Source organism: Phaseolus vulgaris, chromosome 9 (assembly GCF_051622355.1).
Source record: "Phaseolus vulgaris cultivar YP4 chromosome 9, ASM5162235v1, whole genome shotgun sequence".
Taxonomy (NCBI): domain Eukaryota; kingdom Viridiplantae; phylum Streptophyta; class Magnoliopsida; order Fabales; family Fabaceae; genus Phaseolus; species Phaseolus vulgaris.
The window spans coordinates 6,949,209-7,021,297 of record NC_143506.1 but is presented as its reverse complement, the minus strand read 5'-3'; the positions used below and the strand labels follow the sequence as shown (position 1 = coordinate 7,021,297).

Here is a 72,089-nt window from a genome sequence, read left to right as displayed (position 1 = left end):
CGTTGACGCAGGGCTTCACCGAAGGAATGTCGCTGACTGATCCTCAAAAGGGGGGAGGCATGCCTTATTATATGGGGGCATTCCTGGCGGTGGCGATCAAGTGGCGCACCCAGGCTCGAAACGCTATCAAAGGGAGGGAGGCTCTCCGCAAGCTGAGACAAGAGGTGGGGGCGTTGAAGGAGGAAAAACAAAACTGGGGACTCAAGGAGGAAGCTTCCCAATCTTTGCTAAAACTGGCCCATGAGGGCAGGGAGGGAGCTGAGGCGTACGCGCGAGAACTGGAACAGGCGCATGCCGCTCAACTAGCCCAGCTCACCTCCTACCAAATCCAAAACATTGGCCTCCAAGAGGCGGCTCTTACATCCGAAGTGCAGCGAAGAAAACTCGAAGAGCTGGATGCTGCTTGGAGGCAGAAGCTAGGTGAGAGAGAGGACGCCTTGGCTGCGAAGGTTGAAGCTTTGAGCCTTCTCCAAGCCGAGGCCAATAAGCTCCGCGTGGAGAAGGAATTTCTGGAGAAGCAATTGTCATCCAAGGACTCTAGGGTTGCTGAACTAGAGGGAGAGGTCCAAGAGTTGACTGGGGAGATTGCGGGGGCGTTTGAAGAGGGCTTCCAAGAGGCTCTGACCCAGGCGTCCTGCGAGAACCCTGGCATCAATATTTCAAACTGCGACCCCACACACCATGTCGTCGACGGGAAGGTCGTGCCCATGGACTTGGATGACTGAACCGTTGTCTCTCACCCGCCACCTTTACCTTCAAGCTTAATTCCTTTATACTTTACCTTTGCTCTTGACTCTCTCTGTTAAACTTGTAATTCTTTGAACCATCTGTACTCTTGTTACAAATATGGGTGTTTGTATGATTACTTTTTGTGCCTTCGCGATATAGAATCCTGCCTGTGCGCTTTTACTCTCATTCTTTGCTTTCGCGCGCTTCGGTTATTTTGTTTGTGTTTTACCCGTTTCCTTCACTTCGTTGGACGGCCTTGTATGCCCAGGAAAGGTCACGTGCCACCACTCACGCCCATGGAGAGGCTCACCTAGTGACGCCGTATCGTCCACAGGGTGTCTCTAACACCGAAACGGTTCTTTCCTTGATCCTTAACACCCGGCGCCCACGCCTAAGGAGAGGCCTGCTACAGCAGCGCTGTATCGTCCCCGGGTGTCTAAAACGTCGAGTGCTCTGGGGGGGGGGGGGGGGGGGGGGGTCGTTCCCTCTATGGTCTTTCCTTCCCATAGGTATCGGGGAACACCCTGCCAGCGATTCGCTGGCGTTTGGCGGTCTTATCTCCCTCCACAGTCTTTCCTACCCGTGGGTATCGGGGAGGTGACGCCAGCAACTAACTTTGCCCCCTTCAATTTCGTCTCCCTCCACAGTCTTTCCTACCTGTGGGTATCGGGGAGGCGACCCTGCTGATATTTGGGTTGGCGACGCCCGCGACGTCTCACGCTGGCGTCGCCCTTCACGTCCTTCCGGGCGACGCCTCGGGCGTTATCTTTACCTTGATATTGACTTTGATCCTTGCCTTGGTCGACGCTTGATGACAGCGAAGAGCTCAAGGTTTTGTCCGTGCCATCCACGTGGCGCTTCTTGTATGGCTGATGGGACGTTCAGTCATTCGACTTGATCCACGTGGCGCTTCTTGTATGGCTGATGGGACATTCAGTCATTCCACTGAGTCCTGACTCCTACTGTGCCCCTGACCCACTTTCGACGGCGCATCGTACCACTGGATATTCTGTTGATACGACGTTCTCTGAGTTTAACCAGCGGTGCCAGGGCCATCCTTTCATCTTCTGCCACGTGGCTCGATCGTGCGGTGCATCCATTCACGTCGTTTGGCGCTCTAACCGCTTTATTTAACCCTTCAAACTCTGAAACTGTTCGCATCATTCCTGCACTCTTTGTAACCTACTTACACTCTCTCTTCTTGCACCCTTTCTTCTTTGCACGAAGGGTTCTTCCAGCATTCGCTCCCTCGCTCGACTCTTGCACTTCCGAGGGCCATACGCCCTTGACAATCCCTGATCTTGTTAAAGAATGTCTTCTCATGCTGCTTCCCCAGGGTCAATCCCAAGGACTTGTACCCTTGGGCTTCGAGTGAACTTCTTGACGAATGTTCATGCTTACTCGCTACCAGGGCCATAAGGGAACACAAAGGGGATTCATGTTCCTATGATCACCGGGCCTTCGCGAGGAGGCATGACGACGACATCGCTATGCTCCCTTGCACTCTAGGGGAGCCAGTATGTGGAGACGAACGGGCCAACGAAGGGGTCCCCTTCTTTTACCTGTATCAGGTGGTTTTCAAGACCATCGGTGTGCGCCTACCCTTCTCCCGGTTCGAGAAGGAACTGCTGACGGAGATCAATGTCGCTCCGGCACAGTTATACCCCAACAGCTGGGCCTTTGTCAAAGCCTTCGACATCCTCTTCGGGTTTCTGGGTTGTGCGCCCTCGGTTGACCTCTTTCTTCACTTCTTTGAGGTGAAGAGGCAGAGGCACAACCTCTGGGTAACTCTCAGTAACGTTCCCGGGAGAGTTCTCCTCACACCCTTCCAAAGCTCGTTCACCAGGTGGAAAGGCCGGTTCTTCAAGATCTGCCGCACTGACCTTGTTCCCGACGCTCTGGATGGGTTTCCGCTGTACTGGGTGAGAGAGACGAGGGCCCTCAAAACCAAACCCTTCAAGAAGCTGGCTCCAAGTGATCAAATAGCTTGCCGGATTCTTGCTGAGGCGGGAGGTTTTGACTCTGCCACTTTGACCCCTGGTGTTGACTTTGACCTTGATTTAGTCAACGCCCGGGTACAGGACGGTACAAACTTCATACGATATTCTTGAGATTCTTTAAGACTTTGAACTTTAGGTAGCACACCTTTTCGCCCTCTTCTTTTAACTTGCTTAACTATTTATAAAGGCAGCGAGCATGCGTGAACCTTCGACTGCCCTTGTCTTCACCTCTTGCTTTGGACAAGGAACTTTTTTGCTTTGACACTTACTTGCACTTTGCGGTCTTGGGGCGTCTACCCTCAAGGCGCGTCTATGGCATTATCTTCGCTCGGAGGCGAAGGAGTACTTAACTGGCCGAAGCCTACTGTTCGTACTTGGTGCCCACGCTCGAGGAGGAGGCGTCCCGAATGATACTACCACTCCCTCTCGAGGTGTCTAAACACTAAGGTGACCGGTTCATCACTAGTCGAATTTTGCTAGTCACGCTTGATGCCCACACTCGAGGAGAGGCGTACCACAATGCACTGCCATTCTTCCTCGAGGTGTCTAAACATCAAGGCAACGGGTGCGTTTCTTACTGAACCATGCTGTCCACGCTTGGCACCCACGCTCGAGGAGGAGGCGCCCCGAAGGAGGCTGCCACTCCCTCTCGAGGTGTCTAAACATCATAGCGACGACGTTCTCCCCTACATTGTACAGAAAACTCAGGAATACTTGAAAATGTAATTTTTATTGGGTGACCTCATTAAAAAACCCTTGTAAGGGAAAAAGAGTGTCCTCTTAAACTGTATACAATGCAAGAGTTTTTAAATTGAAATAAAACTTGAGGTTGGCTGCATTCTAGGTACGAGGAATGGGGCCTCCCTCCAAGGTCTCAAGCCTGTACGCCCCGTTTCCCAGGATTTCCGTCACCCTAAAGGGGCCAGTCCACTTGGGGGACAGCTTGTTCTCCAACTGGTATGGGTGAGCCTTCCGCATTACCAGGTCAGCAACTTGGAACTGTCGGGGCTTTAACTTGGAATTGTGCTTATGCTCCACCCTTCTCTTTACTGCCTCAAATTTGATCCTTGCCTCCTCTCTCACCTCGTCCAGTAGATCCAGGTTCACCCTTCTCTCTTCATTAGACTCTTCAGCCACGAAGCTCTGGAAGCGTGGCGAGCTCTCCTAAATATCTACTGGGATCATCGCGTTCGACCCATACACCAAGCTGAAAGGTGTCTCTCCAGTGGATACAAATCTGGACAGGGCAGCCATCCGCCCCGTCAGCTGCTGCACCTCCTTTTACCGAGGCGAGGCTCCTCATGGCAATAATTGCTAAACACTTTTCTGGGTTTTCCTCTATCCCACGCTCGGTGAGTAGGAAACCCAAAAACTTCCCTGCCTCAACCCCGAACACGCACTTTTCGGGGTTTAACTTCAAGCGGTACTTCGCTATGGTAGCAAATAGCTCCTCCAGATTAGCTACGTGCTGGCCCCTCTCCTGCGAAGTCACCACTATATCATCCACATAGACGTGGACGTTTTTTCCTAACATGGGTGCAAGGATCCTGTCCATCAGCCTCTAGTAGGTGGCTCTTGCATTCTTCAGACCGAACGACATCACTGTATAACAGTAATAGGACGTCTCGATCATAAATGTCGTTTTGCACTCGTCCCTGGGTGCATCTTGATCTGATTATACCCTGAGAACGTGTCCAGGAAACTGAGCATCCTACAACCCGAGGCGCTATCGACCAAGGCATCAATACTGGGTAGGGGGTACGAGTCCTTAGGGCACGCCTTGTTGAGGTCAGTGAACTCTACGCACATCCTCCACTTCCCATTGGCCTTCTTTACTAAGACCACATTCGCCAACCACTCAGGGTATTGAATTTCCCTGATGTGGCCAAAAACTTCTTCGTCTCTTCCTGGATGACCAGACGCCTCTCTTCGTTGAACTTCCTTCTTCTCTGGTGGACGGGCCTAACCTTAGGGTCCATAGTGAGGCGATGGCACAAGAAGTCTGGGTTTATTCTTGGCATGTCCGAGGCAGACCATGCGAAAGCATCCAGGTGACGCGCTATCACCTCAGCCACTCGGTCTTGTTCCACTTGGTCCAATGACTTACCCAGTTTAAACGTCTTGCCACCAATTTGCCTTTCCACCACGTTCTCAACTGGCTCGGGTCGCCTCTCCCGAGCGTTTTCCGCACGAGCAACTCCTGCGCGGTCATCTTTGATAGGCGGTTGTTCCACCACCATGAACACCCCACTCTTGGCTTTGAGACTGTTCTCATAGCATCTATTAGCCTCCTGTTGGTCGGACTTGATCACTATCACCTTCCCACTCAGGTCTGGCAACTTCATCTTCATGTGGCGTGTCGACGCCACCGCCCTTAACCTGTTCAGAGCTGGTCTTCCCAACAAAACATTATAGGTCGAGTGTGCATTAACCACTAGATACCTTATATTCTCTGTGCGGGAGGTGGAGCCATCTGTAAGGGTGGTCCTCAGCTCCAGATACCCCTGCACTTCCACCTGATCTCTAGCAAACCCATACAAACACCCTGTGTAAGGTCTGGGCTGGTCAGGAGACAGCTGCAACTTGTTAAAGGAGGACCAGAACATTACATCCGCTGAACTGCCCTGGTCCACTAACATCCTGTGCACCTTTCTCCCTGCGGTCACCACCGAAATCACCACAGGTTCGTTATCATGTGGAATGGCGTCGCGAAGGCCGGCCTTCGTGAAAGCAAGGTCAACGTCGAGCACGTCATCCACCACCTGTTGCTTCCTCCCCTGGCTCTTCTTGCCCGTTGCAACCTCATGCACTCTCATAGGTTGCGCACGCGCCAGTGCACGTGGGCGCGTGGGGACAACACACACGCACTTTTCATTCACTTCACCTTTTGTTGCGATGTGCGCCACCTCACGACGCCTAATCTCAGCAAAGGTCTTGGGGCGGCTTTTGATGAGGGATTCACTGAAAGGGCCAAGACAAATCCCTTTCCGAAACGCATGAACCATCATCGTCTCATCCTTGGTGGCGACCTTCACCACCTGTGCCCCGAAACGATTCACGAACTCCTTCATCGTCTCCCCCTGATACTCCCTTACGTCAAAGAGGTTGTAAGAATTAGGTGGGGGAGCGCGGTTCGCAATATACTGCTCCCTGAACAATTGTGACAGCTGTGCAAACGAAGTCACGTGGCCTTCTGGGAGACTGATGAATCAGTCCATCGTCATCCCTACCAACGTGCTCATGAAAACCTTGCACCTCACAGCGTCAAAACCGCCAACCAGCATCATCTGTGTATGAAACGCGGTGAGGTGAGCCTCTGGATCTTCAACACCAGTAAATGTGGCTTTCGGCCCTACGTACATGGATGGTATCACCGCATCCATGATCGCCTACGAGAAGGGCATGGGGAACTCTCTGGGAGGCGTAACGCATTCTTGCTCCTCTGTTTCGCGACTCCCAGACTGGTTTCGCAACCCGCGCCACAACTCCTCGTTGGTGCGGTGCAACTCCTCTTTTCTTGCTTGTGACGCCGCCAGGTCCAGTTGGATACGCTCCTGCTCCGCCTTCGACGCCGCCATCGCCTCCTGGAGGCCATGCATCATCTCCATAACCTACTGCAGGGTCAAACTTTCACTTCCAACGTGCGCCGTAGAGCTTTGCCTGGTATTCCTCATTCTTGAACGTTTCTTGGCGAATCTTGAACCGTCTTAACGAATCTTCGAACTTTCTTGATGAATCTTGAACTTTCTTGATGAATCTTAAACTTTCTTGAGGTTGGGACAGATGTTTTAGAATGGGCCCTACGGTGGGCGGTAAATGTTCTCGTCGGTTGACCTAACGTCTTCGTGCGTTTCTGTTGACTTCGCTTCCAAGAACCCTTCGCTCCCGCGTTCCCTTCCTCCAGTGGAAACACCTGAAAACAGAGAAACAAAGGGCGCCCTCGCGTCCGTTTGCACTCCGACGGTCAAGTCAGTATCTCGGGCAATGAACACAAAACTCTCACTCTTAGATCACTGTGTGTTCTCTCTCACTATGTTTCACTCTCAGAAATGCATAACTTGCACTAATGAAAGCGTAGAGTGTTCTGTGAAAATGTCAAAACATACCTTGGTTATCTCTATTGTCAACCTGCTTTAGTTGTGACTTAGGCATTCTGGAGGCGCGTCTTAGCAACACTAACACCCAGACTTAGGGTCATCCAGTGTCCAAGACTGCCCTGTCGAAGTGCAATTGGCGTGGGGTGACTGCTTGGATGCCAACTCATGCACCCAATCTCCGAGTCATTCGCCCTAGGAGTTCCCTGCCTTACTCACGTGCCATGCATGCAAATCACCCTCTGGGACGTGGCCCTCTCGGGTCGTCTCTGTCCCAATGGCTCTTTAACGTGGTGTGTACTACCACGTCCCTACACCCCATGCACGGATCCGTTGTGAGTTGGGCCTCTCCCTACTGGTAACTGGGTGTGGCTTGAAAACCACCTTTCTTTGTCTATCTTCACTGTTGAGGTGCCGAGGCCCGAGGCCTCCACGCCCTGCCTCTGTGTCGCCCCCTTCACGGTCGCCCTTACCCGTGAGCCTAAGGAGACGCTTTCATGTCCTGTTGTACTTTCCAGGGGTCCCACCCTCGGGGTCCCATCATGTTGACTTTGGTCAACGCCCGAGGACCGGACGGTACAAAAACCTAAACCTAAAACACAACACAACTTCAGGCTTCATGAGGATTTAACACATCAAAGTGTCCCATCTTTAACACAAATATGGTGTGGAAATTGAACAAACACTAGAAGAGCAAAAACATGGATCGAATTGTAAGCCAGGAAACAAAACTAATAACAAGAATAGAAAATCGAGTTGACACAGTCAATATGGAATGGATTAATGGAAGAGATGATGAAAGAATAACTTATGGAAGTGGAGCTAGGATGAGACACGCCACTTGAGGGGATGGAATCACCAAGATGAGTGCATGGAGGCCGCCACTTGAGAGCTCATTTCTCACAAGATAAGACCAATTTAGGAGGAGATTCACCCACTCACAACTCACACAAAAATTGTGCAAAATTTCTTTACTATATTTTCAACTTGTAAAATACACTAGGTAGGCCTTCTATTTATAGGTGAAGGAGCCTTGGAGAACAAGCTAAAGGGGTAGGATGGGAAAAGGGAAAAAATGGGCAGCCTTAGGGTTTGACTAAGTCAATTCCGCATCCTAGGTTTGTCCTTCTAGAAACTAGGTCAAAATGCCTTCAAATGGACTAGGAACAAGCTAAAATGCTACCCACACCCCTATTATGCTTAAGGTACCTTATTTTAGCCTATATTTGCTATTTGGACCCCCAAAGTGGGCCCAATTATTTACAACATATTCTAACCATTTAAGAAGACTAGCTGGAAGAACTTTAGGTGCTCTGGTTTATAGCTTCTTCTTCTGCTGATGCTTTCTCGAGGGTTGGTGGGGCCCAACTTTGTATGTTGAGATGACTAACCCTTTTGGGATTTGCTTGTTGGTCGAAGCTCGCAAAGCAGAGAGTGGGATCCAGGGGATGATGAGGTTTCCTCGCCTCCAAGGACATCATTGCTAGTGCTTATCACTTACATTTGGAAGTAGAGTTTCCTCCTCCTGAAAATCCTCCCGAGATGGTGTTCAGCTCTCCATGGACCAGTATCTCAAATGCTTGGTCCCTGAGAGTGACCTCTCATTTTGGCTCTCCCTGGTCAGCCTCAAGATACTCCTTCAGAAACCCTTCCTTCATCAAGCTAGCCAGCTGGTGGCCCAAAGCTATGCATCGCTCGACATTATGCCCAAATGCTTTGAGGAACTCACACCAGGCATCTCTCTATGATCCCAGATTCCGATCTTTCTTCTAGGGAAACTTCAGCTTGTCTGCTACCCCTAGCATACTCAACAATTCTTTTTAGGATACTCGGAATTTGGGTCGAGTATCTGACTCCTTCCTGCCCTTTGTCTTGGGCTCGTCCCTCTTGGCTACGTATGGCACGTACCTCGAGTTTGTTCTATTCTCAACCAAGGTTTCGTTGACTCGCAAGGGCCAAGCTCGGGCGCTTTCCTTAGACCTAGGTTGCTTTAAATGTGAGATGTCATTTTTTCTGACTACGGCCTCCTCTACTCCGATGTGAGCAACAACTCGTTCTCATACCTCAGAAAATGTCTTCGCTGGATTTCTGATTAACGAGTCGCTGAATGGTCCCGTCGCGATCCCTTGCTCGAAGGCGGTGATCATCATATCTTCATCATGCGTTTGAAGCCTTACCGTAAGCGCATTGAACCTATTCAGGTAACCCTTCAATGGCTCTCCCTCCCTTTGCCTCACACCAAAGAGGTCATATATCCTTGGAGGTTTGACCTTGTTGGTGGAGAACTGCTCTCTAAACATCATTGAAAACTGAGAGAAAAAGGTGATATGACCACCAGGTATCCCACTAAACCATTGTAGGGTTGTACCTGTAAAAGTGCCCATGAACATTTTACATTAGATGGCATCCGTTCCTCCAAAGATAATCATTTGAGAGTTGAATGTCGTAAGGTGATTTTCAGGGTTCTTTGTCCCCGTGAAAAAGGAAATTTTCGGTGTGATGTAATGAGCTAGAACAGGCTCGTCCATGATCGCCTTCGAGAATGGTTTGGGACTACTCCTCGCTGGCAAGCTTAGAGATCGCTCCCTGGTGGAACGTTGGGCACGTTGTTGCAAACTCTTGCATAATTCCTCATTGGTCTTGCGCAACTCCTCATTGGCTTGCGCGTGCCCCTCCATTGCTACCCGAGATGCCTCAAATTTTTCCATCAGACGATTCTGCAGAAGCTCTTGCTCAGCTCGGGCTTCCGCTCGTAGCCTCTCTTGCTCAGCCCTAGTTTCCTCTTGGATCCGCTCTTGGATTCGCTCTTACTCTCGTTTTTGCTCCTCGTTGGCCTCTTGGAGGGCCCTCATGGCATCCATGAGTTGTTGTAAGATGGGGGCATCACTTCCTTCAGGTCTCTGCGGGCCTTACCTTGTGTAAGAAAGCTCAATCACGAATGCAGATGGGATCATGTTTTATCGTGCCCCACGGTGGGCGCCAAATGTTCTCACCGGTTGATTTCGGGTTGACTGGATGGGCAAGCTCCGCTTCTAATTTTCCTCTTATTGGTGCACTGGGATAATGCTTCGTTGAGACAAAGGGGGCTCTACCTGTTGATCACACTTCGACAATCAAGTCACCGAGAGAATACAAAATAATAATCAGTTTCAGTCTCTATTACTCAGAAATAGCATACCTTTTCCGGGGGGTCTCAAGCCTCTTTTATAGGTATCTCTTTAACAACTTTCTTTCACGATAATATAATCTCAACTGAAAGCATAACAGAAACAATATTCTGCCTATGGGCACCTTTACTCACGGTGTTAATAACAGAAGGAAATCTCGTGCACCTTTATTTTTGGGTGCTCACCACTTAGCTAATATCTCTATATATTCAAATAACAGTTTTATGCATATATTTATTTAACTAGCAGCTTTGCATATATTAACATATATAATTGACTAAGAGCTTAATATATATTGACACGTATATTTAACTAACAACTTTATATTAGCATCTGACCAAACTTATTAATTTCTCTACTTTAATCATTTTCCACTAAGCCTACCAATGAAACTGGGCCAAACCAATGACCCGCTTTTGGGCCCAAAGCCGAGCTGAGCACAGCCAAATGCTTGGATCAAGGTTGCGAACATTCTTGTCCATTACATAATTTATGTAACAGAAATATTTAATTATACTATTAATAATAACATATAATTATAAATAATGAATTTTGTATAAATATTTATTATTTTTTTTAAATATATCGTAATTTATTGTTCTAATATTTTTTAATAATAGATAAATTTATAAACTTATATTTTACATCTTTAAAATAATTTCTAAATTTTCATCTAACTATCATATTACTCATAAATTTCAATAAATTTTTGTGACCAATCCACTTTATTATTCCTAAATTCAAACAATTTCACACATCCTCTTAAATTCTCACACACACGTTCAATTTCTCAAATCTTCACAAATTTACAACCCAAACAATCAATTAGTGTAGTTTTACTAAGAAATAATTTTTCAAGAATCCCAATTTCAGGTTCAAGAGCATGATTTGAGCGCAAAATGCTTCTTATCTTTTTGAGCTGCAGAAAAAGCTCCTTGGGCGTTTGACTTTAGAAAAGATTTTGGCGATATTCATGGACGATTCTTGATTTGCACAGAATCTTGTTAGAAATTATAAACGCGGAAGGCTTGCATGCATAATGTTCTCGGGTTAAGCAAGTTGAGTTGAGTTTGGAGTTCCAAGGATGATAATATCTGTGTAATCACAATTAATACAAAATTAGAGAATCGCCGGAAAGCTGTGCTATGAATCATTCAAGATTCCATTTCATCCATGAATCAGACATTACAGGAGAAACCGCGCCGACGCACGCGCTTCTTTACATCATCCTGGACCAACTTGTATCACTGACAGCTACTAACCTACGTATACCACCTAAACATTGGTTTCTTCCAAAACAAATACAACTACAATAACGTGCAAAATGAAGACCACTCAAATGTTTAATTTTCCTTGTTATCTACACCAAGGAACAATATTGATAAGCTAAAATAGTTTTTCTTTGAGACAGTGGAAAAACAAGTCCAGCGACTATGTTTTCATTGGCGTGCACGTGCATTTACAGAGACGAAGCATATAAAAAAAGTGACAGAGAAAGATTAAAAAATGATGGAATAAACTATTATTATGCAAAGCAAATGATATCCGTTATATAAATACTCAAACGAAATCACACGAAGCTCGCCAAAATACACGAAACTCCTTCTCTACATTCTTCCCACGTTTCTCTCTTCTCAGTGAGAAGAAGATTGAAATAGAAATATAAACAAAAATGGTAGGCGTTTTCCGGCGCTCCCTCTCCTTCCCAAACAAAAATCCGAACCGTCCATCACAAAAACCGCACATATCCCACCACATCAGGTCCATCAGTCTTCCCTGCAGATCCCACCCTCTGATATCCGAGATCAAGGACGAGATCAACGGCCTCAATGCCTGGGCCTCCACTTCCAAAGCCCAACAACAAACTTCCACTACCCTTTCCCACGGCTTGACCCTTCTCAAGGACACCCACGAGACTCTTCAAGAGATCCTCGACCTCCCTCAGACTCTAGAATCCCTCCGAAGCCACCCTCTCTGGCTCCACAACCTTCTAGAAGATTTCCTCCGCTTCGTCGACGCCTACGGAATCTTCCAAACATCCATCATGGCTCTCAAGGAAGAGCACTCCTCCGCTCAGATGGCCATAAGAAAACGCGACGACTCCAAGGTTGTCGCCTACGTAAAAGCTAAGATTAAAATCTCCAAAGAAATTCAAAAAATCGTGTCTGTTCTCCGATGTGTCAGTGTTGCCCAGCACCAACAACATTGCACGCAGCAGGCTCCAACCACCCTCGTGGACGCCGAACTCAGACACGTCATCGCGGATGTTATGTCCGTGACGGTGTCCGTTTCCGTTGCGCTGTTCAACGGGATGGCAGTGTCGTTCGCTTCTCGAAGGTTGTCGTGGGCGCAAATGGTGAAGCTGTCGAGAAAGGGTGGGAGGGTGAAAAAGGATCGTGAAGGCATTGAAGAGCTCCGAGAACGGGATGTGGTGGAAATGGAAAATCTTCGGAATCTGAAGAAGAAGGGTGACGAAGAAGTGAGGTTTGTTTTGAACAAAATGCGCGATTTGGAGGAATGTATTTGCGCCATTGAAAGTGTTACCCAGAAAGTCTTGAGGGCTCTGATAAACTCTCGGGTTGCTCTGCTCAACCTTCTTACCCTTACACAATAGATACTACTCTCTTTTTTTAATTATTCGGATTATTTTTTGAAGAAAATATAACAAACTTCATTCTTTTTAATGTACGTCACGAAAATTAGAAAAATTCCACGCTCTTATTCATTGTAAACACGTGGATGATCGGAACATATTGAATTTAATTAAGCGTTACACAGATTAATTTGTTTATTGTATCCTAGGCTGTCTCCTTGGACAACCTTTGTCATGTTCGTCAGGATTTAGTAGAAGATAGTTCTGAGTTTTCTCATTTTATAAACAAAAGAAGCCATTTTTTTCGAATTTGTCAAGGCAATCCGTAAAGTTAAATGCCATTGTTCCACCTGCTTTGTGGATTATACCATAATATTTACAAAAAGGAAAAGTTTCTTTATGAAATAAATATTGACCAAAGGTATTGGAGGAGCGCATACTTTAATTAAACCAGGTAGACAATTAACTTATTTTTTCTTTTATTTTCATAATATAATATAATATTTGTAGCATTTCTCTAGTAGACCACTAGAGCAAAGAATCAGACATGGGAGAAAATTTAATTGACCATGTCTTAGGAACTAATTAGTCACATGTTTAACACCCTGGCCACATTATTTAGGAAAAGGAGTACAAGAATAAGATTCCTTTTTAATGGAAGAAAAGAGAAGAGGATATGGGTGATGAGGCATTAGTTAGGCACATGGTGTGTTGAAGGTTCTTAATTGGAAGAGGGCATGGAAGATGATGACAACCCCACTTAATTAGCTAAATGCCTAAATCTGTAAATGATTAAAAAGGTAGCACGTTAAGCCTACCATCACCGTTTCAGAATAATTAGACCACATGCTTTGCCATACACAACTAAACTCGGGTGCTTCTTCTTAATCATCACCATTATTTTCTTTTTACACTTCAGATTTCACATAAATTATTTTTTCCTTTTGTTCTCGAACGGGGTTAGGCCCAGAGAACTATTGAGATTGTTCCTCTCCTTCCTTGGTTGGTCGGTCGGATAACACTTTACTTCCTCTCCAAACAAGCTTCTTCATTTGCTCTACTCGTTCCACCTCTTGGTCTTCTCGTAACCCAAACTCGGATGGTATCTGCAGAAGACGCTCAAGTCAGTTTTAGTCTTCGGTACTCCGTAGTCAGATCATTGTATGATGATGTACCTTATTCTTTGAATATGTGCTATTTATATTGTTATGGTGGGCCTTTCTTATTGGGCCAGATTAGGGAACTTGGGTCATGTTTAAAAATACATTACCTAGCTCTTATTGCTGATTAGCCTCACTAACTCTGCTTAAGCGTAATTGGGTTTATGGTGTCGGTCAACCAAATGGTCGAGGCCCGAACCATGATGTCAATCATACAGACCCTCCCGGTACACTTTGCCCCCAGGCTCGAGGGTGGTTGACCCACAGAGTCTTTGTCCGAAATCGATGTGACGATTGAGTTTCACGAGGTCTGATGTGACGTGGGACGGTGCCTGAACGCGTGACGTGATGTGCATTAATGGGGGGTTTTTTGGCGCCATTTGATGAGGACTGTTGGATCATGGGAGCTCTAACGGTTAAGATGGATGTGACGCTTCGCCTCCTAAACCCCCAACGAGCTACAAATAGTGGTCCCAACAATGTCGAGTCACTGCTCTTCTGCTCTGACTTCTTGCTTCGACATCCAAATACCTTTCGTTCTAGCGCGTTGCTTTCCTCATCATTCAAAAGGTTAGTCATGTCTTCCCTGTCTCATCCTACATCCTCCTCCTCAGCTCTTCTCCTCTTCTTTCACCTCTTTTGTCTTCTTCGTTTTCGTCTTTGTCTTTTTCTTCTTCCGACTCCTCCACGATCGAGCCTTTGTCGGTAAGGGCAATTCAAACATTGCCTCTCCCCTTGGAGGACGTTGTCTGGGGGATGATCCGGAAGGTGCTACCGATCGGTCGGCTTCTCCCAAACAGTCATCTCCAATCTTGCAGCTTGGGTAGACCCTGAGGTGCTTGGGTTTACTTCCACCTTCTTGGACGAGACTTCCATTTCTGATTTTTTAGGAAGGATCCCAATTTTGAAATTAGATGTCGGCCTTGGCATCTTGACCGTTGAACCCTATGGACCGACCGATATTGTATGCATGGGTCAGTTTTCTTCTTCTGAGGGTCCCTTTTTGTTTTTGTATTCTTGTTTGTTTTCCGACCTACATGTTTTCCTTCCTTTTGATGATTTCACGATGGGCGTCCTTCAAACGCTCAATGTGGCCCCTTCTCAACTTCACCCAAACACCTGGGCGTCCCTTCAAACCTTCCGTCTCATATGTGATGTCTTCAACTTATCTCCCACGCCTTCCACCTTTCTCAATTATTACACCTCCCACCCCGCGGAGCCTGTTATCTGGCACTCGCTCATCAGTCGATCGGGTAATATTATTTTTAACCCTTTCACCACCTCCTATACAAATTTCAAAGGTAGATTTTTTAAAGTTGTTGTCTGACTCGAGGGCACGAAATTCTTTTTTATTGAACCGGTCGGTCTAGGTTTCCCTTGTTTTGGACTAGGAACCCCACCAAGTTCAAAGAGTGGGTCCGTCTAACATCGAGTATCGAGGAGCAAGAGATTTACTCTCTTTTTTATAAGCTCTCGAGAAGACTCCCTACACGGAATATGTTAGTCGTGTATCAGTCGTCTCACTGTTGGACGGACTTCCAGGGTACGTTTATGCTTTCTCTGCCTCGGTCGTTTGTTTGGTATGTAACTTATGTGTTTTCTTTCTTGATGCAAAAACCATGCATAAGGAGATACCATAGGTGGACGACCTAATGGCCGCCTTCCGTGAGAAGGCTAGTCAACAGGGTTGAGGCCGAGGTATCAACGAGACTGTCGCTGGCGGCAACCCTCGGTCCCTGGCACCAGTACCTCCGCTCCTACCGGCAAGGGAAAGAAAAGGGCGAGGGAGGGGGGCAACATGCATTCGTCGAGCACCATGACGACCCCCCTCCTCCTCGTTCTTCTCCCATCGTCCTCGACTATCCACCGCCTGATGAGTTCAATCACCCCATCATCGCTGCCGAGCCCACTCCCAAGGCTTCGAGGTCGCCCTTATCTATACTAGGGGGTGACTTGCAATTTTCGAAGGGAGTGAGGGTTGGCTTGAACTCCAACGCCAAAGGCCTAATCCAGGTTGTTCCCGAGGAAGACTTGCTTCAGAGCAGCATCGAGCTATTCTACCGAGGTCTCGTTCTGGCCCGCTTAGGTTCTAATGCCCAGGGCTGACTAGTCGAGGAGATTTCTCGCCTCGAGCATGAGTTGGTCGAGGCCTCGGACAACTTGAACCGGTCCCTAGAGGCGAACTCGTCTTATAAGGGTAAGTTGGCTCGGTCAGAGGCTGATCGGGAGATCACTGAGGCCAGGGCGGCCGAGCTGGAGCGACGGGAAAGGGAAAGGGCGGTTGAGGTCGCCAAGCTGCAGAAGGCCTTAGAGGTGGTAGAGAACAAGAACTCTCTGTTGGAGGCCGAGAGCTCGGAGCTACAAGCCGAGAAGATGGCGATGGAGGCGGATCTAGACAAGACCATCGATGATACATTGGTGTTGTTGGGCCAGAGCTTCAACCAGGCCATCCGCCAAGCTCACATACTCTACAATGGGTCGCCACCATCCGGTAACTTTCACGCTGACATGGACGTCTTTGAAGGTTGGATGGTGCCTTGTAGCGGGTTGTTGACCTTAAGGAGTGCAGCCCAAGAGGCTCTGACCAAGGGTGTTGAAGACGAAGACCAGTAAGTCTTAGACTTTAGCTTTTTGTTTCCTTCGGCCAGGGTGTGGCCTTTCTCTTCTTTCCTCCAAGGTTGGGGTGTGACCTCCACCTTGCTTATCTTTAATGAATCGATCACCTTTTCCTTGACATTTTGTATTCATAATGCACAAGTTAAGATAAATCGCTAATGATTAGTCGGTCGGTATAACTTAATTAAACGAAAGTTTTTCGTTAAGTGTTTCATGTCGTCCGATATTATTGTGTTTGCTTGAATTAAGTGTTTAAGTTGTCGGTAGGGTATGCCAGTTAGGGCTACATCCTTGACCGAACCTCCTCGGTAGGGTATGTTGATTAGGGCTACGTCCTTAATCGCACCAAGTCTAATGTTTTGAAAGGGTATGCCAATTAAGGCTACAACCTTGACCGAACCAAGTCTTCTAGGTGTCGGCAGGGTATGTCGGTTAAGGATACATCCTTAACAGCACCAAATCTTTAAGGTTACGTCCTTGACCGCAACAAGTCTAAGGTTTCGGTAGGGTATGCCGGTTAAGGCTACGTCCTTGATCGAACCGAGTCTTCTAGGTGTCAACAGGGTGTGCCGGTTAAGGCTACCTCCTTGACCAAACCAAGTCTTCTAGGTATCGGTAGGGTATGGCTGATGGAAGAGGCCCCGACACCAATCCATTGAAAGACCACCAAAATGTCAAATTGAGGCAACCACTAGAGTTATGATCAAAGAGGGGTAAAGAGGACGCATTCTACATGTCATAAACTCTAGTGTAGAATAGTTTTTTTACATTTTTGTCAAAAGTAGCATAGTTTAATTCTTTTTGTATTTTTGTTGAAACATAAAAAGTGGTACTTAAAACCCTAACCTAAGTTTAATTAGAGTTTCCTACTCTTAATTAAACTTAGGTCCAACCACATTTAGCCTAAGTGGAGCGTAAGGTTTTAGAACCCCTAGCACATGGAAGAATTCTAGAACCTACCTCACATGTGCTGAATTTAGGAGCCACCTTCCCATGTGCCAACATTTGAATTTCCCTCCAATTCTCTTTTCATTTTCAACCCACTCTTGCTATATAGAGAGGAGTTTGGGTCATATAAATGGTGAAAACCATTAGGAGGTATGAAAAAATCATCCTTAACATTTTTTAACCAAAATGGTGGTGAAGTAATAACCTTTGGTAATGAAAAAGATAAGGAAGGAAAACACCTTGGATGTGAAAGGATAAGACCCATCTCAACTTGGCCTTCTTTGTTTTTGTCATTTTTACTTGTGGTAAGTGGGTGAGTTAGGTTTTGTTTTTCCTTGTTTATCTTCAAGGTTTGTTTTTGTGGAAAATGAAGAGCTATGTGCCCAAAACCTAAACATTTAAAACATTTTATTTTTGAAGTTTTGGTAGGTGACTTAGGAGATGTAGAAGAATTTGTAGAAACTTTTTTCGGAGAAGTGGTTTGTTTGGAAAAATTAGAAGGAGAAATTTGTGCATCATTCCTAGAAGAGTTGTAGAAACCATGAGTATTTTTTAAAGTTGTTTTCAAAAGGTATGATTTCACCTTGATGGCTAGGTGAACCACTTTCTTTAAAGAAGAGTACTCATTTAATTCTACAAATTCTCTAATATCTCTTCTCAAACCACGTACAAACCATTTTATCTTTGACTCTTCATTAGCATGCATATTCATTTTAGTCAAAGTTGTTTAAAAATGTTTAAAGTATTCATCTACCATCCTATGTCCTTGAGGAAGCCTTTGGAACTTCAACAAGTGTTCCTTCCTAGAAGGAGGAGCAAACCTCGCGCGCATACACTCTTTCAAATCATTCCAAGAAACCACGGGAGGTCTCTTGCTATATATAATGTCCATTACAATGTCATACCACCTGATGGAGCTCAAGCTCAAGAGGACATGGAGGCCAATCAACAAGATCAAGAAGAGGTAGAGGCTCAAATGGAGGACGCCCATGGAGGTCAAAGCCCACCTCAAAGGCTTACAAGAAGCATGTTCAAAGCTTTAGGAGCTAGGGGACGTTTATTTACTCTTTTTGTAATTTCTTTGGTTGAAGGTGCTTAGAGGGAAACATTAGAAACCTCTATTGTTAAAGCATCTTTTAGTCTTTAGTTAGGAGTCTTAGGAGGGGGGGGGGGGTGCGTTAGTAGATAGGTGTAGGAGTGAATAAGGAGGTGCCAAAGTGAGAGAAGAGGTCACACCTTCCTTATGCTTGGTTTAGGCGCCGGTTCTAGAGCTTTTAGGAGGGAATTTTTGAATTCTTTTAGTTTGATTTTCAGCACCTCTAGGCTATAAATATAGGTGCTGCCCTTGTACATTTCAGATTTGAATTTTAATTAGAGAAACTATACTCAAATTTTGAGAGAGCATTGGAGAGCTTTGTGCCTTCTTCTCTAGTCTTATCTTGATGGTTCCATGGTTACCTCAAGTGGCGGCTTGCACACTCATCTAGGAGTCTCCATCCTTCTAGTGGCGTGATCATCCAACCATACATCCATCTTCATGAGCTTTCTCTTCTCCTTCCTTCCTTCTCTTTTGTTATTCATGTTTGTAGCTTGTGTTCTTGTGTTTTGGTTCGGTTATTTTCTTTTTCCAGCAGCTGTTCTTCTTCTTCTTTGTTTTTGGTTCGGTACCTTTTAATTTCCAGCACTTCTATTCAGTTTTCTTGTCATTTAATTCATTTTGTTCGGTTCATTGTTGTTCCTATTCAATTCTATTCGGTGCTTTTGCTCTTTCTCTCTTTTTGTTGGTTCAATTTGACAATATGTGGAACTTCCATATGAGTTTGGATTTGGTACTAGTTTTGGTGAGTTCTTGACTTAGAACATTGATCCAATTCTAAGAAAAAGTGCCTAACTATTGTCCAACTCAAGTTGATTCCTAAGAATGTCAAGAATCATTCTCTTCTTTGCTATTGGAATCACATCATGTGGTATCAAGAGTTTAGGTGTGTTCTTGTTTCATTTTTGAGTTGTGTAGCACTTTATTTCAAGAGCTCTTTATTTTCTTGCAATTTTCGGTTCTGTTTTTTAGGCTTATTTGAGTTTGCTTGCTGTTTTAATTCTTTTGCCTATCATATGTTTGAGTATTTTCCTTTTTGAATCCATACAAGTTTTGTCTTAGTCTTGTTTTTCCATAATTGTCATCACTTCTTGTAGTACTTTTATTGATTTTGTTGTTTCTTGCTTTAGTGTCATATAATTTTGCTGAGTTTGATATTTGATCATTTGTGCATTTTCTGTTTTAGTTTGAGTTCATGCTTGTATTCTAGACCTATACAAGTTCCATATACATCATTTTCTATTATGTCTTTGCTAGTTCATAATTCTGTTTTTCATTCCTATTAGGATTCCTCTGTGCGTGACTTCACAGCTTTATCTGGAATTGTATAAAGCGAACTTGATTATCAAATTGGAACCACAGAAATTTCAAGATCTTATCTCAACAATGGCACTGGAATTACACAAAAACAGTAAGCCAATTAATTGCGATAAATTTTGCAAAATCACTGCCAGATTACTGTATTTTTTTTCGGCAGAATTACACACTGAACGTATTTCATTTATCATTTTTTTTGTACTTGGAATTTTGATGTACTTCTTTTTTCTACTTTTTTATAACACTTTGAAAAACACAAATCCAGAATCTCAGAAATTTCCAGTAAGCAAATAAATTGCAATAAATCAAAACATTCAGCACGTTTTCAAGAAAATAGAGGAAACCTAACAGGAATGAAAAACAGAATTAAGAACTACAAAAGACATAATAGAAGTGATGTTTAAGAACTTGTATAGGTCTATTACACAAGTAGGAACTCAATACTAAAAAGAAAATGCACCAATGGATCAAGAAAAAAAACACATAAAATTGTAGTCAACACAAAATCAAGAAACAAAAATTACAACAAAAGGACCACATAGAATTGATAACATTTTTTGGAGAAACATGACTTTGACAAAACTTATAAGGATTCAAAAATCAAAATGACACAAACACAATGTAATAAGAACAAGAAAACAACAAGAAGTACCCAAAAATAAACCTAAAACAGAAAGGTAACAACAAGAATGTAAAGTTCTTGAATTAAAAGTGCCAAAACAACTCAAACATACACAAGAACAAACCTAAGACTCATGATACCACATGATGTGATTCCAATAACATGATGGAGATATGATATGAACATGTTATGGATTCAAAAAGAGTTGGAATATGATTAGGCACTTTTTAAGAATTGGATCAATGTTCTTAACATTCAAGAACTCACCAAAACACAAGTAACCAAGCCAAACTCATATAGAAACCCATTTTGAACAACAAACCCATGGATAGAAACTCAAGAACACAAAATGTATCAATTATACCCATGGAGGACGTGACAAAAACAGCAAGAACAACCATTTTGCACCGATTAAAATTGAATATAAGTGCAGCAAATGAAAGAGGACATCATAAGGAAGAGATTGCACCGATTGAAAGTGAAAACAAACAAGTAGAACAAAAATGGGTAATTTGGAATGAAGGGAAAATGGATGAAGAAGATGAAATGAAATAGGGAACTTATGTTGTTGGAGTTCTTGGAGATGAACACGCCACTTGAAGGATATAAGGCTCCAAGATGAGTGTAGATGCCGGCACTTGAGGTTCCAAGATGCACTCAAGATGAGACTAGAAGAGGAGAAGACACAAGTCTCTCAATCACTCACCAATTTGGGAGAATTTCTTTACTCAAAATATCAAATCTGTATTAGAAAGACTCAAGCCCTCCTTTTATAGGAGAAGGACCGGTCATGAGTGTACAAGAAGCTTACAAAGGAAGCTAACCAAGGTTACCTTGCAACTCTTCCACTTCTAGCGCTTAAAGTGGAGAAGGAAGGGATACCTTTCTAGAATTTTCTAAAGCTAATATCTAAAGATGCTTTACACAAGAGGTATCTTTAGGTTTCCCTCTTAGCACCTACCTAAACACTATTCTATATTATTTACAAATTTATACCAAAAAAACTATAAAGAGAGATATTAATTGAAGCCCATTCCTGAAAGCTTGTAGTCTTCTTTTGGCTTTAGGCTTGGTCCTCTCTTTATTTTAATTCTTCTTTAATTTTTTAGAAGACTAGAAGGAAGAACTTCAAATGTTTGGGTGAATGACCTCTTCCTCCATTAGTAAAATCCTCTCTTATTTGATCTCTATCATACTCCTCGAGTTGGAGAGAATTCGACCACGAATTTTGATTCCCTGCAGATAACAAAGTCAGTTTACTATCAAAATTAACAGTTGAATTAGAGAAAGGCAAACATGACTTAGAATTTGTAAGCAGTGGGAGTTCAGAAAAGGAGGTCCTATAGACAGACCAAGTTGGAAAAAATTGTTTGGGAATGATGATTTTTGTTGGAAAAAGTCCTCTTAAATGGTGAAAACCATTAGGAGGTATGAAATAATCAGCCCTAACATTTTTTAACCAAGATGGTGGTGAAGTAAGAACCTTTGGTAATGAAAAAAATAAGGAAGGAAAACACCTTGGATGTGAAAGGATAAGACCCATGTCAACTTGGCCTTCTTTGGCTTTTTCATTTTTACTTGTGGTAGGTGGGTGAGTTAGGTCTTGTTTTACCTTGTTTATCATTAAGGTTTGCTTTTGTGGACAATGAAGAGCTATGTGCCCAGAACCTAAACATTTAAAACATTTTATATTTGAAGTTTTGGTAGGTGACTTAGGAGTAGAAGGATTTGTAGTAGAAACTTTTTTTGAAGAACTGGTTTGTTTGGAAAAATTGGAAGGAGAAATTCGAGTAGAAATTTTGTTTGCATCCTTCCTAGAAGAGTTGTAGAAACCATCATCATGAGTATTTTTTAAAGTTGTTTTCAAAAGATATGATTCCACCTTGATGGCTATGCGAAGCACTTTCTTTAAAGAAGAGTACTCATTTAATTCTACAAATTCTCTAATATCTCTTCTCAAACCACATACAAACCATTTTATCTTTGACTCTTCATTAGCATGCATATTCATTTTAGTCAAAGTTGTTTCAAAATGTTTAAATTATTCATCTACCATCCTATGTCCTTGAGGAAGCCTTTGGAACTTCAACAAGTGTTCCTTCCTAAAAGGAGGAGCAAACCTCACGCGCATACACTCTTTCAAATCATTCCAAGAAACCACGAGAGGTCTCTTGCTATATATAATGTCCATTACAACGTCATACCACCATTCTTTGGCATAGTCCAAAAAGGATAAAGAAACTATCCCAAGTTTATGGTCATCTTGGACCTTATACACATGAAAAATATGGTCAACCTTAGCTTCCCAATCTAAATACACATTAGGATCACTATCACCACTAAAGCTAGGTACTTTTACAAAAGAAAGTTGAGGTTTTGCTTCTTGGTGATGTCTTTGTTCACGGTTATAGCTCTCTCCATGAGAATGATGGTGATGCCTCCTTCTTCCATAATCTTCTCCATGGCCGTGAGCATTGGAAGAATCCTTGGAAGAACGTCAAGGAGAATGATGTCTTTCATGGATGGAATGTGAGGATCTTTCATGCTTCAATTCAAGTTTTTCTAATCTTTTCCCCATGTGTTTTACTTCTAAAATTTGAAGCCTTGCCTCCATTTGTCTCAATTCCTCATCTTGTTGTGCATATATTGTTTTAACTTCTTGTAATTCATCAATGAAGTATGCTTTTGGAGGGGAATGACGTTTAGAAGGTGCTGAACTTGATAAGGTATCCATTGCAAAATCAAATCAGGAAACACAAAAAGAACAAACTATTGCAAGAAAAAAAAAGGTTAGAAAATGGAACAAATATAGTGCTGGAACGAAAATTAAAAGACTCTCAAATCACTCCAAGAAAGAATACTTCCCTCAACCAATCTGCTATTGAGGCCTTAGCAACCTCAAATGAAAGATGTCAAAGCAAAAGCACTCTATCTCAAAGCCAAAGCACCACAAAACTTAAAGAACAATAAAAGACAAACAAGAAAATGTGTAAACAAGAAAGGCTATAACAAAAGGAATACAAGAGATATGACAAACACAAAGAATAGTGAATAAAAGGCAAACAAGAAAATAAGGGACTCAATGAAAAGGATGGCACACAAAAGAAACCTAGAGAAAAGCACTAGAATAGATGAAGAAAACAAAAACAAAACTACTGGAAAAATATTTTTGTGCAAACTGTGCGTGACTTCACAGCTTTATCTGGAATTGTATAAAGCGAACTTGATTATCAAATTGGAACCACAGAAATTTCAAGATCTTATCTCAACAATGGCACTGGAATTACACAAAAACAGTAAGCCAATTAATTGCGATAAATTTTGCAAAATCACTGCCAGATTACCGTATTTTTTTTCGGCAGAATTACACACTGAACGTATTTCATTTATCATTTTTTTTGTACTTGGAATTTTGATGTACTTCTTTTTTCTACTTTTTTATAACACTTTGAAAAACACAAATCCAGAATCTCAGAAATTTCCAGTAAGCAAATAAATTGCAATAAATCGAAACAGTCAGCACGTTTTAAAGAAAACAGAAGAACCCTAACAGGAATGAAAAACAGAATTAAGAACTAGCAAATACATAATAGAAGTGATGTTTAAGAACTTGTATAGGTCTATTACACAAGTAGGAACTCAATACTAAAAAGAAAATGCACCAATGGATCAAGAAAAAAAACACATAAAATTGTACTTAACACAAAATCAAGAAACAAAAATTACAACAAAATGACCACATAGAATTGATAACATTTTTTGGAGAAACATGACTTTGACAAAACTTATAAGGATTCAAAAATCAAAATGACACAACGACAATGTTATAACAACAAGAAAACAACAAGAAATACCCAAAAATAAACCTAAAACAGAAAGGTAACAACAAGAATGTAAAGTTCTTGAATTAAAAATGCCAAAACAACTCAAACACAAACAAGAACAAACCTAAGACTCATGATACCACATGATATGATTCCAATAACATGATAGGGATATTCTAAGGACATGTTATGGATTCAACTTGAGTTGGAATATGATTAGGCACTTTTTAAGAATTGAATCAATGTTCTTAACATTCAAGAACTCACCAAAACACAAGTAACAAGCCAAACTCACATAGAAACCCATTTTGAACAACAAACCTGATATGAGTTGGATAGGCTCTTTGATAAGAAACAACACTTTAAGGAGGCTTAAGGACAAATCAATGGAGGACAAAGCCATGCAAATGAAGAGCCAAACTCATATACATCATGAGTGCCATGTCCTTATCACAAACACTTGGCGGAATTGAAAGGAAAGCAAGAACAAAACAAGAACACAAATAGAAACACAATTGAAATGTGTAAATTGCAAAAACTGGACAGAATTGAAAGAAGAAATTAATCTTCCGATTGAAATCATCAAAAGAACAAAATGCACCGATTAAAATTGAAGAACAAAACCTAGAAACAAAATTACCGATTGAAATTGAAGAACAAGATGAAGGAAGATGACTTATGTGATTGAAGCAAGGATTGGGAATGGACACGCCACTTGGATGATGAATGTTCCAAGATAAGTGCAGATTTGTCGCCACTTGAATGCTCCCAATGCATCACAAGATAAGACAAGGAAAAGGAGAACTAGTCTCATAATCACTCACAAATGGAGCATAGTAACTTTACTCTATTTTTCCAATCTGAATTTTACAAGAGCACACACCTCTATTTATAACCTTTAGAGGTGCTGAAATGTAAAGCTAATGAAATTCAAATTTCCCTCTAAATCTAATTCAAATTGGTGCCACCTAGTCATGAAGTAAGTGTGATCCACTTCCTATTTTTAGCACCTCCTAAAATTGCGTCTACACCCCCTAACTATTCACACTCTTTTAATATTCACACCTCCTACAACTATACAAAAGTAATTCAAATGATGCTCTTTTATTTAATGCTTGGTCGTGCCCATCATGGTTTGGACTTGGGCTTTCTTGGGCTTGGCCTTCTTGGGCTTGGGCTTTGGGCTTGGGCCTCATCTTTTGCAAAGACTAATAAGAAGAACTTTAAATGCTTTGGCCCTTGTCCATTTCTTCTATTGATAACATCTTTTTTATTCTCATCAAAACCTATGGATAGAAACTCAAGAACACAACATATAGCAATTATACCCATGGAGGACGTGACAAAAACAACAAGAACAACCAATTTGCACCGATTAAAATTGAATATAAGTGCAGAAAATGAAAGAGGACATCATAAGGAAGAGATTGCACCGATTGAAAGTGAAAACAAACAAGTAGAACAAAAATGGGTAATTTGGAATGAAGGGAAAATGGATGAAGAATATGAAATAAAATAGGGAACTTATGTGGTTGGAGTTCTTGGAGATGAACACGCCACTTGAAGGATATAAGGCTCCAAGATGAGTGTAGATGTCGGCACTTGAGGTTCCAAGATGCACTCAAGATGAGACTAGAAGAGGAGAAGACACAAGTCTCTCAATCACTCACCAATTTGGGAGAATTTCTTTACTCAAAATATCAAATCTGTATTAGAAAGACTCAAGCCCTCCTTTTATAGGAGAAGGACCGGTCATGAGTGTACAAGAAGCTTACAAAGGAAGCTAACCAAGGTTACCTTGCAACTCTTCCACTTCTAGCGCTTAAAGTGGAGAAGGAAGGGATACCTTTCTAGAATTTTCTAAAGCTAATATCTAAAGATGCTTTACACAAGAGGTATCTTTAGGTTTCCCTCTTAGCACCTACCTAAACACTATTCTATATTATTTACAAATTTATACAAAAGAAACTATAAAGAGAGATATTAATTGAAGTTCATTCTTGAAAGCTTGTAGTCTTCTTTTGGCTTTAGGCTTGGTCCTCTCTTTATTTTAATTCTTCTTTAATTTCTGAGAAGACTAGAAGGAAGAACTTCAAATGTTTGGGTGAATGACCTCTCCCTCCATTAGTAAAATCCTCTCTTATTTGATCTCTATCACAGGGCATCAATGCTTGGCAATGGATATGAGTCCTTAGGACAGGCCTTCTTTAAATCTTTGAAGTCGACACACATCCTCCACTTTCCATTGGCCTTCCTAACCAACACCACATTCGCTTGCCACTCAGGGTATTGTATCTCCCTTATGTGACCAGCACTCAGCAGCTTCTAGGTCTTCTGCCTGATGACCAGTTGTCTTTCGTCGTTAAACTTCCTCCGCCTCTGGCGGACGGGTCGAGCCTTTGGATCCATGGTGAGACGATGGCACAAGAAATCAGGGTCGACGTCAGGCATGTATGAGGCAGACCACACGAAGGCGTCCAGATGCCGTGTTATCACCTCGACAACCTGGTCTTGTGGGCCTAAAGACTTGTCAAGCTTGAACTTCTTGCCCCTGATCTCCCTCTCCAGCACCTACCCTGCAGGTTCGGGTCGCCTTTCCCGGGCCATCTCAGCTCGGGCGACCCCTTCTCCCCTTTGAGGTTGGCTGGTGACGGAGCACACCCTCTCTTCGTCTTTAGGCTATTCTCATAGCACTTTTTCGCCGTCTTCTGGTCGGATTTAATGGTTATTACTGCTCCCTTGAGGGAAGGCATCTTCATCTTCATATGCCTCGTCGAGGCCACTGCTCCTATCCTATTTAGGGCAGGTCTACCTAAAAGGATGTTGTAAAATGAAGGAGCGTTGACAATGAGGTACCTTATATTAACGGTGCGAGATGTGGTGTCGTCTGTGAAATTTGTCCTTAGTTTTACGTGCCCTCTCACTTCCACCTGGTCCCCCGCAAATTCGTATAGGCAACCATCATAAGGTCTTAGCTGGTCGGGCGATAGCTGCAACTTGTTGAAGGTCGACCACAACATTACGTCTGTCGAGCTCCCCTAATCGATAAGGAATCGGTGTACCCTTCTCCCTACTTTCACCACTAAGATCACCACCGGGTCATTATCATGTGGGACCATATCCTGTAGATCGGCCTTCGTGAAGTAGAGATCGGGCTCAGGGGACTGGTGAGGCTCTTGTGCCTCCACTGCCATTACCTCTCTGGCGTACTTGTTTCGCTGGGAGGCGGTACATCCTCCTCCTGAAAAACCCCTAGAGATCGTGTTGACTTCCCCATGGACTAGTACCTCATGCACCTCTCCTGCTGGGGCTACCAACGTCAGGGCCTCATGATTTTCTTCTAGGTATTCCTTCAGAAAATCGTCCTTCACCAACTCATTCAATTGTTGCCCGAGTGTCAGGCAGTTGCGCAGGTTGCGACCAAAGGCTTGGTGGAATTCGCACCAAGTGTCCTTGCTTGGCCCCAATCTTTTGTCGGTCTTTGGAGGTGACTTCAGCTTGTCGTCTCCTTGAGGTCTATTCTGAACTTGTGCCTGGTGGGCACACCTTCCCTCATTCATGCCCTGGTCTTATGCTTTCTCGGCTCGTATGGCACCTGCCTAGCCGGGGGTTTCTTCTTTGTCGTAGCCTCATGCACCCTCATGGGCTGAGGACGACCAGTTCCCTGAGGTCTTGTCGGTCCAACGCTTCCACGTTTTTCCGTCACCTCCTCCTCTGCGCCGATGTGGGCCACAGCTCGGCAATGGATCTTGCTAAACATCTTTGGACGACACCTTATCAGAGAATCGCTGAAGGGTCCTGATAGCATTCCCCGCCTGAAGGTGTGCACCATCATGGCTTCGTCCTTGGTGTGCAGCTTTACCACCAATGCCCCGAACCAATTCAGGAAGTCTTTCAGGGGCTTTCCTTGGTATTGTTTCACATCAAAGAGGTCGAAAGAGATGGGGGTGGAGCCTGGTTGACAATGAACTTTTCCCTGAACAATGTTGAGAACTGATCAAATGAAGTGATGTGTCCATCGGGGAGACTGATGAACTAGTCCAATGTTGTGCCCAAGAATATTCCCATAAACAGCTTGCAGTGCATAGCGTCAGTTCCTCCCGAGATCATCATTTGGGTGTGGAAGGTCGTGATGTGGGCCTCTGGGTCTTCGATACCTGTAAAGGTGATTTTTTGAGTCATGAAATTGGTGGGTATCACAACATTCATGATCACCTGGGAAAAAGGCATGGGGCGAGCCCTAATTGGAATGGGCTTGATCTTTAGGCTTGATCTTCTCTTTGACTTCTTTTAATTTGTGAGAAGACTAGAAGGAAGAATTTCAAATGTGTAGGTAAAAATCCTCTTCCTTCATTAATAAAATCCTCTCCTATTGGATATCCATCATACTCCCCGAGTTGGAGAGAATTCGACCTCGAATTCTGAAACCCTGCACGTAACAAAGTCAGTTTATGTGTACAAGTAAAAGTTGAAGACAAAGATAAACATGACTTAGCTTTAGGAAATGGTGGGATAGCAGAAAAGGAGGTTTGAAAAACTGACCAAGTTGGAAAAATGTGTTTGGGAATGATGATATCTTTTGGAAAAAGACCTCTTAAATGGTGAAACCCATTAGGAGGTAAAAAATCATCCCTAACACGTTTTAACCAATTTGGTGTTGCAATAGGAACCTTAGGTAATGAAAAAGATAAAGAAGAAGAAGACCTTGGAGGGTCCATTTGAGGCATAGCACGAGTCAACATGATGGATTTAGTGGAGAAAATGGTTTGACTCGGTAAAGTACTTACTTCTTTTTCTTTCTCATTTTCTCTTTTAGTTTTCATTTTGATGTGGTCCTCATGAACTTCTTTGGGAGAGAGAGGTTTTAAGACAACCTTGCGCCCTTGGAAGGAAAAAGACATAGTATTGGATAGGCCATCATGTAAAACATGTCTATCATATTGCCAAGGCCTTCCTAAAAGAAGATGAGTTGCTTCCATGGGCACAACATCACATAAAACCTCATCCTTATACTTTCCTATTGTAAAGTTAATGAGGACTTGTTTGTTAACCATTATTTCACCTTCGGTACTTAACCATTGTAATTTATAAGGCTTGGTATGAGAGATAGTGGGTAAGGCTAACTTCTCCATTACTCTTGTACTAGCCACGTTAGTGCAACTTCCTCCATCAATAATCAAGGAACATAACTTGTTGTTGATAAGACATCGGGTATGAAAAATGTTTTCTCTGAGTATCGTCCAAAGATTTTGGAATTGTTCCCAACATACGCCTTATCATCAACAAGTCACCTTCACAAGGACTTACACTCTCATTTTCACTGGATGGTTTAGAAGGTGAAGAATGCCTAGGTGAGTCGGAATCATGCTCACTAACTACAATGCCATTATGCATATACATATTTCGTTTAGAAGGGCAATTTGCAGCTATGTGACCATATCCTAAACATTTAAAGCATTTTTTATTAGACGTTTTTGTTGGGGATTTAGGCCTAAAAGTAGATGGCTTAGATTCCTTGGGTTTGAAAGAAGAATCTTGGGAAGGAAATTTTGAAAAAGACTTTTTGTTTGTCCAAGATTTGGAGTAGTAACCATCATTTGGGGAGTTTTTAAAAGAGTTTTTCTTAGCAAGTTGGGCTTCCACCTTCATTGCTAGATGAATTAAAGACCCAAATGATGAATACTCTTGTAATTCCACAATATCTTGGATTTCCTTCCTTAGCCCACTAACAAACCTAGCAATCAAAGCTTCGTCGTCCTCACGTATTTCTAACTTACATAAAAGCGTTTCTAATTCTTTATAATAAGCGTCCACACTTAGCGTGCCTTGTTGAAACCGTTGGAGTTTCAACATAAGGTCTTTCCTAAAGTGGGGCGGCACAAATCTAGCGCGCATTTGAAACATAAGAGAGTTCCAAGAGTCCACGGGAGGACCCTTGTGAAACATAATGTCCTTTACAAGTCCATGCCACCATTGCATGGCATAATCACAAAATTCTAAAGTAGCTAACTTATACTTATGCTCATCTTGGACCCCATGTAGATCAAAAATCTGCTCACACTTGGCCTCCCAATCAAGATAGATGTTAGGATCACTATCTCCATTGAAGCTTGGAAGCTTGACCAAGGGAAGTCTAGCTTTAGCCTCTCGGTAATAGCCATTGTCACGGTGGTCTCTCCCTCTAGGATCATAGCCATGAAAGGAATGATTTGGCTCTCTTCTTCTTTGCACTTCTTCACGGCCAAAGGCATTGGATGATCCCCTAGACGAATGTCTATGTGAATGGTGCGCTGCATGGTGAGCATTAGACGGTCCAGCTTGTTGCATGTCCAGTTTTTGCAACCTTTCCTCCAATCTTCTAATATGGCGTTGAGCTTCCAGTAATTCACCACAAAGAGAAGCTTTAGAAGGTGAATTCTGCTTGCAAGACTCCTCACTAGAATATGGAGCCATTTTATCAAAGAAAACAGCAAACACAAAACAGCAAACAAATGTTAGGAAACACAGTCAGCTAAAAGAAATTGGAACCAAAACCGCAGTGAAGTGGTCACTGAAATTCACTCTCAAAGAAAGAATGCTCTCTGCACCAAGCTTATCTTAAGGCCTTAGTAATCCTCAAGTGAAAAATGCCAAAGCAAGAGCACAGAATCTTGAAAGTACTTCACCACAAAACCAAAGAAGAAAGAATGACAAACAAGCAAAGGTATAAGCAAGGAAAGGTAATTGCAAAAGGAATAATATATGTAAGACAAACTCAAAGATTAATGAATGAAAGACAAGCAAGAAAATAAAGAACTCAATGAAGAAAGAAGGCACACCAAAAGAGTCCTAGAGAAAAGTACTAGAGTAGATTTAAGAAACAAAAAAAAAAAAAAACAAGCTACTGGAAAATATTTTTTTTTATGCAAACTGTGCTATGTTTACAGATTTAACTGTACTGATTGAAAGCGAACTGGAATGTGAAAAATTAACCACAGAAACTTCAATGTCTCAACTCAATAATGGCACTGAAATGAATTAAAAACAGTAAGCCAAATGAGAGAAATAAATTTTTCAAAATTACTGCCAGATTACCGTATTTTTTCGGCAGAATTGTACACTTTTCGTATTTTATTTATCATTTTTTGTGTACTTGGAATTTTTGAGTACTTCTTTTTTCTATGCTTTGGTAACACTTTGAAGAATGTAAATCCAAATTTTCACAAATTTCCAGTGAGCCAATTAATTGCAGTAAATTGAAAACAGTAGCACGTTTGTAAGAAAACAGAGTAACCTATTTAGGAATGAAAAACAGTATGATGAACTAGCAAAGACATAATGGAAATTGTGTATAGGAACTTGTATAGGTCTAGAATACAAGCATGAACTCAAATCTAAAAAGGAAAATGCACAAAGGATCAAGCAATAAACTCAGAAACAGAAAGTAAACCAAAGCAAGAAACAATCAAAGCAATAAAAGTACTACAAGAAGTGATGACAATTATGGAATAACATGACTAAGACAAAACTTGACATGATTACAAAATTAAAAGACATATCACAAGATATAACAACAAGTGAAAGGAAGCTTAAGGTCAGCTCAAGGAAGGAGAATGCCATTCCAAAAGAGCAGCCAAACTCATATGAACAATGAGTGCCATAATCCTTTTCACAAACACTTGGTGTAACAAAAGAAAAACAGCAAGGAAACTCAAAATAAAGCCTAAAACAGAATGGTAAACAACTTGAATTAAAGAGCTCTTGAAAATAAAGTGCAACACAACTCAAAAATTAAGCAACACAAAACCTAAACTCTAGATACCACATGATGTGAATGCAATAGCAAGAATACATGATTCTTTGACATTCTTAGGAACAACTTGAGTTGGTCATGAATTGGCACTTTAATTAGAATTGGATCAATGTTCTAATTCAAGAACTCACCAAGACTTTGCACCGAACCAAAGCTCACATGGAAGTCCATGTATTGTCAAATTGAATCAAGCAACAAGAATGGAAGAAAACACAATGGAATACAGCCAAAGAACATGAATTACCGAACAGAATTGAAAAATACAGCAAAGTACCGAACAGAAATGAAGAACAATTAAGCTAGAACATGAACTAGAAAGAAGGAACAAAGCTTGAGAATAGAAAACTTATGGAGATGGAAGGAGAGGTGAGTGATCACGCCACTTAGAGTGTGGATACTCCAAGATTAGTGAGTTGTCGCCACTTGAGGTTCACCATAGACACCCAATATAAGACTTGATGAAGGCACCAAAGCTCTTCCAATTTCTCTCTCAAATTGAGTAGAGTTTTCTTACTACAATTTCCAAATCTGATTTGTACAAGCCAAGCACCTTTATTTATAGCCTATAAGGTGCTGAAATGCAAAGCTAATCAAATGCAAATGTGCCCCTAAATGACATGTAATTTCGGCGCCAACTAGTGCATGAAGGAAGTGTGACTTTCCTTCCTAGTTTGGCACCTCCTAACTCATATCTACACTCCCCCTAGCATCCCTTACTAAGTTCACACCCCCCTAAGCTTCTACTATTTCTAAACTACAACTAAGGATGCTTTTACAAAAGAGGTTTCTTATGTTTCCCTCTAAGCACCTTCCTAAAGACTATTCTATATATTTTGTACTTAAAGAGAGATATTCAAAATGAAGCCTATTATTTGAGAGTTTGTAGACTTCTTTATCTTTAGGCTTGATCTTCTCTTTGACTTCTTTTAATTTGTGAGAAGACTAGAAGGAAGAATTTCAAATGTGTAGGTGAAAATCCTCTTCCTTCATTAATAAAATCCTCTCCTATTGGATATCCATCAGGCGGGGTTAGCTCCCTGCTACTCGCTCCCCCATGCATTGCAATTCTCTGCGCAGTTCCTCATTGGCCTGCGCAACTCCTCGTTATCTATTCGTGACACATCCAGATCAACCTGGAATCTGTTCTGACTAGCTGTTTGTTCGGCCTGAACCTCAGCCAGAATCCTGTCCTTATCAGCCTTGGTCGCCACCATTGTTTGCTGAAGAGCGCGAATGGTCTCCATGAGTTGTTACATGGTGACGTTGTCTCCTCCCTCAAGTGCAGATGTACCTTGTCTTGTATTCCTCATGTTCTTAGATGGCTCTAAACATGACTGTGGATGGGACCTAGTTTTATCGGGTCCCACGGTGGGCGCCAAATGTTCTCGCCGATTGAATTCAAAGGCAAGCGGTGGCTCCTCCTATTCCTGATGGATTTTGTGCTTCCCTAGGATGTTGGAAGGCGACTCCGTTGAAACATAGGGGGCCCTACCTGTTGATTGTACTCCGACGATCAAGTCAGTTCAGAGCTTATAGAAACAATAAGTAAGTAAGAAGTTTCAATCTTAGAAATAGTGTACCTTTACCAGGGATCTCAAATCCCTTTTATAGACTGCATTTTAGGTTACCTCGTTGTAACAACCCCTTCTCTCACGAGAACTCTATCTCGAGTAAAAGTGGGCTTGAAGGGAAGCATTTTGTTACGTTGTTACACAATCTTAGTGTAACAATCGCAAAGAATCTTCCTCTTTGGAGTGCGCAATTTTAACAGCATGGTCGCCAAGGGTACCAACTTACATACCAGCATTATGGGGCCCATTTGTTACTGTGGGCGCCCTAGTCCTTTATGTATCATGCATGCAACTTTCCCTTGAAAACCCTAGCACCTTTGGGCCTTAACGTCTTCAGGGGATATTTGCTCGTGCTAGACCTGAATGTACTATACACATCACATGCACTTTCTCGCTGACTAGGTCTTTCATATATACGGGTTTCAACCCACGCATCTTTGGGGGCCCACTTACGTGGCCTACTATCTTGACTAGACCACCGAGCCGACTGGTCGATGCCTGCCGATGCCTATGTCTGATGTCTGGTCCAGTACAGTACCTGCAAAAGGCATTCCAACGCTCAAGTCAGATTTAGTATTCAACACTCGGTAGTCAGAGCACTGTATGATGACGTACCATATTCTTGGAATTTGTGTTATTTATATTGTTATGGTAGGCCTTTCTTATTGAGCTAGATTAGGGTGTTTGGGTCATGTTTAGAAATACATTACCTAGTTTTTGATTGCTGATTAGCCTCACTAACTCTGCTTAAGCGTAATTGAGTTTATGGTGTCGGTCGGTCCAATGGACAAGGCTCGAACCATGATGTCGGTCGTACGGACCCTCCCGATACACCTTTATCACTTATAACTTATAGTTATGATTAGTTTTTGGAATTCACTTATTTAATAAGGAACTCCTGACTTATGGTTTAAAGAATTAAAAATCAAATTAAATAGTTAAGAATATGGTTTAATTTTTCAAATAACAGGGTGTATGGTTTGAAAGTTGGCTTAGTATTTATGGATTAATTTTTTTGTACGTTTAGATTTCTCTAACATAAAATTTTGTATTATCACAAGATTTTCTAAATCTTATGTTCTTATTGAAGAAGAGCTGAAGCCGTTAAAGGTGAATGACAAAGCTATTAAACGAGTTGATTTCTCTATTAATAAATTGTTTAGCTTTGTTTTTTTAAGACAAATCTACCTGCATAATAATTTCTAATGCTCTAAGAACTTAGAGATATAAAAATATTTAAATAATTGGATGGGAATGAGTCTTTATAAAAAAATAAAATTATTTTTATAAACTTTTAAAATTTAGTAAAATATTTATCAGATATAAGAATATTTAAGTAATTGGATGGGACTGAGTCTTTATAAAAAAATAAAATTATTTTTATAAACTTTTAAAATTTAGTAAAATATTTATCAAATATTAGACTGATGGAGTGATATTTTTTAAATATTATCAAACTTATAGATATAAGAGTATTTAAATAATTTGATGAGATTGAGTCTAGTAAATAAAACTATATTATAAGTCTTTTAATATGGTGAAATATCTAATAAGTAATTACCAAATATTCGACTAACTAATTTGTTATTAAAGTTTAGGCTGATTTTTATTTCGAATATACATATGGTTGATCATTCTATCTCAATTGTGTATTATATTTTCAAAAAAAATATGTATTGGGTACTACACTATCATTGTAAGAACGATTGGTATAAGGTTAAATTATATGGAGTCGTCATTTGTTCAGAATGGTACTCCAATATTAAGAACAGAAAAGGCAAAAAGAGAGTAGGAGGATTATTGAGTCCAATGATTGTTTATCTAAAAGAGGGACGTATACATTAAAAGCTAGAAACACAATTAAAAGTTTAATATTAAATTTAAAACATTTAATCCACGTTAGCTTAGCACACTTCAAATCTTTTAATTGATCCGAAGGAAAAAACTTTTATTTCAAAAATAGGTTCTTCGGAGCGTACTCAATCATTAATTTTTTTTATAGTTTCAATCATTCCTTGATTAATTTTTTTATAGTTTCAATCATTCCTTGATTATTAGGAGCATTGCTGAAGAAAACGAAGGTTTATTCTAATAATTGGTGGTGCTTCTGATGGTCCTCAACGTGTTTAATGAATAAGAATTTTCCACCGGCAGGGACAGCCCATCTTCGCTAATGATAATATTCGATGGGCCTTAGGCCCAATTATCTAATCTAAGGGCAGTGTGGTCCCTCTCAGTCTTATTGTGTTAGTTGCAACTGTACTAAAATGTTGTTATAATTTAAATATCTATGTCAATTATGTTTTGCATTGAAGAATTCAAAACATAATTCAAAAGTCAAATTCAACTTCTCAAAACTTTCTATATGATTCTTTTAATCATAATTTTATGGTTAAATTAGTTACTGAATCCCCACGTTCAAATGAAAGTTTGAAGTAGATTTTCATTTTTTTTAATTAAGTCCTTATACTTTATAATTGAGTAATTGAATTTATTAAATATTTTATTAAAATATACTTTTATTTATCCTAATAATACAGTTAATTACTCAGCAGTATAAAATGTATTTGTAAGTTTTGATGATAATTAAGACCATGGTAGTAGTGCATGCTCTATTTAAAATAATTGTGGTCATTTATGAAAAACTAACCCGAATGAAGATGATATGGTGGATTGCTTTTGAATTGAAGTTTTGCCTACCTTTAATGTCTTTGCTCGCAATATATTTGGTATTAGGTGAAAGCGGAAAAGTTAGTTAAAAGTTTAGAAATTAATGGGTAGTTGAAAGTTAATAATTGATAGTAGAAAATTAGTGAGTTAACTTATTAAACTATAATTATTTGATAAAATGATTTTGCTGAAAAAATTTATAAATACCAAATGCTAAAAATAAATATAAAATATAATTTTTATATATTTTAATTTTCAATTATAATTTAAAAATCAACCATTTCAATTATATTTTTTAATATTAATTGTATATTTTTTCATGTAATATATTATTCATTTTAGATTCTGTTCCGTCCGGTTGACCGGGACGTCTTCGTGCGCGACCTCAACCGTCAGCTAAGGACTCCTTCCCACTGATTGCCTGTGGATTCCTGCAAAAAAGAGGACAAAGAGGCGCCCTAGCGGCCGTTTGCACTCCGACGCTCAAGTCAGCCAGCAAGAAACACCAAAACTATTCACCTCCGTCTCTGAGCACCGCATATGGCACTCTGAAGGTGGTAAGAAATAACTGTGTACTGTGTATCTGTGTTCTCTCTTTCAGGGAACAATATTCTCTTGTTCGTAACTAATGAAGCACGAGCAAGCAACTAGAGAGCTCTAGTAAATTTGCAGAAAGTTCGAACCCCCTTTCCAACATTCTCTGCGCTATTTAAACTACCCAAGCATTTAAAGCGTCTTAAAGCGCTTTTAATCACAAACGTAACGCACTCATTAAAGCGCTTAATTAGAAAACGTAGCGCATTTAAGACGTTGAAACGCTCGGGAGCCATTATAGTACCTGAATGCCCGAAAGGGAATGTATTGAATGACTTTTAATTACCTGGCACCTGACTAAAGGGTGTTTCTATTCTGGCATGGCTGTCGTACACGTGGAGGGCCTCATGACGCCATGACCCCATCTGGGGGCGTTTCTGCCCATCTGGGGACGTTTCTACGTGTGAGTCCTCCTGCTTGGGAGTGCTACTGTGCTAGGGGTGACTTTTTGGGCGCCAACTCATGCCCCCAAGTATCTAGTCACTTACTTTGAGAGCGTATCTGCCTTCCTCTTGTACCCTGCACCCGGTTGCCCTGGGCGTGACTTTCCTCTTGAGTCGTATCTGCCCCACAGGCGTCTCTGGGGCGGGAGGAGCACTTCACGAGTTAGGCTGCCCTACGCTGGTACTATTACTATGGCCTTGAAGCCACCTTTTCCTTCTCTTTATCACTGCCCCGGATTATCGGGACCTGAGGCCTTCCCACGGCATCGCTCCCTCCATGGTCTTTCCTACCCATGGGTATCGGGGAACCACACCGTGATCGCCTTGCTTTAGCACTGTTTGATCTGGCGACGCCCTGGTTGGGCGACGCCTTGACCTTGGCGACGCCCTGCCTTGGCGACGCTTCCTCTTGGCGTCTCTCCACCTGGGCGACGCCTTGCGTTGACTTGGACTCTCCAGCCGTTGACTTTGACTTTGACTTAGTCAACGCCCGGATACGGGACGGTACACAAGCCCCCCAGTCTTAAGCTGAAGACTTGTCTTCAGCGTAAAGACTAAAGCCTCGCCCACGCCGTCCACGTGCCATCCTGATGACGTGTCATTCCCTGCTGACTCAACAATTCTCGAATTGTTGACGTGACGCTCTCTGAACCCTAGGAGCGCTCTTACTGATTGATTTGACCTCCTCTGAAACGATGATGATAACACCTTTTGGGCTACCCTTGATCGTGCGCCACGTGGCCCATTGCGCGGCCATCCTCCAGAGACCTTTGCGTTTCCCCTGGGCAATTGACCCTCTGACGCGTGGCACGATCCTACGGCCCTCAGTTAGCGCCTCTTGAGTTGCAAAATGTAACGTTTAAGTTACTCCAAACCCCGCGCTCACCCTACTATTACATTCATTCGCTCTGCAACTCCGCACTGTTCATCGCCTTCAAAACCCTTTTTCTCTGCAATTGCGATTCTCTCCTTCCTGCGCTCTTCTACTGCCTCCATTCCAATAACAAAGGTACGATTTCGAGTACTCACGACTCTTCCCTTTCGTCGCATTATAGGATTTATTGAACTGCCTGGGACTGTTGTTATTCACGTATTACTGCATCTCTCCACTTCTTCTTCCTCCTCTGATTTTTCTCGCGTGGGTGACGCTTCCTGGGGCTCTTTCCCCTTCTTGCCATGGCTACACTTGCTAAACCCTTTTTCCTCTCTTCTTTCTCCAGCTATCTATTTTCACCATGACGCGCGCGAACGCGGAGCCTGATTCTTCCCCCACGACCCCCAAGTCCAACTACAAAGCCTTCTACCCCTGGGCCCCCGACGAGCTCCTGAGTGAATGCACCAGCCTGACTTCCTTCCAAGACCTGGAAGCTCACCGGGGGGATCCCCATTTGTACAACTTTAACGCCTTCTGCCGCACACACGACGCCCACATATCCGTCCGTCCTGGCAGGCCTGGGGAACCTGTTTGTTTGGACGACAGACCTAGAAAGGGGAAACCCTTCTTCTTCATGTACCAGACCGTGTTCAAGCGCGTAGGAGTGCGTCTCTCGTTCACTCCCTTCGAACGGGAGCTTCTCACTGAAATCAACACTGCCCCCTCTGAGGGGCTTACAAATTCTTTGTGGACACCTGGGCATCCCCCCTTCTGTAGATGTCTTCCTGCATTTCTTTGAGGTGAAGAAGCAGGGGAAGAGCTTCTGGGTAAGCTTTTCCGGGATCGCAGGCAGGATCCTCCTCTCCCTCTTCCAGAATTCTTATAAGAACTGGAAAGGGAAGTTCTTCAGGGTGTGCAGCGCCAAGCACAATCCCACAGCTTTGGATGGCTTCCCCCTTTACTGGACGGAGCGCCCTAAATTGCTCAGGGCCGAAATCCTGGAAGAGCTATCTCCCGCCGATAGGGAGGTAAGCAAAGCCTTGGCCGGGTTGGGGATCGTTTTTGATACCTTGAAGCTGGTCGCTAGCGAGTACAATGCTCACGCCCTGACCACCTACTTTGGTAAGGGGCTCTCCCCTCATCTTTTTTGTTGTAAACAGCCTGCTATCGAACGTTTGTTCCCCCGGACTCTTATACTCATTTTATATTGTGTCATGTTACTTGCATTTCACGCCTCCATGTGTGTTGTAATTTTGCATAGCTGCTTTGGTTCTAATTCTTGCTGTTTGGTCTGTCTTGATGTAGGATCGGTGATGGGCGCTTCCAAGAGAATGATGTTGGCGAAGGCAATGAAGGAGGCACGTGCCGCCAAGGCGGGCGCCTCCTCCACCCCTGCTGCCGATCCGGTTCCCCCACCGACTCTGTCGCCACCTCCTCCGATCACCGCCGAGGCTACCTTGAGTTCACCTCCGTCGTCTCCTCACAGCCTTGCAGCACTTCAGACTCCTCGCTCTCCTCTACCCATCGCCGCTGTTCCCCTAGCCGTGGCCTCGTCACCGGCTCCAACCCCCCTTGAGAAAGGGAAACGGGTTTTGGAGATTCTATCAGATGATGAGGACTCAGAAGGCGTGGCTCCCTTCAGAAGAAGAAAATCTGCGCGGGTTCCTCTTTCGGTAGAGGCGTCGTCCCCGGGAGGGAACCCCTTCATGGATAACCCCCCGAGCGCGACCTCGCTCCCTCCCATGACACTCCAAGAGGAAAGGGGTGAAGGCGCCGAATCTGCCCCGCCTCCGCCGCCAGCAGAAGCCATTGCTTCCCCTGCTTCCGTCGCTGCCGCCCCTGACTTCATCGCCATCCCTCCTCCGATTATGCATCTAATGAGGGGCTTCAGCGGCGGGACTCTGCCAGAGGGCACCGACAGGAAGGAAGGCATGCCCTTCTACTTGGGGGCCTTCTTGGCGGTGGCCCTTGAATGGCGCGCCCAGGCCAGAAACGCGGTCATGCAAGCTCAAACTCTCCAAGCCTTGGAAACAAAGGCGACTACTCTAGAGGAAGAAATGAGGACCCTGGGGCGCCAGAACGAAACTTACCAAACCTCTCTAAAGCAAGCGCAAGAGTCCAAAGCAGAAACTGAGAGGCAACTGGCAGAGGCATTGGAGCTCCAGGCTGGCTTTTTTACTCGTGAAGTCGCCCTCCAAGTCCAGGTAACGGGTCTTCAGGAATTGCTCAAAGCTGATGCAGAAATTCAAAAGGACCTGAAGGACCGTTGTCGTGAGCAGGCTGACAAGACGGAGCGGATGGAGGGGGAAATGGCCACCCAGGCCAAAGCTATGGACCTTCTCCGGGCTGACTACGACAAGCTACAGGTCGAGGTCAGTCGACTTCACGTTGAGAAAGAGGCTTTGGAGAAGCTGGTGACCTCTGGGGATGCCGCCGTTGAGGAGTTGGAGAAGGAGAAAAAGTCCCTTATCCAGGAGATGGCGGGTACTTTCGAGGAGGGGTTCCAGGAGGCTCTGACCCAGGCGTCCTGTGAGAACCCTGGCATCAATATTTCGAACTGCGACCCCATGCACCATGTCGTCGACGGGAAGGTCGTGCCCATGGACGTGGATGACTGAACCGCTGTCTCTCAACCGCCACCTTCACTTTCGTCTCCCTCCACAGTCTTTCCTACCTGTGGGTATCGGGGAGGCGACCCTGCTGATATTTGTGTTGGCGACGCCCGCGACGTCTCATGCCGGCGTCGTCATTTATGTCATTCCAGGCGACGCCTCGGGCGTCTCACGCTAGTGTCGCCTCGGGCGTCGTCCCTAACTTGACATTGACTTTGACCTTGGGCTTGGTCGATGCCTGGGGGCGGCGAAGAGCTCAAAGCCCTTCCCGTATCTTCCACGAGGCGCTCCCTGTATAGCTGATGAGACGTTCAGTCATTCAACTTGATCCACGTGGCGCTTTCTGTATGGCTGATGGGACATTCAATCATTTCACTGATTTCTGACTCCTGTTGTGCCCCTGACCCACTTTCGACGACGCATCGTACCCCTGGATACTCTATTGATACGACACGCTCAGATCTTCACCAGTGGTGCCAGGGTCATCTTTTCATCTTGTGCCACGTGAATCAATCGTACGGTGCATCCATTCGCGTCGTTTGGCGCTCTAACCGCTTTATTTAACTCTTCAAACTCTGAAACTATCCTCATCATTTTCCCACTTTTCATAACCTACTTACGTTCTCTCTTCTTGCACCCTTCCTTCTTGCACCCTTTCTTTCTCACGAAGGGTTGTTCCGGCAATCGCTCCCCTCGCTCGACTCTTGCATTTCCGGCAGTCCCCACACCCTTGAAACCCCTGATCTTGTTAAAGAATGTCTTCTCATGCTGTTTCGTCCAGGGTCAGTCCCAAGGATTTGTACCCCTGGGCTTCGAGTGAACTTCTTGATGAGTGTTCACGCTTACTCTCTACCAGGGCCATACGGGAGCACAAAGGGGAGTCGTGTTCTTATGACCACCGGGCCTTCGCAAGGAGGCACGATGACGATATCGCTGTGCTCCCTTGCACTCTGGGGGAGCCAGTATGTGGAGACGAACGGGCCAACGACGGGGTCCCTTTCTTTTACTTTTACCAAGTGGTGTTCAAGACCATCGGAGTGCGCCTACCCTTCTCCTGGTTCGAGAAGGAACTGCTGTCGGAGATCAATGTTGCTCCGGCCCAGTTATACCCCAACAGCTGGGCCTTTATCAAAGCCTTCGACATTCTCTTCGGGTTTCTGGGTTGTGCACCCTCGGTTGACCTCTTTCTTCACTTCTTTGAGGTGAAGAGGCAGAGACACAACCTCTGGGTAACTCTCAGTAATGTCCCCGGGAGAGTTCTCTTCACACCCTTCCAAAGCTCGTTCTCCGGGTGGAAAGGCCGGTTCTTCAAGATCTGCCGTACTGACCTGGTTCCCGACGCTCTGGATGGGTTTCCGCTGTACTGGGTGAGAGAGACGAGGGCCCTCAAAACCAAGCCCTTCAAGAAGCTGGCTCCAAGTGGTCAAATAGCTTGCCAGATTCTTGTTGAGGCGGGAGGTTTTGACTCTGCCACTTTGATCAGCCTGGAGTCCAACGCTGGGACTCTCGAAAAGTACATAGGTAAGAGTCGCTGCCCTAGAAACTCCAGCCCTTGTTGTTCTCTGTACGTGCATGTCTTGCCTCATGGCATCTCTGATACATTTATCTCTCTTGGTGCAGGTTCGAAAATAAACCGAGAAAGGAGGACACGACTTACCCGAGCTCTACGGGCTGGGAAAGGGGCTTCGCCTTCCTCCAGTGCTGATTCTGATGACCACTGACAAGTGGCTCTTTTGTGATTTGCGCGATTTGTAATATTCGCCCCATTTGGGCTACTTCAATTGTATTGATCATTGCTTGTAACACCGACTTTTTCTATATCAATCGATTTTTTGCAACGTCACTTTACTCTGCATACATTTCGCATATTGCGCGCTTTCCTTCTCCTTGCTCATCAGCGGCGCCCGCCTCCATCCAGGCGACGCCCTCTTTCTTGACGACGCCTTGACCTAGGCGGCACCTTCTTTCTTGGCGACGCCTTCTGTCTTGGCGACGCCTTCTTTCTTTGGCGACGCTTTCTTTTTTGGCGACGCCTTCTTTCTTGGCGACGCCTTTCCTTTCTTCAAACGGAGAAAGATACAGGCTAAAAACCAAGGCACTTATTTTTCTCAAATTGGTTTTACCTTTATTAGGGTGACCTCATTAAAAAACCCCCGAGAGGGAAAAAGAGCGTCCCCTTCAACTAAATTGTTACATAACTGGTTACATAAGTCAACTGAAATAAAATTTTAAGTTGGCTGCATTCCAACTGCGCGGAATAGGACCTCCATCTAAAGTCTCCAGGTTGTACAAACCGTTGCCCTTAGCTTCAGTAACTCTGAAGGGTCCGGTCCACTTGGGAGACAGCTTATTCTCCAACTCGTATGGGTGAGCTTTCCTCATCACTAGGTCGCCGACCTGAAACTGTCGCGGCTTCACCTTAGAGCTATATTGCCGCTCTACTCTTCTCTTCGTCGCTTCAGCCTTTATTCTAGCTTCTTCCCTGGCCTCGTCTAGCAGATCCAGGTTTACCCGCCTCTCTTCATTGGATTCCTCCGCCACAAAGTTTTGAAAACGTGGCGAGCTCTCATGTATTTCTACCGGGATCATCGCGTCCGACCCGTAAACCAAACTGAAAGGCGTCTCCATAGTAGAGGATTGGGGCGTGGTGTGATAGGCCCATACAATCCTGGGTACCTCTTCCGCCCACGCCCCTTTGGCCTTCTCCAACCTTCTTTTTAACCCCCTCAGCAGAACTTTGTTTGCCGATTCTACCTGCCCATTAGTCTGGGGGTGTTCAACTGATGCAAACACCTGTTTAATGCCTACCTCAGCACATAGGTTTCTCAACTGTTGACTGGCGAATTGGGTTCCATTGTCGGATATCAGCCGCCTAGGTACGCCAAAACGGCACACGATGTTCTTCCACACAAAGTGTTGTACTTTGTGCGCTGTGATTTGTGCCACGGGCTCCGCCTCTATCCATTTGGTGAAGTAATCGATGGCAACGATCAAATACTTCATCTGCCTGATCGCCAGTGGAAAGGGGCCCAGGATGTCGATTCCCCATGTATGGAAAGGCCACGGGCTATATATGGACCGCAACTCTTCTGGCGGCGCCTTGTGCCAGTCGGCGTGCTTTTGACATTGCCTACACCGCTGGGCGTGCTATGCGCAGTCCTCTTTCACTGTTGGCCAGAAGAAACCTGCGCGTATTACCTTGGAGGCTAAAGATCTTCCCCCTACGTGGCTCCTGTAGATGCCTTCGTGTAGTTCCGCCATTATCCTGGTGCACTCGTCGCCACTGACGCATGTTAGGATAGGGTGAGTGAAACCGTGCCTGAACAGCACCCCATCCACCAAAGTATATCTTGCGGCATTTCTTTTGACTTTTTTACCTTCTTCAGGCTCCACTGGGAGAGCCCCATCCGCCAGGTATCGCTTGTAGGGTGTCATCCAGGTGTCTCCCCTGGCCAGAACGCATACCTGCATCTACTCTTCCTCGGGCACACTCGCGTACATGCTGATGCGGGGCGCCCTCTGCGTATCCTGGGTCAAAGAGCAATGACTCCTTGGCCTTCCCCTGGATGTATGAATCTGGAGGACGCCCACCCTGTTGTCTTCCACGAATCTATGCGGGGCTTTGAGAGTCTCCTGGATCACTGTCCTCTGTCTACCCCCCTTGCCTGAGCTGGCCAGCTTTGCAAGCAGGTCAGCTCTGGCATTCTGCTCCCTCGGGACATGTATCAGCTCAAGAGCGTTGAATGCTCCCTTCAACAACTGGACGTATTTCAGATACGCCGCCATCTGTGGGTCCTTCGCCTGGAACTCACCCGACACCTGCCCCGTAATCAGTTGGGAGTCGCTCTTCACCAAGAGGTTCTGCGCGCCCATCTCCTTGGCCAGGAGCATACCTGCTATCAGGGCTTCATATTCTGCCTGATTGTTGCTTGCCTTGAAAGCAAAGCGCAGGGCCTGCTCAATCAGTATGCCGTCGGGTCCCTCCAAGACTATTCCCGCACCGCTCCCTTGTTGGTTTGAAGAGCCATCAACCGAGAGCAGCCACTGCGAACTCGCTTCCACCTCTTGCTCACCTCCGGGCGAAAGTTCCGCTACAAAATCTGCGTACACCTGCCCTTTGATGGATCCTCTAGGCTCGTACTGGATGTCGAATTCTGACAGTTCCACCGCCCAGCGCACCATTCTTCCTGCCACATCAGGTTTCTGCAGCACTTTCTGTATAGGGAGGTTGGTCATCACCACCACCGTAAAGCTGTGGAAGTAATGACGGAGCCTCCTAACAGAGAACACTACCGCCAGCGCCGCCTTCTCTAGCGCTTGGTACCTTGTCTCAGCTCCCTGTAAGGCCTTGCTTACAAAGTAGATGGGCTTCTGACTCTGGTCCTGCTCTTGGACCAACACGGAACTGATGGCCCGCTCCGTTACAGTAAAATATAACCGGAGGGGCACGCCCGCTACCGGCTTGCAGAGGACCGGTGGCGTCGCCAGGTACTCCTTCAGCTTAATGAAAGTCGGTTCGCATTCATCAGTCCATGCAAAGCGACTGTTTCTCTTGAGGCACTGGAAGTACGGGTCCCCTTTTCTCCTCCGGCAGAAACAAACCTCGAGAGCGCCGCCATCCGCCCTGTCAGCTGTTGCACCTCCTTCACCGACGTCGGGCTCCGCATGGCGATAATAGCCGCACATTTGTCGGGGTTCGCCTCTATCCCCCTCTCGGTGAGCAGAAAACCCAAGAACTTACCGGCCTCTACCCCGAAAACTCACTTCTCGGGGTTCAACTTGAGGCGGTACTTGGATATGGTGTTGAACAACTCCTCCAGGTCTGCCATGTGCTGCACCCTATTCTGCGACGCCACCACCATGTCGTCTACATAGGCGTACACATTCCTCCCAAGCATTGGCGCCAGGACCTTGTCCATTAGCCTCTGGTACGTGGCGCCCGCATTTTTCAGCCCGAAGGGCATCACCTTATAGCAGTAACTGCATGTCTCAGTCATGAATGCAGTCTTGCTCTCGTCTCTTGGGTGCATCTTGATTTGGTTGTACCTTGAAAAGGCGTCCAGGAAACTTAGCACCTTGCTGCCGGACGCACTGTCTACCAAGGCGTCGATGCTGGGCAGCGGATACGAGTCTTTTGGGCATGCCTTGTTCAGGTCCGTGAAGTCAACACACATCCTCCACTTTCCGTTCGCCTTTTTCACCAAGACGACGTTGGCGAGCCACTCAGGGTACTGAATCTCCCTGATGTGGCCAGCACTCAGCAGCTTCTGCGTTTCGTCTTTCACCACCTGTTGTCGTTCCTCATTGAACTTTCTCCTTCTCTGACGCACGGGGCGGACCGTGGCGTCCATGCTGAGGTGGTGACACAGGAAATCGGGGTCGATGCCTGGCATATCCGAGGCGGACCATGCGAAGGCATCCAGGTGGCGTGAAATCACTTCTGCCACCCCTTCCTGTTCTTCTGGGCTTAGCGAACTTCCTAACTTGAAAGTCTTGCCGCCAATCTCCCTTTCTACGGCGTTAGCCGCAGGCTGCTCCCTGCTATGATCTTCGACGGGCGCCGCCTCTTCCACGGGCGCCGCGTCGTCAGGGCCTTCCTCCATTGGCACATCTGCTTCGGGCATCGCACCCTCCGCTATGGCCTCTTCAGGCGTCAACCCAGCGGGCGTCGCCTCAATCATCGTCGCGTCCGCGCTCGGCGAACGTTCATACACCATGAATACGCCTCTCTTCGTTTTCAGGCTGTTTTCATAGCATTTCCTCGCCTCCTCCTGGTCTGACCTGATGACTATCACCTGGCCATTGAGGTCCGACAGCTTCATCTTCATGTGGCGTGTGGAGGACACCGTGTTCAGACGGTTTAACGCCGGTCTGCCCAACAAAATATTGTAGGCGGAGTTGGTGTTCACGACCAGGTACCGGATGCTTTCGGTACAGGAGGCCTCTCCATCTGTGAACGTAGTCCTCAACTTCAGGTACCCCCGGACTTCCACCTGGTTATCCCCAAACCCATACAGGCACCCCGTATAGGGACTCAACAGATCGGGGGACAGCCATAACTTGTTAAAGGTCGACAGAAACATGACGTCTGCCGAACTTCCTTGGTCGACAAGCACTCTGTGCACCTTCCTTCCGGCTGTGACGACTGAGATGACAACGGGGTCATTGTCGTGGGGTACCAAATCTCGGAGGTCTCTTCTCGTGAACACGATATCCGACTCCCACGGCTCCCCTGAGAGCCTCTCTTCAATCGAATTCACTCCCCTCGCGTATTTCTTCCGCTGGGAGGCGGTGGGTCCCCCGCCGGAAAAACCTCCAGCAATGGTGTGGACCTCGCCAAGCACAGGCATCTCGTGTGCTGGTTCTTCCGCCGGCGGCGGCAAGGTGGCGGTCGTTGTGGGATCCGCGACATAGTCCTTCAAAAACCCAGTCCTCACCAGCTCATCTAGCTGGTAGCCCAACGACAGGCAATTATCAATTTGGTGCCCGAAAGCCTCGTGGAATTCGCACCAAGAGTCTTTACGGGGCCCTAACACCTTGTCGGTCTTCGCCGGTCGCCTCAGCCTCTCAGCTATGTTAGGCACGGCGATTAAATCCTTCAACTCAACCACGAAGTTGTACCTCGCCGGTCTTGCTCTTTCTCTGGCGGGGCGTTCGCCTCCTGCTGGACCCCGGGGCTAGGGCTTTCTGGCCTCGTAAGGGCGTCTCGCCTCTGGCTTCTTTCTCCCCGTCGTGGTCTCATTGACCCTGACGGGTTGAACTCGCGCTGGTCCCCTCGGGCGTGAGGGCACGGCGTTGGTGCGCTTCACACATACCTCCCCTTCAGAAGCAATATGCTCTACCGCCCTATGCCGTAGTTCAGCGAAAGTCCTAGGGCGGTTGCGGATAATGAATTCTCCAAAGGGGCCGGGGCATACGCCTTTCACAAATGCGTACACGATCATAGGCTCCTCTGTTGTACCAACCTTCACGACCTGGGCCCCGAAGCGATTGATATACTCCTTCAGGGTCTCCCCCTGATACTGCTTCACATCAAACAGATCGTAGGAGACCGGCGGCGGGGCCTTGTTGGCTAAGTACTGTTCCCGGAACAATCGCGACAATTGGCGGAAAGATGTGATATGACCCTCTGGGAGGCTAATGAACCAGTCCATAGCCATCCCGGTCAGGGTGCTCATGAAGAGCTTGCACTTGGCCGCATCAGAACCGCCTATCAGGACCATCTGCGTGTGAAATGCAGCAAGGTGCGTCTCTGGGTCCTCCATCCCGGTGAAGATCACCTTGGGTCCCGCGAACGTGTTCGGGATCGCTGCGTCCAGGATCTCCTGTGAGAAAGGAGTGGAAAACTCCCTTGGTGGGGAATGGTTCTCCATCTCGTCATGCCCAGGGCGCCTCCGATCGTTTCTCAGGCCCTGGCGCAACTCCTCATTCACACGGTGGAGCTCTTCGTTCCGCTCATGCGAGGCATCAAGGTCTGCCTGCATGCGTTCCTGCTCCATTTTCGAATCTGCCATGTCCTGCTACAGCCCCCTCATTATCTCCAGGACCTGCTGCATGGATAGTTCTGCTGGGGCTGCGCGTGTTGTGCTTCGTCTGGTGGGGGCCATTGTCACTCCAACCTCCTTCAACGTTACTGTAACTTGGTAGATTTCCTCGAACTTGTGATGGGACTGATGTTTTATATCGGCCCCACGGTGGGCGCCAAATGTTCCGTCCGGTTGACCGGGACGTCTTCGTGCGCGACCTCAACCGTCAGCTAGGGACTCCTTCCCACTGATTGCCTGTGGATTCCTGCAAAAAAGAGGACAAAGAGGCGCCCTAGCGGCCGTTTGCACTCCGACGCTCAAGTCAGCCAGCAAGAAACACCAAAACTATTCACCTCCATCTCTGAGCACCGCGTATGGCACTCTGAAGGTGGTAAGAAATAACTGTGTACTGTGTATCTGTGTTCTCTCTTTCAGGGAACAATATTCCCCAGTCCCTTGTTCGTAACTAATGAAGCACGAGCAAGCAACTAGAGAGCTCTAGTAAATTTGCAGAAAGTTCGAACCCCCTTTCCAACATTCTCTGCGCTATTTAAACTACCCAAGCATTTAAAGCGTCTTAAAGTGCTTTTAATCACAAACGTAACGCACTCATTAAAGCGCTTAATTAGAAAACGTAGCGCATTTAAGACGTTGAAACGCTCGGGAGCCATTATAGTACCTGAATGCCCAAAAGGGAATGTATTGAATGACTTTTAATTACCTGGCACCTGACTAAAGGGTGTTTCTATTCTGGCATGGCTGTCGTACACGTGGAGGGCCTCATGACGCCATGACCCCATCTGGGGGCGTTTCTGCCCATCTGGGGACGTTTCTACGTGTGAGTCCTCCTGCTTGGGAGTGCTACTGTGCTAGGGGTGACTTTTTGGGCGCCAACTCATGCCCCCAAGTATCTAGTCACTTACTTTGAGAGCGTATCTGCCTTCCTCTTGTACCCTGCACCCGGTTGCCCTGGGCGTGACTTTCCTCTTGAGTCGTATCTGCCCCACAGGCGTCTCTGGGGCGGGAGGAGCACTTCACGAGTCAGGCTGCCCTACGCTGGTACTATTACTATGGCCTTGAAGCCACCTTTTCCTTCTCTTTATCACTGCCCCGGATTATCGGGACCTGAGGCCTTCCCACGGCATCGTTCCCTCCATGGTCCATGGGTATCGGGGAACCACACCGTGATCGCCTTGCTTTAGCACTGTTTGATCTGGCGACGCCCTGGTTGGGCGACGCCTTGACCTTGGTGACGCCCTGCCTTGGCGACGCTTCCTCTTGGCGTCTCTCCACCTGGGCGACGCCTTGCGTTGACTTGGACTCTCCAGCCGTTGACTTTGACTTTGACTTAGTCAACGCCCGGATACGGGACGGTACAGATTCTGTCTTAAAATATTTTCAACTAATTAAAATAAAGTAAAACTACCATACTTTTATGTCAATACCATCTTTTTATTATGTTAATAATTTAAAGGTTAAAAATATAATATAATATAATGACATATTACCATATCTATTAATATTTTGAAGTTTAATATCAAAATAAAATAAGTATAGTAAATATTATAACGGTTAAAATTAATAAAAATCTACCTCGAGGGTAGAAAGAAGACAAGCAAAACTATATATAATAAAATCTTACATTATTTTTAAACTGTATTAAAAGAGAAGTTTAATAACTAATTTAAGGATAAAAATAAATAAATACAAGAGTTAGAAACTAACATCTTAAGAAAATTAGTTAAAGTTGTGCTTGAGACACCGCTATATAAACTTAATTATAAAAAGAATTATAAGTTTATATTTAACAAAATTAACTGGAAGTTAAATAACTAGTCGTTTGTTAAATTGTATTCGACAATTATATGTTGAAATAAGTAATATAATATAAATTGACCCAAATAAACATGATATTATATATATATATATATATTAATTCAATTTAGTTGATAAGAAAATGTTTTGCTGTATTTATAATTTTAGTTTTTAAATAATTTAAAAATTTAGCAATACTGTATTAATATATCTGTCCTTTTATTTTAATTATTTATTTATATTGGGTATTCTATTTCATCTTAAAATATTTGTAATCAAAATTGTAATAAAGTAAAATAATTTTAAATAGATATTATATTTTCATTTTAATGGTTAAAAATAGTAATATAAATAAATAGTATCTACAATTTTTAATATGTAGAAGTTTAATGTAAAAAATAATAAAACAAATACTGTAAACAGTATAATATTTAAATAATAATATAATATAAAATTATTAAGAACTGATAGTTGAGTAAAAAATAAAAATGTTAGAGAATTTATTACCGGACAAAATCATTATTAGACTTAATTACAGGAATATAATCACTATTAATGAGTCTATAATTAGACTTAATTATAGGAATATAATCACCATTAATGGGTCTATAATTAGTCTTAATTACAGATGTTATGTTAGAAAAAGAATCTGTACAGTTCTAATGCTATGGTTATATATATGTATCATTGCTATAGATGAAAGACAGATTGAATAAAACAGAAAATATTCTTTCATGGTATCAGAGCACAAAACCACAAAGCAAAGGCAACAGTGCACAACCATGACAGATGCACCAGAAAAGAATAATGCCAACAAAGCAGAACACGAAGGAGGAGGTGCTAAGAAGACCTACTCGCCATATGATCTCAACGCGAGTGACAATCCCGGAAACATAATCACGCAAGTCCAATTGCGCGGAGAAAATTACGACGAATGGGCAAGAGCAGTAAAGATCTCGCTTCGTGCCCGGAGAAAATGGGGCTTCATTGATGGAACACATATCCAACCAGAGGATGAGGCACCCGACCTTGAAGATTGGTGGACCGTGCAGTCCATGATTGTCTCTTGGATTCTAAACACCATTGAACCAAGCTTACGATCCACAGTAGCATATGCTGAGACTGCACATAACTTGTGGGAAGACATTAAAGAAAGATTCTCGGTCGTGAATGGACCTAGAATTCAACAACTAAGGTCGGACTTGTCAAGATGCAAGCAGGAGGGAATGGTGGTGGCAACTTACTTTGGAAAATTGAAGGTCCTTTGGGATGAGCTTGCTAACAGTGACAAAATTCCATCTTGTACGTGTGGTGGATGCAAGTGTGGGATTGGTGCTCAGTTGGAAAAAACAAGGGAGGAGGAGAAGGTTCATCAACTCCTTATGGGGTTGGATGACGCAAGCTACGGGACAGTAAGATCAAACATTTTGGCCTCAGACCCATTGTCGTCTCTGAATCGCGTATATGCTATGTTGGTACAAGAAGAAAGAGTGAGAATGATGGCCAAATCAACGGAAGAAAGGGGGTTGGTCGTGGGTCTCGCGATGCAGGCCAACTACAAAGAAAAAGGGCGTGGAGATATGGTAGAAAAATTAATGATGTGCAGTCATTGCGGTAAAAATGGTCACGACATGAAGGGATGCTTCCAATTGATCGGATATCCCGAATGGTGGGGTGACAGACCAAAAAGTGAAGGCAAATGGAACGGCAGGGGACGCCAAGGGATGCGAAACAAAGGTAACCCGACACGTGCAAATGTGGCACACGCTAGTGGAAGCAACAGTCAAGCCAACAATGACGACAAGAAACTTGAGATGGCAGGTCTGACCAATGAACAATGGAAGGTACTGGTTGATATGATCAGCAAACAAAAATCAAATGAATCAGAGAAAATGACTGGTAAGAGCATTTGGGATTTGTGGATTATTGACAGTGGGGCATCAAACCATATGACCGGGTCACTGGAAAATTTGAGTGAAAAGGAAACTATACAAGGGTGCCCTGTAGGGTTACCCGATGGTGAACGTGTTCTAGCTTGTGAACAGGGAACAATGACTCTTGAAGAAGGAATTGAATTGAAAAATGTCCTTTATGTTCCCAAATTAAAATGCAATTTACTTTCAGTACCTCAATTGACAGATGAAGAAAATTGTGTTGTAACATTCACTGATAAATTGTGTATTATACAGGACCGCACTTCGAGGACGCTGATTGGAGCAGGTGAACGGAAAGATGGGCTTTATTGGTATCGTGGGGTACGGAAGACTCAAGCATGTCATGTCAAGATGGAAAATCAACTAGCACTTTGGCACCAAAGATTAGGACATCTGTCATTTAAGATTGTGCAAATGCTTCCTGATATAAGTGGGAAATGTACTCGTGATGAGTTGAATAAAGTTTGTGAAGTTTGTGAAAAATCGAAACAAACGAGAGATAAGTTTTTCTTAAGTGCGCATCAAGCTTTGAATATTTTTGATTTAATTCATTCTGACTTATGGGGTCCTTATAAAACTCCTTCATCCTGTGGTGCTTCATATTTTTTGACAATTGTGGATGATTGTTCACGGGCAGTTTGGATCTATTTGTTAAAAGAAAAAACAGAGGTATCAGTGACTTTGAAAAAAAATTTCACACTCGTTGAGAGGCAATACAACAAATGTGTTAAAATGGTTCGCTCTGACAATGGAACCGAATTCATGTGTCTAAAACAATATTTCATTCAACAAGGTATCCTTCACCAAACTTCCTGTGTCGGGACCCCGCAACAAAATGGACGCGTCGAACGCAAGCATCGGCATATTCTGAATGTTGCTCGGTCATTACGGTTTCAAGGCAATCTTCCCATTAAATTTTGGGGGGAATGCGTTTTGACTGCAGGCTACTTAATCAATCTCACACCATCCTCCATTCTAAAGGGAAAAACCCCTTATGAAGTGATCCATGGATGTGTACCCAGTTACGCGCACTTACGAGTATTTGGTTCATTATGTTATGCTCATAATCAAAATAGACAGCGGGATAAATTTGATAGTCGTAGCCGAAAATGTGTGTTTGTCGGGTATCCATATGGCCAAAAAGGATGGAAATTATTTGATTTGGAAACAGAAACTTTCTTTGTCTCTCGTGATGTACATTTTTTCGAAAAAAAATTTCCATATTTTGAAGCCAAAAAGATGGACACTGCACCACCATTGCAAAACCCAATTATTGCCAACTCTTTAGAAACTGGAACGGACCCACATTTTCTTCATGAAGTTGCCTCCTCAAACCTAGATGAATGCATCGTCAACCAACCCATTGCATCTCCCATCCCAGCCAAGGAGGATGCTACCCTCACAGATGACTTCGACCACACTATCAACGACTCTGATCCGTGTATAGAAGCCTCGACGCTACCCGCGGATCCACCGCCGCGTCCGACGGAGACGGCGCCGTCGGTTTCTTCACCACCGCTGACGGCCGCGGTTCCCCTTGGGCGAGGGCATCGCGCGAAGCTGCCTTCCGTACGGTTATGCGATTTTGTTGCAGCCACCACGATACCGTCAAGCCCCTCTGTTCCGTCACCTCCTTCAACAGAATCCTCAGGTGTTTCGTATCCTATACATGATTTTGTGAATTGTGATTCCTTTTCTAAACATCATCAAAGTTTTCTTGCCTCTTTACACACCGAGCAGGAACCCCTGTTCTTTTCTCAAGCGGTCCGAGAACCCCGGTGGCGTGATGCTATGGCACAGGAGATTCATGCTCTCGAACTCAATGACACCTGGAAACTCACCGCTCTCCCTCCTGGAAAGAAGACACTTGGGTGTAAATGGATCTACAAAATCAAATACAACTCGGATGGAACAATTGAAAGATTCAAGGCTCGATTGGTAATTCTTGGCAATCATCAAGTGGAGGGTTTGGATTACAACGAGACGTTTTCTCCTGTCGTAAAGACGGTAACCATTCGCACAACTCTAGCAGTAGCAGCCGCAAAAGATTGGGAGCTTCATCAGATGGACGTTCACAATGCGTTTCTCCATGGTGATCTTGATGATGAGGTTTATATGAAACTCCCTCCTGGCTTCCAAGAATCTCAACCAAGGGCAGTGTGCAAGCTTCAAAAATCTCTATATGGCCTCCGACAGGCCCCCAGGTGTTGGTTTGCTAAACTATCTTCTTCTCTCACTCGTTACGGCTTCCAACAATCCCCGAAGGATTATTCCCTGTTTACTCTCAATAATAATGACATACAGTTGGTTGTGCTAGTCTACGTTGATGATCTTGTGATTGCAGGGAATAATGGTACTGCCATCCAATGTTTTAAAGGCTACTTAAATCAATGCTTTCATATGAAAGATTTAGGCCGCCTCAAGTACTTCCTGGGGGTTGAAGTTGCTCGCTCCCCCAACGAAATCTTCCTTTGTCAGAGGAAATATGCCTTAGATATCATTACTGAAGTCGGATTGTTGGGTGCGAAGCCCGCCACTACACTATGTGAAGAAAATCACAAATTGAGCTCCGCTACTGGTTCTTTTCTTTCTGACCCGGCTACTTATCGTAGACTTGTTGGGAGGTTAATTAATCTGTGTTTCACTCGACTTGACCTTGCCTACAGTGTCCAAGCTTTATCTCAATTTATGCAAAATCCACGCTCCGAGCATTGGCAAGCTGCTCTTCGTGTTGTTCGATATTTAAAGGGGCATCCTGGACAAGGAATACTCCTACCTCGAGAGAACAACTTACAACTCTTTGGGTGGTGTGATTTTGATTGGGCAAGTTGTCCACTGACACGGAAATCTCTCACCGGATGGTTTATTCAACTCGGCACTTCCCCAATCTCTTGGAAAACCCAGAAACAACAAACGGTTTCTGCCTCCTCTGCTGAGGCTGAATATCGATCAATGGCTAAGACCACCCGAGAATTAAAGTGGATTAAAGACATTCTCGCTTCTCTACATGTTCCTCATCCTGACCCAATTCGTCTTTATTGTGATAGTCAAGCAGCACTTCACATTGCTAAAAACCCGGTCTTCCACGAACGCACCAAACACATTGAAGTTGACTGCCACCTTGTTCGAGATGAAATCATTCACAAGCGCCTTCTTCCATCCTATATGCCCACACATACACAACTAGCTGACCTTTTCACCAAAGCTCTCGGTGCTAAAAAGTTTGGAGCCATCTTGGTCAAGTTGGGCATTCAAGACTTACATGCTCCAACTTGAGGGGATATTACCGGACAAAATCATTATTAGACTTAATTAGACTTAATTACAGGAATATAATCACTATTAATGAGTCTATAATTAGACTTAATTATAGGAATATAATCACTATTAATGGGTCTATAATTAGTCTTAATTACAGATGTTATGTTAGAAAAAGAATCTGTACGGTTCTGTACGGTTCTAATGCTATGGTTATATATATGTATCATTGCTATAGATGAAAGACAGATTGAATAAAACAGAAAATATTCTTTCAGAATTAATTTTTTTTTCTTTTGGGTTAAAAAAAAGAAGTAAAAGCAAAAATAACGAGGGAAGGAAAAAAAAAAGAAACATACAAAAAGAACGTAATATGATCAGTTGATTGATACGAAAGGAAACGATTTTTTTATCTTGTTTGATCATGTGAAAACTAGAAAAGAAAAAAAAATGTGTATATATATATATGCATGCCATAATATACATATTTCTACTTACAAATATAAGTGTGTGAAAACGAAGCTTGATTTGTTATTTTAATTTTATAAAACCAATTTTTTCTCTTTATTTTAGTTATAAACTAGACAGGTCATAAAAACGGTGAGACTCGCCTATTTTTTTTAGAAAAACTTTCCTTCTTTGTTATATGTGTTTTTAATTTATTTTTTTATTTCACTCACTTTGAAGCGTTCCAAACAAATACTATATCGGTCAGTACCAGATGATCTAGTCTCAGTAACTGACTGCCCGAGTCAAATCATAATATAATGAATTCAATAAATATCAATTATCACTAGTATGGAATGAGTTAATGCACATCCCTAAAAATATATGGGAAATATCTTAAATATAACGGATAAAACAGATTAAACCGAATACACACTTCCTTGATATTAAGGAACTGCTACACATCAGTTAACAACTAACCTCCAACCCATTTAGGTCAAAAGCCCACAAAGCAATACTATAAATAGAGCTCTCGAGAAAAGAATAAGGTACGTTTTTCCCATTCACTAAAATATACCTAAGCCAGAACATTGACTTGAGCGTCGCAGTGCAATCGCAGGAAACCCTCGACTGACCGAGCATCAATATTGAGGAGAGGAGATCTGAAGGAGACACGTCAGCAATTGTGTTACCACTTCTAGGTACTATCTAGGCCCTTCTTTGTCCATACTGGTACAATTGGCGCTCACCGTGGGGCTGAGATGGTGTTTGATCTTCAACAACTTACAATGGTGTCAACGAGGAACAACGCTAATAACGATCGTATGGTGGACGAGCAAATAGTTATGATCCAAGCCCTCTAAGCACAAATGGAGGAGATATGACAAAAGGGCATTGCGTTACAATTAAAGAATGACAAAGACTGATGCCGACACGAGGAGATGTCCCTTCTGAAGGAACAAAACAAAAACCTTTTGCAACAACTTGAGGGGCATGAACAGGAAGAGCTATTCTGAGCAGCAAAACCACCCTAAAACCCAATCTCCTACCCTCCAAACTCATCAGACTCACCAAAGCTCCAGAAATAATTCTGTCCCAGATAATGAGGGGGACTCGAAGGGACACCCGTTCACAAATAAAATAATTGACAGACCACTTCCTCCCAAGTGGAAAGGATTGACCATCAAACTCTATGATGGTTCCACCGATCCGGACAAACACATGAACGTCTTCAAAACACAAATGACTTTATACACCGCCAACAAAGCAGTATGGTGTAAGGTTTTCCCTACCTCCCTGCACTTGGCCCACAAAATGCGGGTCGGGTTGGCCCACCCACGTAATGAACATGGTCTGGATTCTCTGACCCGCCCAGCATAAGGGCTAGCCTGCGGTTTGCAGGCCAGCCTGCATTCAAATTTTTTTTAAGAAATTCAATGAAAATGGATTTTACTTTTTGCTCTTAAAAAATTGAACCTATATTTGCTACTATCAAACATCAATATTTTTCTCTTCCATTTCAAACATAGTCAAACATCAATAATTCAATTAAGATAAAAATCAAAAATCAATATTCTTCCATTTCAAAAACATTAAAAATAGCTAATTCAAAAACATTAAACATAAACATCATTACAATAAACATAGTTAATTCAAAAACATTAATATTCTTCCATTTCAATAACATTGGATGCAGTCTTAGAAAAACTTTCATCCAATTTTTCATAATTATAATCTTTCCTATCATCTGCATACATTAAAATAATGACAATGAATTAATTAATTTTTCATAAAAATAATACAATAAAAATAAGATCAATTAAAAGAAAACCTAAAGTGTGCAACATTGGAATGAATGAATATGAATGGAAAAAGGAAAACATTTTTTTCAATCCAACTTGCCACTGCCAAGTCAACACACAAACTTTTTTTTGTTTGTTGTGGGCCAGTGGGCTAGCCTGCCACGCCCCGTTGTTGGCTCGTGCGGGATGCGGGGTGGGCTAAAGCAGGTCAGCGAGTTGAAAAACTAAGTTCGTCCTGCGTTTTTTACTAGCGGGTCGCGAGTCGGCCTGCATGGCTCGCCCTGCTTTTCCATCACTAGGTGGGGATTTTCAACACACGCGGATCAAGCCATTCGTAACTCGGACCTTTTGAGACTGAATGGTCTGAGTTGCCAGTCTCTCCCGCATTGCCAGATGCAGTACGAGTAACCTTAGAAGACTCGATATTAACCACATTATTCGAAGAATCGACAAAAGAAGACATTACTGACCTGAGAATACGACATCTAAAGAAGAAAACTGGTAGACTCGGCACTCAGAGCAAACGACACAAGTTCTATAGGCATCGAAGAAAGCGTAAACCTTGCCACGTTGAAATGATGCCTTATTTATAGGAAACCAAACATGAGAGAGGTTATTACGTCCCTCGTTCGGAGCCGTAAGACCTATTACGAAACGACACAAAATCTCCACCGTTAAACTCATATGATTGAACAGAGCACATCAAAATGATGGTTGTTTCCTAAAAATTAAATGTCACTTCCCTGTCAAGCATTAAATGCTTCCAGCGGTCACATCTCGCCTCAAGAACTCCATCAGTTATTTTCGGCTCTTCAGAAGTTAATCTCTTCGAGCCTGGGGGCAAGTGTACCGGTTGGTACCTGACGAGCCAGTCTCAGTGACCGACCGCTCGAGTCGAATCATAATATAACGAATACAACAAATAACAGTTATCACTAGCATTGAAAGAGTCAATGCAAATCCCAAAATATCCGGAAAATATCTTCAATATAACGGATAAAACAGATTAAACTGAATACACACTTCCCTGAGATTAAGGAACCGCTACACATTAGTTAACAACTCACCTCCAGCCCATTAAGGCCAAAAGCCCACAAAGCAATACTATAAATAGAGCTCTTAAGAAAAGAGTAAGGTGCATTTTTCCTATTCATTAAAATATACAAAGTCAAAACACTGACTTGAGCGTCGGAGTGCAATCACAGGTAACTCCCAGCCAACCGAGCATCAATATTGAGGAGAAGATATTTGAAGGAGACACGTCAACTAAGGAGACACATCAACAATTATGTTACCAAGTTACGGGTATTATCTATACCTCTCTTTATCCATACTAATACAAATTCATAGAAAAGAAAAATCAAAATAAAGGAAACATATCCCATGCAATAAAAGACGAATAACTTAAAGAAATAGAGATGTCTAAGAATTGCATCAATTAAAAGAGACAAAACCCATTAAATATAACAAAGAGAAGATATGTGTGCTCCTTCAACACACTAGCCCTTTAAGCATGAAAATATTGTTTTAGTAAGAATTAAATATGTTTTTCCGTCGTTCATTGTTCATACAAAATTAATTTTTGTTTTTAATATAAAGTTTAAATTTTTATAATAAAAATAAATCTAAATTTAAATAAAAATAAGATTTAATTTTGTGTAAAATAAAAACAAAAAATATATTTAACTTATTTTAGCAGATTGAGAAATAGGTTTGATTTGAAAGTAAATTATGATTAGGATAACATGGTGTAAAGTTATGGTTGTCTGTAAAAACGATTGATCCCCACCAGGACCATAGGAGATGAAAAAAATACATATCTAACGACTTTATCTACTGACAATGACCCACCAAAAAAGCAACATGTTCCTCTAAACAAATTACAATTTCCGAATCATCTCCCTTTTATCATACATATGTTACGTATCTAGTCGCAGACTTTTCCCATGTTTCTGTCGGACTAGGTGTTTGTGATTGCTATTCAAGCTTCTCTAAATTGGTAATACAGTTTGTGTCAGTGTGCGTATAATTATTTATTTATTTCATCAGAAAGGCCAAGAATTTACGTAGAAATGGGATATGTGACACAAGAAAAGAAGAAGGGCACTATGAGAAAAGATGAGCTATAAAACACTAAAAGAGAAGCATGCACACATGCTTACCACACTCAACGCGAGTTGGAATTCCACCCAACACTTTCTTTTCATGTAAAGACAAATTCAATTTCCCATTAAGGCCAAAGGCGTGCATTGGAAACTTTTTTCTAACTAAAATACTTTTCTTTCCATTTCCATTCTCTCTCGTCACCTTAATCATATTCATCATTTTGCCTCCATACCAACCCTTATTCTTCCCTGTGGCGTCATAATATTTCACTTTGAACTTAATCAACTCAAATCATAACGTTTGGATCTTTCTTTCACCATCCTTATGATCATCATAAAGCTATGGAACTCATTGCCTTTACCTTTGGTGAATAATCATTTGTATCTCTACCGGTTAAAATCGGATGAGACCCGGTTTGTTTTCGAGCAAAGAAAAGAGAATTCTTACTCTGCATGAAGAAAGCATAGTATAAAGTTGAAGAATCATATACATATATATATATATATATATATATATATATATATAAAAATAAATAATATATATATATATATAAAAGTATTCTATTACTCTTTCTCTTTTTAATCTCAAATTATAATAATGTTTATATAAACTAAAATTATAATATAAACATAAAAAATATAAATAAAATTATAAATTATATTTATTAAAAAATAATATTATATTTTAATTAAAAATAATTATAATATAAAAAATTAAACAAATTAATTTTTCAATAGTTTTTAAATTTAAGGATAAATTTATAAATTTACATTTTTATTAATTAAAAAATACAATTTCAATTGCATTCATCACATCACTTACAAACTTTCATAAACTTTACATTCTATTTACCGTAATCCACACAACCTTACTTTCTTCACATTTTCTCTTCAAATCATCTTAAATCCACTCCTTCAAATTCACTCATTAATCCAAACAAAGCATTAAAAGTTTCGATATTTTCAAAATATATTAAGATTAAGAGAAGGTTAACAAGTTTAAACCCTTAATCACAATTCAAACGTTATGGTCCAACAATTATAGGTCATAATCACAATTTCGAAAAAAAAAACACATCATTATTTCATATTTATTACACGAAACACCGAATATTTACTTGAACGTTAAAACATCTCTTGCAAGTATCCTCACATCAATAACTTACCAAAAAGAAAAATTTAACTAGAATAAAAGAATGGAAAAAAAGAGGAAATGAACAAGTCTAAAAGATGGATAAAAGAATACACACCAACCACAAAACGAAAGAGTGAATTATTTATCCGAAAAGAATTTTCTCTGTCCTTTATTACTAGAACAATATCAATATACTGAATTTCAAAATTGCTCAAAATTAAGAGTGCTATGCTACTACCACGGTTTCCTAGTGTCCATCATTGCATCAAATGCCATTATAATTTTATAATGACAGCAGGATTTGATTTCAGACCATTTTTCATTGATTACGAAACTTAAAAAGATAGCTTTTTGAGTCAGTGGTTTAATGGGTTTCTTTTCCTCCACGAATATTCTGTTTCACAGATATGTTAAATTTTTTTCTAACGGAATTTTGAACTTCTTTCAACTATGATTTGAGTACTGCGTGTTTAAAACTTTATAGATACCACCATCTGATTATCATTAAAATTAACAAAAAGATAAAAGTGAGGCTGAGTTCTTCTGCAACTGCATAATTTGAATATGACTTACACAAATTAGGGCATATTATTATATAATTTCCTAATTAATTCTAAGAAGTTTTCAATATTGCATATTCTGTATTTGATAATATCTAAGTTTTAGTTGAAAATATACTTTATTAGGGCTATTCCATGTTGGTTATGGGATATAGGTCAAAATGGTCCATGTAATTATCATTCCAAAAAAATTTATATTCTTTAAAATTATATTTGTAAAGGTATATTACTATACCTTCAAAATAAGAAAATTAAGAAAAAAATTATTTTGGCCCCCCTTGAATTAGTTTTATCTGATTTCAAGCAAAATAAAATCTAAAAAATCAGTGTTTTTATTTTTATATTTTTTTAATACAGGGGCAAACGATAAAATAGTATTTTGTTGCTTCAGTCCGAGTCAAATGGATTCCTATTTAATGTATACAATTTGCAAAACAAATTATTTTGTCTAAAAATCCATTCATAATAATATTATTATTAAAAAGTATAAACAACATATTTAGTAGCAATTAATTTTAGTTGACAAAATAATAACAAAAAATAAAGAAAATAATAATAAATATTAATAAGTATATCCAATAAAAAAATGTAAAATTAATTAAATATTAATAATATTTATCGTCATCAATTTAATTCGATTTTAAGCGATTATGCTCAAATCAAACATTATCAAATTTGATGAATTTAATTCAGATGAAGTCTTAGAGTAAAAATCTAAATTAATTTAATTCTTAAATTTACCCATTAATGCAAATCAATCAAGACTCCTTTAATTTGTAATCAATTCTTAACATAAAAAGTCTACTCTTAAAATGCATTCTAGAGTCTTAAAAGAAAAAGGGTGAAGTTCTAAATTTTTAAAGATAACTGTTAAAAAATATTCCTATTCAGTAACCTGTCTTCTTACAATTACAATTATATTTTTGGGAATATCCGGTCCAAGAAAAGTACAAGTAATTAAATTTATTTAACAATTAAGACTTTTCACTAACATGGTAATTTAATAGAATGTGTTTGAATTTGATTAACAAAAGACACGGAGATGAGTTGTGAAAAAGAATAAAAGAAAAAGAAGGAAAACAGCATATACGACAAGTTTCACCTTACAGTGTTTTACTTAAAAAGACTTGTCTTCTTTCCTTTTTCTAGCAAATATTCCTGTGAATTTGAATGCGTCTAACGGCGATGACTGTAATTCGAGTCACCTAGTTGTGGTAGCTTTTTTTTTTGGTTAATGGAGCAATTTGATATTTAAATATATGAACATTTATTAATTTATTCATGGAATTTTTAAAAAAAAATTAGAATCATGTTTCATTATTAAGTTTTATGAAATTATTTTATCATTAAATACTTTTAAAGATTAATATAAAATAAACCATGAATTGTTTTATTATTAAGTTATAATATTAGCACTAAATTATTTATTTTATATAAAAGAATTACCTATATAAAATTGAGAATTTATTTTTTGGGACAAAATTAGCATGTTGTTGAATTTCATTTAGCCACAGAGTGAGAAAGAGGAAAAAAACTCAAAAAATGAGAACAAAGAGACGTTACATGGGCTACCCGCCACTTTATTAGAACAGTTGAACTAAGCGGTCCAGTCTTACCATAATAAACACAAATCCATAACACAATAATCAAAATCAACAATCAACACAAATCGTTTCACCATTCCAAACGTCACAAAAATTAAGAACCTGCAAAATATCACTCTCTTTTCCAACAAGCGCACTCTTTCGAAAAAATCAAATTATTTTACTATATTTTATCTCGCTTTGGGCTGGGCTTTGCAGCCGGTGGTGACTGCTCCGAACAATGGGCTGCAACACCTCAAGGCTTGACCGGCTACCGGCGGTGGCGCTGTGCCGTGACCGTTGCAAATTCTTGGACGAAGCGCTTCGCCAAAGCTACGCCCTCGCCGACGCACACGTGGCACACATGGAGGCGCTCAGAAAGCTTGGCCCCGCTCTCCTCTGTTTCTTCGACGGTTTAGACGATTCCGGCGAAACGAATGTCCCAAATAAAACAAAGGTTTCTGTCGTGAAATCTGAACCACAGCCTCGTTCTCCTTCTTCCCTCAGTTCAGACTCAGATGACACGCACGGTCACGTCCTTTTGCATTCTGAATCAGAAGCCGAAGAAGCGGAGAAACAAGAGTTCCAATCGTTCACACACGCTCGTTATGATTACGCTCCGTTTTCCCCTCCTCGCTCCGGCGGCTACTTCGGCTCGAAGCCGCCGTCGCCGCCTCCGCCGCCTAGCGGCTCGGCCTGGGACTTCCTTAACTTCTTTGAGCCGTACGAGAAGTACCACGTGCCGTACATTCCAAGCGGAGGTGACGCTGACGCGGCGGAGAAGGAGAAAGGGAAGGTTGTGAAACGTGACGTGTACAAATTGAAGGCAGAAAATGGAGAAGCGAGGGAGAAGAAGAAGAATGGTGATTCGAAGGAAAAGAAAGTGGTTTTAGAGAAAGAGGAAGTGGTTTTAGTTTCAGAACAGTGTAGTGACTCTGCGAAAGTGAAATCGGGGAAAGGTTTTTCCGAGGCCGTGAAAGAGATTCAGGTTCTGTTTGAGAGAGCTTCGGAGTCAGGGAACCCGATTTTGGAATTGTTGGACGTTGGGAAACTTCGTTATCATCGAAAATTTGATCTCAATCCGGGTAAGCATGATGGTGCATGCATTTTTTTTTTTGCACTTTTGTTGTTTTTTTTAATTTTGTTGTATTTGGTGTTGGTTAAACTTAAACTAACGAACAAGTGAGAGGTTTTTGGGATCAGTTTCGTGCAAGATGATGCATGTGTTTACTCCTTCAAGTCCTCTTGGAGCTAAATGCATGGAATCCCAATTGCTTGGACGGGGAATGGGATCTGAGAGTGAAGGAGTTTGTAGAGACAAGGGTCTCGGTTACGGAAATCTCTCTTCTACTCTGAAGAAACTATGTTTGTGGGAGAGGAAGCTGTATCATGAAGTCAAGGTATAAACTCGTTTTTTTCTTTTCTTTTTACTTTGCTTACTTGTAAAAACGGTGATAAATTTCTAAGAAGGGTGCAATTAATTTATTTTCTTTTCTAATCATTGTTTGTTTAGTGATATGTTTATCAAATCAAATACAAATCGTTACTTTCTCCTGTGAAATTTAGCAAACAAAATGTGTCATTTGTGGGTCGAAGATCTCATTCATTATCTTTCATATTTTTTCTCAGGCCGAGGAGAAATTGCGCATGCTTCATCAGAAGAAGTGTAAGCAGTTGAGACGTATGAAACAAAAGGATGCCGATTCACAGAAAATTGATTCTGTTCAAACTTTCATTGGGATTTTAGCTACAAAAATGAAAATTTCTATCCAAGTAGTTGACAAGATATCAATTACAATTAGTAAGTTGAGGGAAGAGGAGTTGTGGCCGCAGATAAACCGGTTTATTCTCACGTAAGTCATCACTAAAGTTTCTTGTAACTAAATCCGTGCTAAATTGTTTTAACCTCTTTAGTTTTCACTTGGCAGAGGCATCATATGCCCCATAAGCGCAATAGTATATGTTTTTCTATAACTCACAATTTTTGAGAAGTTAATAGATAAGAATTAGTATTTTTCACTCTTGATGGCCTTTATCTTGCTTTTTAGAATGTAGGGATCAGTTTTTATAATCTTATACTATGCCAACAACCATTGCAGTAATGATTAGTATGAGCGAGAAAACAATGACATCCTAATAACTAGATAATAAATAAATTAAGAAAAAATAAGCGTATCTGCGCATGTACTCTTCTGGCAAACTAATTCAGGGGAACCTGTTGAGTGACTTCTTTATTTTTAAGTTTATATATTTATATAATGTGTTTTGAAAGTTGTATTGAACATTAACGCATCTATATTTTGGTCCTTGTAGTCATGTAAAAGATTGTTATTCTCTTTTCATTCTTATCCCCTTGATAATGACTGTTCATGTATGGAAAAGGTTTCTAGGAATGTGGAGAGATATGCAAGAATGTTACAAATGTCAATATCAGCAAATTGTTGAAGCCAAAACTTTAGACGCCTCATCCTTAAACAGAAAGCATGGCAATGATCATATTGATGCAACAATGAAGCTCAAATCTGAGATACAGAAATGGAACTTGAGCTTCTTAGATTGGATTCAAGCACAGAAGTCTCATGTGAAATCCTTGAATGGTTGGTTAGTAAGATGTCTATTATATGAACCTGAAGAAGTACCCGATGACTCAACTCCATTCTCACCCAGTAAGATTGGAGCACCACCTGTGTTTGTCATCTGTAACAAATGGTCAAGGGCAGTAGATAATCTCTCAGAGAAGAATGTAATTGAAGCCGTAAATGGGTTTATGCTCAGACTGAATGAGCTCTTGGAAAAACATATTTTGGACCTTCAACAAAAACTAACATTGGACAAAGAATTGGAGAAAAAGGTGAAAATGTTGGACAGAGAGGAGCAAAAGATGCACAAAGTGGTGCGGGCTAGAGAGAAAAAAATGGTTCCAGTTGGTAGAGAAGATTTTGATGCACTGTTACGAGGGGATGCTGTGCATCATGCTGATATTGTTGATACTACTGACCTACAATCAGGTTTGAAGCAGATCTTTGGTGCCATGGAGAGGTTCTCTGACACCACTGCTCGCTTATATGAAGAACTTTGCCAACAAATTAAGCAAGACGGCCATGTTTTGGGAGAATCCAAAAAAAATAACTAGCTTCGGACCTAATCTTGTAGGATTGATGATGTTATCTCAATTTTCTGAACCTAATCTTTTTGTACACAGTATCTCATAAATTTTGTTGGGAGGAAAACATTTTTTCACTTGATCTGTTTGTTAATAATGTTGTTAATAATGAAATTCCGATGGCAAAACGAGGTCAACTCGTTTAGTTTCTCTTAACCTATCAACTTCTGAGTAATTTTTTTCACAGCCCCCATTTTTACTTTTGAGACCCCACTTCATTTTTTTTATATTTTTCCAAAAAAAAAAGTATTTATCATTTTTAGCTATAAATTTACTACTGATGCAGAAACAAAATTTAGAATGGCTCCTTGGAAAGCCATGAAATTTCAAACTTTAGTTTCTGAATTACACTCTTAGAATCTTGAAACTTTAAACACTTGGAAACCGTTCCTTTGTTTTTTCCACTGCCTGATCGAGTCGTCGCTTTGGTGGTTTTGTTTTTTTCCAGAACGTGAATAATTGCCCCCCCCCACCCCCCATATTTGTCGTTCTGTTTCTGTGGCTGCTGAGTTTTTCTTCTGGTCCCAACCCTCTTTTATCAACTTGTTTCAACCTCACTATGAACCGATAACTCTTACTTTAAGTAGAAGTGTGCACACCCTTCTTTAAACTCTCTCTGTACTCTTTATTTTGCTTCATGTGCCTACCATAACCAGTATTCACACATCTGTCTCTAACATGCAACTGATATGAACACCTCTCACTAAATTATCAATTTTTTCCTTGGAAAAGGTGAAACTTTGTTAGTCCCTAAAGAATTAAAAGCTAACCATATGTCTTAGATAAGGGAAAAAAAATGTAAAGGAAAATTAATGTTTAATATTAATATTATCAATAGAAACAAATAATAATACTATATATATATATTGCTTTTCTTCTTCCGACATAGTCAACAGAAATAAAATGAAAAAATTTAAATATTTTTATAAAACATTTCTCTAAAACTATCTAATTTATTGATTTTCACTATTTTTAGCTATTAAAAGATTTATATTCTAAAATATAATCGAATGAAATAATTCTCACATACATCATTGTCTTTAGATTATCAGCTATTATACGAATATATTTAAGAAAAAAACATTTTGGATTGAAATCCAAAAATTACCAAAATGCTTCAAAACTTACCAAACTAGCTACAATCCCACTTTTAACCTATCGTGCAACCTTTATTTTCATTTAGAATATTGATTTTAATATAAAATTATTTTTTTAGAATTTTTGGTAACTTTTTATCTGTTTTTATTTTTTAATTCTAATATAATAGTTGAAGTTTTCTATTTTATTTTATTTTTCATCTAACACAATAAATATATGTATAAATTATTTAAAAATTAAAAGACGCATATAAATAAAATAAATATTTAATAATATTTAATAATAAATAATATTTAATAATATTATTAATATTAATAATATTTAATAATAATAATAATATTTAATAATAATAATATTTAGTAATAATAATATTTAATAATAATAATATTTAATAATAATAATATTTAATAATATTAATATTTAATAATACTTATAATATTTATAATATTTAAAAATATTAATAATATTTAATAATAATATTAATGATATTAAATATATGAATAATGTTAATATTTTTTATATTATTATTTATATTTATATTAATATTAATAATCTAACTAATAAGTATAATAATAATCATAATAGGATAACAAAATTTGACTTCTGTAATGATTAAAGCTTCTTTGAACATTCCTCAAGGGACTTGATTTCGAGTCTCACCTGCTGTAGTTTAGTTCTAACTTTAATAATTATAATTGTCATATTTGTTTTGTGAACGGTAATCCGTAGGTAATGCTGATTTATCTACTTAAGTGTAGTAAGCTCGGTTAGATAAGTTACGAGGTTAGCTCAGTCTGGGGCAAGTATGGGCCCAATGATATGTTACGAGGTTGGCCCAAATATTTGATAGTTTATACAAAAAAGATAATTAAAGTGAAAACAACATAATGAATAACTATGGTGAGAATGAAAAACAAGTGGTTAAGTAAGTGTGAAACTCAAGAGCAACAAAGAAGAGAAACTAAGAGACAAACACATAAAATGGAATGGAGAAATGGAATGAGAAAACTTATGGTGGTGGTTGAGAAATGTCACGCCACTTGGAGGGTGGTTTTGCTCCAAGATGAGTATGTTGGTCGCCACTTGAGAGCTTCCAAAATCACTTAAGATAAGACTGTTACAATGTATGGCTTTAAACTAGAAGGGGGAGGGGGGGGGGGGGGGTGAATGGTTTAAAGAGGGTTTTCGCAAACTTTTAAGTATAAATTAAATTACTTCAAGAAACACTTGAATCAAAATTCAGTTTGCCAAAACACAAAGTAAATAAGCACAACACCAGAAAAACAATCGGTTGTTTATACCAGTTCACAAATATAAAAACCGAATTTAAAGAGATTAAGGATAGAGATAATGCACACAAAGATTTATACTGGTTCACTCTTAACCCAAAGCTACATCCAGTTTTCCCAGAAACCACTGGGGAATCCACTAAGCAATCAACCCTAGATTACTTACAACACAACCAAAGAAGTGACCTCGATCCCCTCAAGACATACACTTCCTTTGGCTAAGCATCGACCTGTCTTCGGGCGTTGACCAAAGTCAACATGTGGTAGGACCCACCAGGGGCTCCCAGAGGAAAAGTCAATATGTTGACCACTTTGGGCGTTGCCAGGCATGGGCGTCGCCAGCTTTGGGCGTCGACAGGTTTAGGCGTCGCCCACCTTGAAGGCGTAACCCATTGTCCTAAGAGCGTGCTTTGGCTCAGATGGTGCCACCCCCGATACCCACGGGTAGGGAAGACCGTGGAGGGAGCGGCACAGTAAGAGGCCATGGTACGGGCGCAGAGGCCTCAGGCCTCGGTACCTCAGAACAGTAATAAAGAGAAGAGAAAGGTGGCTTCAAGGCCATATTCCGAGTACCAGCAGGGAGTGACTTGACTCGTGAAGTACCCATGCATGAGGTGTAGGGACGTGGCAATCCACGCCACCTTTGAAGAATCGCTGGGACAGACACGACCCGGGAGAGGGCCACGTCCCAGGGGTAATCTACGTGCATGGTGTGAGAGGAAGGCTGAGATACTCCCAGGGCGAGTGACTAGAGGCTGGGACGCATGAGTTGGCACCCAGGTAGTCATCCCCTGCGCCGGATACACTTCGAGGAGGGAAGACTTACGCGCTGGGTTTCCCTAAGTTGGGTTACAGCATCGTAAGGCCTTCCACGTGGAGTTGCGCTTAAGTCATAAGTGACACGTGGCAGTAGCACTGAAACCCAAGGTATATAAGCTTTTCTGAAAGCTTAGTGAGGTACGTTCTGACATTCTTACGTTTATACATGCGCTTGAGTCATTTTCCAGCTTACACTTTGTACGCACGAGTGATTTGAGCACCGGAGGGATGTTAGTTAGAAAACAGTTACGCACCTTTAGAACACCTGAGTCACAGTGTTCCGATACGGAGGTGCACAGTGTTTACTGCCTTACTGACTTGAGCGTCGGAGTGCAAACGGCCGCGAGGGTGCCCTTTGTTCTCTCTGTTTCAGGTACTCACGGCGGCGAAGGGTGGTGATTTGGAGCAAAGACGAAGGAGTCCTTGATACGCGAGTCTTAGCTACGCACGAAGCACGATCTGGTCAACCGACAGGAACATTTGGCACCCACCGTGGGGCCCGTTCTAAAACGATTGTCCCACCGCAAGTTGTTGGAGGTTCGGTAGCGAGCTCTGTGGAGGTTTTTCAAGAATCTTGCAAGATTCACCATTCATCTTGAAGTTTCACGCAGTTTCACCGATTGTTTTCGCTTTCGTTCAGTTTCACCGTTCGTCTTTGAAGTTTCGTTCAGTTCCACCGTTTGTTCGTGGATTTGCTCAGTTTCTACCGATTATCCTCGATCTTGCTCAGTTCTAACCGTTTGTTTCCCGGTTTTCTTAAGTTTCTACCGTTTCGTTTGCGTTCCTGCTCGGTTTTCGCCGAAGGATTTTCCAAGAATCACAGTTACAGTTCGAAGTTCTCCAAGAAATTACGAAGAATGAGGACGACAAGGCTGAGTTCGACGCGCGCTGAGTGCGACGACATGACCATGCAGTAGGTCATGGAGATGATGCAAGGGCTACAAGAGGCGATGGCGGCATCAAAGGCTGAGCAAGAGCGCATACAGGTGGATCTGGCGGCGTCGCAGACGAGGAATGAAGAGTTATGTCGCGCGAACGAGGAGTTGCGCCGCGGGTTGCGCAATCACTCGGGGAGTCGTGAAGCAGAAGACCGAGAGTGTTTCACGCCACCTAGGGAGTTTCCTATGCCGTTCTCGCAGTCGATCATGGAGGCGGTAATTCCTCACACGTTCGTAGGTCCGAAGGTGACGTTCACAGGGATAGAAGACCCCGAGGCACACCTCATTGCGTTCCACACGCAGATGATGTTAGTTGGCGGCTCTGACGCTGTGAGATGCAAGCTCTTCATGAGCACGTTAACAGGAATGGCAATGGATTGGTTTATCAGCCTTCCAGATGGCCACATAACCTCCTTCGCACAGCTCTCACAACTGTTCTGGGAGCAGTACATAGCGAACCGAGCTCCTCCACCGGTGTCGTATGATCTCTTTGATGTGAAGCAGTATCAAGGAGAGATGCTGAAGGAGTATATCAACCGGTTCGGGGCACAGGTGGTGAAGGTTGGCACCATAGAGGAACCGATGATTGTCTATGCGTTCAGGAAAGGGATGTGCCCTGGGCCATTTTGCGAATCAATCATCAGAAGCCGCCCCCGAACCTTTGCAGAGATTAGGCGTCGCGCGGTGGAGCACATCGCAACCGAGGGTGAGGTGTGCGAGAAGCGTACGAGTGTTGCACCAGCACGCCCAAGAGTGCAGTCGCGTGCCCAGCCCTCCAGGGTGAACGAGGCCACGACTGGGAAGAGGGGTCAGGACAGGAGGCGCCCTTACGAGGCAAGGAAGCCCCAGGCGAGGGGGCGCGCAGAGGGAAACAAGCCGGCGAGGCATAATTTCGTGGTAGAAGTGAAGGACTTAATCGCCGTGCCTAACATTGCAGACAGGCTGAGGGCCCCAGTGAAGACTGATAAAGTGTTGGGACCTCACAAGGACGCATGGTGTGAGTTCCATCAGGCGTTTTCTAGTCAATTCTTCATCATGTGGTATCATGAGCTTTGGTGTTGTTTTGTTCTTATTGAGTTGAATTGACACTTTTATTTCAAGCAAATTTTTTTCCAACACCTTATTTTGTGCAGAATTTTTTTTAGGTTCCTTTTTGTGTGTGTTGTTCTGTTTTCATTTGATTTGAGTCTTTCTAGCTTTTTTCTTTGTTAGAAATTAATTGTGTTTGGGTCATTTTGATTTTTGAATCCATATATGTTTTGTCAAGTCATGTTTCTCTTAAAATGTCATCAATTCTATGTAGTACTTTTATTGATAATTTTGGTTGATTGATTTTAATTAAGTGCAGTTTTTATAATTCTCTTTTTAATATTTTGGTGCATTTTTTCTTTTTAGATTTGAATTCATGCTTGTTTGCTAGATCTATACAAGCTCCTATACATCAATTCCATTGTGTCTTTGAAGTTTCAATTCTGTTTTTTAATTCCAGCATAGGTTTCCTCTGTTTTCCAGTTTTTGTGCTGACTGAAATTGCTTATGAAAATTAATTTTGTTGGAGAAAAACTCTGACATTCTGGATTTGAGTAGTTTGAAGTGTTCTAAAAAAAGTGAAAACAAAACAGTGAATTTAATTTCAAAATACATAAAAAATTATAAATAAAACACAATCACTGTGCAATTCTGGCGCGGAAAAAACAGTAAAGTGGCACTGATTTTGAAAAAATTATCACAATTAATTGGTGCATTGTTTTTGTGTGATTCCAGTCCCTATTTTGAACTAAGACATTGAGTTTTATGTGGTTTAAATTTCACATTCAACTTTGCAGTATTCAGTTTAGCATAAATCTTTCAAGTCACACACATTTTTTTTAAAAATCCAGTAGTATTGTTTTTGG

The 72,089-nt window shown here is 42.2% G+C and overlaps 3 protein-coding genes across 3 annotated transcripts; all 3 read left to right on the top strand.

Moving 5' to 3' along the window:
• Positions 1–11,496: 11,496 nt before the first annotated feature.
• Positions 11,497–12,892, top strand: LOC137822991 (DUF241 domain protein (DUF241)). Its single transcript, XM_068628055.2, has one exon. It carries the CDS (start codon positions 11,663–11,665, stop codon positions 12,602–12,604), a length of 942 nt encoding a protein of 313 aa, XP_068484156.2. The 5' UTR covers positions 11,497–11,662; the 3' UTR covers positions 12,605–12,892.
• Positions 12,893–50,834: 37,942 nt separating this feature from the next.
• On the top strand, positions 50,835–52,041 carry LOC150025130 (uncharacterized). The gene is made up of 2 exons (XM_090295628.1): positions 50,835–51,538; positions 51,997–52,041. Exons 1-2 carry the CDS (start codon positions 50,846–50,848, stop codon positions 52,039–52,041), a joined length of 738 nt encoding a protein of 245 aa, XP_090151754.1. The 5' UTR covers positions 50,835–50,845.
• A 10,778-nt stretch (positions 52,042–62,819) lies between these two features.
• Positions 62,820–66,214, top strand: LOC137821462 (protein ALTERED PHOSPHATE STARVATION RESPONSE 1). Its single transcript, XM_068626070.1, has 4 exons — positions 62,820–63,972; positions 64,091–64,287; positions 64,517–64,740; positions 65,270–66,214. The coding sequence occupies exons 1-4, from the start codon at positions 63,129–63,131 to the stop codon at positions 66,018–66,020; spliced, it is 2,016 nt and encodes a 671-aa protein (XP_068482171.1). The 5' UTR covers positions 62,820–63,128; the 3' UTR covers positions 66,021–66,214.
• The last annotated feature ends 5,875 nt before the right edge of the window (positions 66,215–72,089 follow it).

What these genes read in the sequence shown, in the direction of transcription:
- LOC137822991 (XM_068628055.2), top strand. Translation starts at nt 11,663, where the DNA reads ATGGTAGGCGTTTTCCGGCGCTCCCTCTCCTTCCCAAACAAAAATCCG.
- LOC150025130 (XM_090295628.1), top strand. Translation starts at nt 50,846, where the DNA reads ATGACAGATGCACCAGAAAAGAATAATGCCAACAAAGCAGAACACGAA. An exon ending in ATCGCGTATATGCTATGTTG is followed by an intron (nt 51,539 to 51,996) that starts GTACAAGAAGAA and finishes GATTATTGACAG; the next exon opens with TGGGGCATCAAACCATATGA.
- LOC137821462 (XM_068626070.1), top strand. Translation starts at nt 63,129, where the DNA reads ATGGGCTGCAACACCTCAAGGCTTGACCGGCTACCGGCGGTGGCGCTG. An exon ending in AAAATTTGATCTCAATCCGG is followed by an intron (nt 63,973 to 64,090) that starts GTAAGCATGATG and finishes TTTTGGGATCAG; the next exon opens with TTTCGTGCAAGATGATGCAT. An exon ending in AGCTGTATCATGAAGTCAAG is followed by an intron (nt 64,288 to 64,516) that starts GTATAAACTCGT and finishes ATTTTTTCTCAG; the next exon opens with GCCGAGGAGAAATTGCGCAT.